Source organism: Ovis canadensis, chromosome 21, assembly GCF_042477335.2.
Source record: "Ovis canadensis isolate MfBH-ARS-UI-01 breed Bighorn chromosome 21, ARS-UI_OviCan_v2, whole genome shotgun sequence".
Lineage (NCBI taxonomy): Eukaryota > Metazoa > Chordata > Mammalia > Artiodactyla > Bovidae > Ovis > Ovis canadensis.
In genome coordinates, this window is record NC_091265.1 from 56,706,057 (window position 1) to 56,767,004 (window position 60,948).

At 50.6% G+C, this 60,948-nt stretch overlaps 1 protein-coding gene across 1 annotated transcript; it reads left to right on the forward strand.

The window, feature by feature from the left end:
• Window positions 1–20,905: 20,905 nt before the first annotated feature.
• Window positions 20,906–60,238, forward strand: FADS2 (fatty acid desaturase 2). Its single transcript, XM_069565940.1, has 12 exons — window positions 20,906–22,819; window positions 35,023–35,133; window positions 36,597–36,794; window positions 36,914–37,015; window positions 42,475–42,600; window positions 51,051–51,111; window positions 51,498–51,574; window positions 56,860–56,957; window positions 57,225–57,321; window positions 57,614–57,693; window positions 58,141–58,266; window positions 58,590–60,238. Exons 1-12 carry the CDS (start codon window positions 22,613–22,615, stop codon window positions 58,639–58,641), a joined length of 1,335 nt encoding a protein of 444 aa, XP_069422041.1. The 5' UTR covers window positions 20,906–22,612; the 3' UTR covers window positions 58,642–60,238.
• Window positions 60,239–60,948: the final 710 nt, after the last annotated feature.

Sequence of the window (60,948 nt, forward strand, 5' to 3'; positions counted from 1 at the left end):
GGACTCCCAGGTGACTCAAGCTGGTGGGTGACTCCTCTTGGCAGCCAGCACGGGGACTCGGCTGGCCCCAGCTCACATTGCCCGATTGCCTCTTCGGCTCAGCCTCCTTGAGGCAGCACAAGTGGTGCCTTCACCAGGAAGCATCATATGTCTCTAAAGCAGAATCAGAGGTTGGGAGAGAACTTAGAGACGATCCGTTCCTTATAAGAAAGGAGAGAGCCAGGAGGTGCTCAGGGAGGCCAATGAACTTGGGCCTGTTCTGCCCCCACTGGTGTCGTATCTCCCTTACAGAAGCCCAGTTGGCTGCTTGTCCCCTGCTTCGCATAGCCTTCAGACAGAGGTGGCCAAGGATAGCACATGGTGCTGCCAGGGCTGGGTGTCGACTCCCCCGGGGACAGGACCCAGAGTGAGGATGTGGTCCGTCAACACAAGGATGGGGCACCTGAGGTCTGGCAAGCCTCTGCACAGCTGAGGATCAGTTGGTGGTGGCTGCATTTTAGTGATATTTATATATTTCATCCAAGATTTTTAATTTCATTCAGGCTGGATCCAGATGCTTAGACTGCTATCAGGAACAGGAACCTCTCAGATTTCCCAGTCGCTGGGCCTGTTTCCTCTCTCATAAGGTGAGAAAAGGCTCCCTTCCAGCCCAAGTTACAGCGTTGCTGCCACCCTGTCGCATCTTAGCCTACACCCTGGCCTGATAGCCCAGGGGGAATCTCATCCCAGAGCCCAGGCCCACATACCTCCTGTGTTTCAGCTCTGTTCCTGCAGTGCCTGAGCTCTCTTTCCTCCAGTGCTTCTTTGGCACCTTCTAAGCCTGGCATGCTGTGATTCATGGGGTCGCAAAGAGTCGGACACAACTGAGCGACTGAACTGAACTGAACTGAACTGACGCCTCTCAGAGCTGGTCACTCAGAAGCTGAACTGTGAGGCTGTCCATCAAACCTGACAGCAGCCGTGGGAAGAGAGCCCTGGAGAACAGTGGCAACATTTCTGCCCAGTTCTGCTGGCCTCTTTGGCAAGGAGCCCTTGGATTAGAAGCCAAATATCTAAATTGTAGTCCTGGTTCAGCAACCTCCCAGTTATATTATTAATGATGTTGAATTGCCTCCAACCTTACAGATAGGTATAAATATCCTACCTATACCTTGTGGCTCAGCTGGTAAAGAATCTGCCTACAATGTGGGAGACCTGGGTTAGATCCCTGGGTTGGGAAGATCCCCTGGAGAAGGGAAAAGCTACCCACTCCGGTAATCTGGCCTGGAGAATTTCATGGTCTAAGTCCATGGGGGTCTCAAAGAGTCCGACACAAGTGAGTGACTTTCACTTCACTTCACGTACACAGATATGCTTCGGCATCATCTCATTAGCTTCTAAAACAATTTAAAAGTGCTTTTCTATTCATTAAGGGCAGCCCTTGGAAGTGAGCGCTATGTGTATGTATCTTAGTTTTCTGTTTGTTTCTGTTTAGTCACCAAGTGGTGTCTGCCTGTTTGTGAGCCCATGGACTGCTCACACCAGTCTTCCCTGTCCTTCACTATCTCCCAGAGTTTGCTCAGATTCATGTCCATTGAACTCGGTGATGCTGTCCAACTATGTCATCCTCTGACACCCCCTTACTCTTTGGTCTTCAATCTTTCCCAGTATCAGGGTCTTTCCCAATGAACTGGATCTTTATATCAGGTGGCCAAAGTATTGGTGTTCCAGTTTCAGCATCAGTCCTTCCAATGAGTATTCAGGTTGATTTCCTTTTAGGATTGTCTGGTTTGATCTCCTTGCTGTCCAAGGGACTCTCAAGAAACTTTTCCAACACCACAGTTCGAAAGCATCCAAGTTTCACATCCATACGTGACTACTGGAAAAACCATAGCTTTGACTATATGGACCTTTGTCTGCAAAGTGATGTCTCTGCTTCTTAATACGCTATCTAGGTTTGTCAAATCTCTGTTTTTACAAATGGGAAAGCCAAGCATCCTAAAGGTTAATCAATTGCTAGTTTGGAAAGAACTTACACTTTGCAATTAGACCTAATGTTCAAATCCCAATTACGTGAATTACTCAACTTCACAGAGCTCCAATTTCTGCAACTGTAAAATGGGGACAGTAAGGGCATGTTCAGTTCTCAGGATGTTCTCTCCCTTAGGTCACCCCATGTTTGGGCACAAGCATGGGAGTCAACTGCCTGGCAAACCAAAGACTACGGGTAGGGGTATTGGCTGGAGACTAGCCTGCCGGGGCCTGTAAGTCCCAGCAGATTGAAGCCTATGAACCCTGTTCTTACGCTGGTTCCCCACCAGATAGTCATCCTTGTTTGGTTTTGTTAAAAACACATTTATTTTCTTTTTAGCTGCTCTGGGTCTTCTTTGTTGCTGCAAGTGGGCTTTCTGTAGTTCCAGTGAGCAGGGGCTACGTGCTAGCTGCGGTGCTCGAGCTTCTTACTGTGACGGCTTCCCTTGTCTCAGAGCAGCGGCTCTAGAGCACGTGCTCAGTACTTGTGGCGCACAGGCTTAGTTGCCCTGCAGCAGTGAAATTTTCCCGGCCTGGATCGAACCCACATCCTCTGCCTTGGCAGGTGGATTCTTGTCCACTGGACCACCAGGGTAGTCCAGCCTTGTTTTTATATACATTATGTTCGGTCTCCTCTTCACATCTCCAGGAAGCTCCTCCTATTTAGATCTAGAATTTCTAAAAAAGCTTTTCATCTTATTTTGTAATATAGCTGATTGACAATATTGTGATAGTTTTAGGCACACAGCAAAGTGATCCAGCCATTACATACACATGTATCCTTCTCCCCCAAACTCCCCTCCCATCCAGGCTGCCACATGGCATTGAGCAGAGTTCCCTGCGGTACACAGTAGGACCTTGCTGTTTATCCATTCGATATACAATAGTTTGTGTCTGCTAACCCCAAACTTCCAATCCAACCCTCCCCCACACCCTGTGCCCCCTTGGTAACCACAGGTCTGTTCTCTATATCTAGTTTCTGTTTTGTAGATAAGTTTATTTGTGCCATATTTTAGATTTTACATATAAGTGATATCTAATGGTATCTATCTTTTCCTTTTCCTCTCTTTTAACAGAGTGTCCAAAGGGTTAATCAATTGTTAGTTTGGAAAGAGATTGTACTTTATAATTAGACCTAAAGGTCAAATCCCACTTATGTGAGTTACTTAACTTCACTGAGTGCTGATTCCCCCAACTGTAAAATGGAGACAGTAAGGGCATGTTCAGTTCTCAGGATGTTCCCTCCAAAGGTCACCCCATGTTTGGGCACAAGCATGGGAGTCAGCTGTCTGGCAAACCAAAGACTATGAGTGGGCATGGTGGCTGGACACTAGCCTGCCAGGGCCTGTAAGTCCCAGAAGATTGGAGCCTATGAACCCTGGGTCTCTACAAGGTGAGAAGAGAGGACAGAGATGTGGCCAAGGGCAAGGCAGGAGGAACCTTCAGGATCCAGGCTTTGAGACCCTTTGGAGCTCTGAGACCCCATCAGCCTCCTGTTCAAACACACATATATGTTTTGTCATGTTGGTTGAAGTCTTGCCATGGGAATCTGTCTTGTTTGCTGTCCATAACTAGATTGCTGATGAAAGAGCTTTGATCTTTCAGAAAACCTGAGCTTCCAGTCTTTCTATTTCCACTAGTTTGCCACACAGCCTTGGTTCAAGGCCTTCAGGCTTGCTGGGCCTTAGCCGTCTTGATGATCTAATGAGGTTGTCCGAGCTCTAAAAACTGTGACATTCTGAAATGACCAAATGTGTGAACTTCCCTGGTGGTCCAGTGGCTAAGACTCTACTCTCCTGATGCAAGGGACCCAAGTGGGATCCCTGGTCAGGGAACTGGATGCTACATGCTGCAAATAAGAGTTCACTTGCCCAAACTAAAAATCTCACGTGCCATAACTAAGATCTCGCACATCCAAATAAATATTGGGGAAAAAATGGTTCTTTCCTGGAAAATAAAGAAATGAGCAAATGCACTTGAAGTTAGCAAATTTGGCTGCAAGCCCAAGGTTCCCAGAGCAGCTCTTCCTCCCCTGAGGACTGCTCTGTCCACTGACTTTGGCCACCTTGTTTCTGTTGAGCCTGGTGTGAGTGGGCCCTCGATCAACAGCTGTTGCATGAATGAATGACTGAATGGTTTTAGGTTTTACCCTTTAGCATTTAGACACTCACCAAGGAGTGCACGTTGATGGGAAGGGCATGGGCTACAGAATCAGATATATTCCATCCCTGCTTGTGGAACCTTCGGCAAGCTACTTAACCTATCTAAGCCTTAGTGTCCTTAGTGGTCCTTGTAGGACTGCTATGAAGAGTAAAATGAATCCTGGGTTTAAAGAATTTAGCAGAGTTTTGTGCATAGGAAATGTTCAAGAAATGTTCCTTATCAGTCCTGACAGTCAAAGAAACAAACAATGGCAAGAGCACACGAGCTCCAGCACCACTGAGACGAAACAGTAGAAAGAAAAAGAGTCATACGTCCCTTATATTGTGTATATTACTTCATAGATGGTCAAGTGTTTTTAGTTTTTATTGTATTTGTCTGATTATATCTTCATGATCCTGTGAGGTAGGTATTACCTACATTTAACAGATGAGGAGACAGGCTCAGAGGCATAAAGAGACCTGGTCAAGGAGGGTCACACAGCCAATAGGGGCCAGCGCTTGCGCTAGAATCTGGGCTTTGTAATACGGGTATTCTCTGGGGTCTGATCCACGGCTCGTGTCACTGGTCCTTCCCTAACTCCGATGCTCTGTAAAAATGCATGTTTATATCTGATGTTAGAACAAGCAGTAAGGATACTAGATTCCCAGGTATTCTAGACTGAGCATCACCCCTTCGTTCTTACCCTGGTTCCCCACCAGGTAGAGTCACCCTTGTTTTTGTACATATATATTGTGTTCGATCTCCTCTTTAGGTCTCCAGGAGGCCCCTCCTATTTTCGTTCTTATTCTAGGACTTAGTGCTTCCCCTTAGCCCAACCTTCATTATTTTTTGTTCCTCCTCTTTCAGTCTGCAGGTTAACAAGGAGCATCTTTTTTGCAGTAAGACACCCACCTCCTTAGTCATTAGTTGGCCTCATGATCAGAACGACAGAGGATGTTTCTACTATGATTTGGCACAAAGATAAGGTCATTTCCCCTCATCACTGATGACATCCTATATTTTTTTAGCCTTTTGAGCTGGAGGTCTGGGCAAGACCAACATCTTCAGGAAACATTACTGCCATTTATGTCCTTTCCTTCCTTGCCTCATCCCTGGCTGATTCACTGGGCAGGGCATTGTGAAACTATGGAAAGTGTTCTGGCAGAAGTCCCAGGAAGAGCCGGGCTGCGGCGGCGGGCACTGCAGCAGTGCATCGGTAGCTGGGGGTTTCGGGGGCCCTTCAACGGGAGCAGCAGCAGTGGCATCAGAACAAGAGGGGCTGATGCGAAACACTGATGGAGGCAGAATCTGTAGAACACAACTTTTTTCTTTTTTGTTTAAATCTTTTGGCTGTGCCTTAGGGTATGTGGGATCTTAGTTCCTTTACTAGGGATCCAACCCGAACCCCTTGCATTGGCACCAGGGAGTCTTAACTACCGAACCACCAGAGATCCCCAAACACAACTTTTTTGCAAGAGTGGGAAGCAAGAGAAGTGAAAGTCACTCTAGAATTCTGATGGAATGACAGGAAGAGGAGTTGGTACCATTAAGAGAAACAGATGTGTTCAAAGGAAGGGCCTTGGGAACGCAAGAGGACAAATTCAGGCTTATACCAGAAACAGTGAAGCTTAGACCTGAGTACGCCCAGGGAACACACCCGGGCAGGCCTGTCTCTGGACTCAGGGAGGTTACCTGGGGTAGTGGGATGGTTAGTTCTGTATGCTTTGGGAGTTACATGGATATAGATTTGAGAGGTGGAGTCGCCCTAGATGTCGTGCTTGAAAGTGAAAATACTGAGTGAGCCAAGGACCAAGAACGTTTAGCGGGGTGGAAGAGCAGGGGAAATAAATGGAAGAGGTAAAAGAAGGGGTGGTTCAATAGTATGATCAGGACCACGTCTTGTCCAAGAGCCAAGGGACATGGCCTGGCGAAAGGGAAGGGATGTCAGCCTGCCAGATGCCTCTCAGAGGGCCGAGAAGGGATGACCACACTCGCTGGAGACTTTTCAGATCAGATTTTAGAAGCATTGGTGGGGGCTGACTCTGTTTAGTATCTGCTGGTTGAGAGTCTGTCATCTTCCTGAGCATTGGAGTCCTCTTCTGCAAAGATGGAGTCACAGTAGCTACCTTAGGAGTGAGGAGGAGGAGGAAGAGGAGGAGGAAGGCACTGGACTAAGGGCTTTTGTGCACTTGAGAGCTCTTTGCATGCCCTAACCTGATAGAGGTCACTGATGCTTTTGAACTGTGGTGTTGGAGAAGACTCTTGAGAGTCCCTTGGACTGCAAGGAGATCCAACCAGTCCAGCCTAAAGGAAATCAGTCCTGAATATTCATTGGAAGGACTGATGCTGAAGGTGAAGCACAATACTTTGGCCACCTGATGGGAAGAACTGACTCATTTGAAAAGACCCTGATGCTGGGCAAGATTGAAGGCAGGAGCAGAAGGGGAGGACAGAGGATGAGATGGTTGGATGGCATCACCAATTCGATGGACATGAGTTTGAGTAAGCTTCAGGAGTTGGTGCTGGACTGGGAAGCCTGGCGTGCTGGACAAGGAAGCCTGGCATGCTGCCATCCATGGGGTCGCAAAGAGTCGGACACGACTGAGCGACTGAACTGAACACGCTAGACAGAATGGAGGGATGGTTACCACCACTCTCAGAACTGGAGAAGATTATAGCAATCTGAGAAATGAGTAGGAGACAGAAAGTAGACCCAGAAAGGAGGGAAGAGACGAAAGTGGCCAGAAAGAGCTTTTGGCTTGGGCCAGCTGGTCCTCTGCCTGCGAGGTGCTCCATGTCTCATCACATGCCCTGTCACTGCCCCAGGGCCTGATCCCTTTGGCTGTCTTTGACTTTCACCCTCCCTCTGATTAACCAGTCTCTTGGCTACCTGGACCGCGCCAGTCTGCCGCAGACTTCAGAGACTCCTGGGGAGGACAGGACGGAAAACCCCGCTCACCAGTTCTGTGGGGACTGGTGGCATGGGCTCCATCCTTTCAGGCTCTGCCTTACTGGGTAACCGCCCCACCCTGCCCACCCTTTCAACCACTTGGCTGGCTGAGACGACCTCAGCTCCAAGCCACCCATGCCGGTCTGTTTGTCCCTAATAAAGTGCAAAGATTACAAAGAATTCCTGACAAGATCCCCGAGAACTGTGGTCCTTGGTACTGCTGCATGCCAGGGTAGGGTTCTGTGGGGCTGGAGGATGCCATGGCAAGCTCATCCCTCTCCGAAATCACCCTAATTCCTGAAGGACGCTGTAGTCAGTTGGAAAACTGGGGATTTTCTCTAAGGGGACAGTCTCAGCAGTCCATCCAAGCAGTGAGAGTAATGAATAATAGAGGAGGAGGTAGGTAGGGGCAAGGCAGTGATGCTGCAGGCTTCACCTTCTAAAACTCCCCCTTAGGGGAGTTCCCTAGTGGCCCCGAGGTTAGGACTTCAACCCACAGTCTTTCAATTGCAATCCCACACTTCGTTTCAGGACTTAGTAAAGCTCAGACTCTTGATGTCTCATCACAGAAAGAATTCAGTGAAAAAGTGATAGGTAAGATGTGGATTTATTCAGAGCATAGAGAGCAACACAAGCCACAGACAGAGTGAGGGTTATCTCAGAAGGTGTATGGGTTGTCAATTTTTATAGGGGTGGGTAATTTCATAAGCTAATGACTGGGAAGCTTCCCTGGTAGCCCAGCTGGTAAAGAATCTGCCTGCAATGCAGGAGACCCCAGTTCAATTCCTGGGTTGGGAAGATCCACTGGAGAAGGGATAGGCTACACATTCCAGTATTCTTGGAATTCCCTGGTGGCTCAGATGGTAAAGAATCTGTCTGCAATGCAGGAGACCTGAGTTCTCTCCCTGGGTTGGGAAGATCCCCTCCAGAAGGGAACGGCTATTTCCAACTGTTTTGAGTATGGGATGGAGATTTCCAGGAATTGGGCCACCTCTCCCTTTCTGACCTCTTATGGTTGGCCACAGAGCACCATGACCCTGGTAGGCATGTCATTCAGCATATGCTAATATATTACAATGAGAGTTTAATGAGGCTGGAAGTCTACTGGAAATCAGCTCACCTGCTATCTTGAACCTGGTTGGTTCTAACCAGTCTCTGTCATGTCATATGGCTATGTTACCTTGGGTTTCCCACGTGGCTCAGTGATAAAGAATCCACTTGCCAATGCAGGAGACATGAGTTCAGTCTCTGGGTCAGCAAAATCCCCCACAGAAGGATATGGCAACCCACTCTAGTGTTCTTGCCTGGAACATCCCGTGGACAGAGGAGCCTGGTGGGCTACAGCCCACGGGGTTGCAAGAGAGTCAGACACTCCTGAGTGACTAAACAACAATGTCTATGTCCTTTTAAAGGTTGTGTCTGCCCCGTTCCCTTGTGTTTCAGTTTTTTTGTCATGGCTCTGGGTTCAGTCCCTGGTCACGGAACTAAGATCCCACAAGCTGCGTGATGGGGCAAAAATAATAAAATAAAATAGAGTTCTCCCTTAGTGCAGACTCCTTCCCCTTCTCTCTGCTGGGATGCTGCAGTGCCTCTGAACGGATCTTACTTCTCATAGGATGTCTCCCCTATATTCCACCCCAGCTCCAACTTGTCCCCCAAAGTCTCTTTCTACATCATAGATCTGGGTCTGTGATCTAAAGGTTTGCTGGGACTTCCCTGGTGGTCAGTGGTTAAGAATCCACCTGCCAGTGCAGGGGAGGCAGGTTCAGTCCCTGGTTGGGAAGATCCCACATGCCGTGGAGCAACTAAACCCAAGCACTGTAGAGTCCACATACAGCAAAGAAGGATCCCAAGTGCTGCAAATCAGCCAGATTAATTTAAAAACATATTTTAAAAAAAGACCTATGACCTTAAAAAAGACCTATCATAGATCATAGGTCTAGTACACTCCTACTTTAGGAGTTTCCCTGCTTCCTCCATGATACAGTCTTGCCATCCTTCCAGCAGCCTGCCAGGCTTTTCCCAGTTTGAACCCTACACAGAGCAGTTCTTACCAGAACCCTCCTGGAGCCATTCCTCACTCTTCTTATATTCATTCATTCATTCGTGTCTTCATCAGATGATTTTCACGGTCTACTCTGGGTAGTGGTTCCCAGGAATCTGCTGGGAGCCCCAGCCCCTGGCCGATCCATCCTTCTTGCTCACCCCAAACGTGCTGGCTGCCTTTTAGGGCTTCAGCACCTTCTCATATGCCCCTTTCTCAGCCTGTGAAGCTCCCCCATGAGATGACCCTGGGTCTTCATTTAGCACTCCTTCCTCTGAGCTCCAGGACCTTTTTAACATTTTCATTCATCTTCCCCATGTATTGTGTTAATCCCCCTTTCAAAAATCAGCAATATTGGTCACTGTTTCAGTAAACTTTTTATTTTTTTATTTATTTTATTTTATTTTTTTTCTTTCAGGCTTTATTTATTTTAAAATTTTTATTTTTACTTTATTTTACTTTACAATACTGTATTGGTTATCAGTAAACTTTTTAAAAAATATATTTTAAAATTAATCTGTTTGTTTGGCTGATTTGCAGCACTTGGGATTTTTCATTGCTGTATATGGACTCTACAGTGCTTGGGTGTAGCTGCTCCACGGCATGTGGGATCTTCCCAACCAGGGATTGAACCTACATCCCCTGCACTGGCAGGTGGATTCTTAACCACTGGACCACCAGGGAAGTCCCAGCAAACCTTTCAGTTCAGTTCAGTTGCTCAGTCGTGTCCGACTCTTTGCGACCCCATGAATTGCAGCACGCCAGGCCTCCCTGTCCATCACCAACTCCCAGAGTTCACTCAGACTCACGTCCATCGAGTCCGTGATGCCATCCAGCCATCTCATCCTCAGTCGTCCCCTTCTCCTCCTGCCCCCAATCCCTCCCTGCATCAGAGTCTTTTCCAATGAGTCAACTCTTCGCATCAGGTGGCCAAAGTACTGGAGTTTCAGCTTTAGCACCATTCCTTCCAAAGAAATCCCAGGGCTGATCTCCATCAGAATGGACTGGTTGGATCTCCTTGCAGTCCAAGGGACTCTCAAGAGTCTTCTCTAACACCACAGTTCAAAAACATCAATTCTTCGGTGCTCAGCCTTCTTCACAGTCCAACTCTCACATCCATACATGACCACAGGAAAAACCATAGCCTTGACTAGATGGACCTTAGTTGGCAAAGTAATGTCTCTGCTTTTGAATATACTGTCTAGGTTGGTCATAACTTTTCTTCCAAGGAGTAAGCGTCTTTTAATTTCATGGCTGCAATCACCATCTGCAGTGATTTGGGAGCCCCCCAAAAATGAAGTATAACACTATTTCCACTATTTCCCCATCTATTTCCCATGAAGTGATGGGACCGGATGCCATGATCTTTGTTTTCTGAATGTTGAGCTTTAAGCCAACTTTTTCACTCTCCTCTTTCACTTTCATCAAGAGGCTTTTTAGTTCCTCTTCACTTTCTGCCATAAGGGTGGTGTCATCTGTATATCTGAGGTTATTGATATTTCTCCGGGAAATCTTGATTCCAGCTTGTGCTTCTTCCAGTCCAGCATTTCTCATGAAGTACTCTGCATATAAGTTAAATAAGCAGGGTGACAATATACAGCCTTGACGTACTCCTTTTCCTATTTGGAACCAGTCTGTTGTTCCATGTCCAGTTCTAACTGTTGCTTCCTGACCTGCATACAGATTTCTCAAGAGGCAGGTCAGGTGGTCTGGTATTCCCATCTCTTTCAGAATTTTCCACAGTTTATTGTGATCCACACTGTCAAAGGCTTTGGCATAGTCAATAAAGCAGAAATAGATGTTTTCCTGGAACTCTCTTGCTTTTTCGATGATCCAGCAGATGTTGGCAATTTGGTCTCTGGTTCCTCTGCCTTTTCTAAAACCAGCCTGAACATCAGGAAGTTCATGGTTCACGTATTGCTGAAGCCTGGCTTGGAGAATTTTGAGCATTACTTTACTAGCGTGTGAGATGACTGCAATTGTGCGGTAGTTTGAGCATTCTTTGGCATTGCCTTTCTTTGGAATTGGAATGAAAACTGACCTTTTCCAGTCCTGTGGCCACTGCTGAGTTTTCCAAATTTGCTGGCATATTGAGTACAGCACTTTCACAGCATCATCTCTCAGGATTTGAAAGAGCTCAACTGGAATTCCATCACCTCCTCTAGCTTTGTTCATAGTGATGCTTTCTAAGGCCCACTTGACTTCACATTCCAGGATGTCTGGCTCTAGATTAGAGATCACACCATCATGATTATCTGGGTCGTGAAGATCTTTTTTGTAGTTCTTCTGTGTATTCTTGCCACCTCTTCTGAATATCTTCTGCTTCTGTTAGGTCCATACCATTTCTGTCCTTTATCGAGCCCATCTTTGCATAAAATGTTCCCTTGGTATCTCTAATTTTCTTGAAGAGATCTCTAGTCTTTCCCATTCTGTTCTTTTCCTCTATTTCTTTGCACAGGCATAAAAGTCAGTGTACTCCTCCCAAGTGTTTGCCTCATCCTCTCTTACCTTGTGACCAAGGCTTTAGGCATGAATGTCTATGCCCAGTCTTCAATGCCAGAGAAGTCCATTCTCACTGAGACCAGCATGACATGACATTGCTAGAGGAGGCTGACCACTGCAGGGATGGCATGCAAAGGACCTGCTGTGGCTCCCCCATTGCCCTGCCCTCCCACCTGTTGTCCAGTCACCTTCATAGCCTCTCACTGCATCAGGCTGCACCCAGCAGTTTCTACAGTGGCTCCTCCCACAGCCCATTAGGAGAGAGGCAGTGTGAGGTCCATGCCACTTTTCATCTTTCTTCAACTGCAGTCCCTCCATGTTTAAGTAGCTATAACAGGGTGGATCCTGACCACCTTACAGGGTTGGGAGGAGATGCTAATGAGTGTGTGTGTGTGTGTTAGTCAGTCATGTCTGACTCTTTGCGACCCCATGGACTGTAGCCTGCCAGGTTCCTCTGTCAATACTGGAGTGGGTTGCCATTTCCTTCTCCAGGGAACATTCCTGACCCAGGGATTGAACCCAGGTCTCCTGCATTGGCAGGCAGATTCTTTACCATCTGAAGGTACCACAACTCAGGGACCTCGAAATCACCCCACTGAAATATGAGGACCACTTACTCCTAACTCAGTCCCTAAGCTGTCTTCCCTTCTTCCCCATTCTTGCTACTATGGGGGAGCAAAAGTTGCCACCCCAAAATATGTCTCTTTGGCTGATTATTTTAAGAAATTGCAGACATAGGAGAAGCTCTGAAAACTGAGTAGAAGTTACCCTTTGATAAGAGACATTCATGTGTATAAGGGAAATCTCCATTTATAAGGGTATCTCCCTCTGTGTTCTGGGAAGAGGACGATGACCTTACCTCTAGAAATTCTTATCAGTGCAGAAGAGGAGAATTCAATCTGCTGAAAAATCTAACCTTTGCTCACTGTGCTTTTCCTGGTGACCTCCCAAATTGATTCTTCACCACCAACACCTCTATTTTTTTTTTTTTTTTTTTTGGTCTTAGCTGCCACCCAGGGCAAGAAGGATCTTAGTTCCCAGACCAGGGATCGAACATTCCCCTTGCAGTGGAGGCACAGTCTTAACCACTGGGTCTCCTGGGAATTATCTTTTTCAAATTCTTTTTCCCCCAACCCCTTTTGTCTTCAGCTGAAGATGATGTTTAAGATGAGGATTTCTGCCATTCTGCATTTCTGCCAGGGGATCTTCCACGTATAAAAGAGGTGTTGCTGTTTTTTAGTTACTAAGTCATGTCTGACTCTTTGTGACCCCGGGGACTGTAGCCTGCCAGGTTCCCCTGTCCATGGGGTTTTCCAGACAAAAATACTGGTGTAAGTCACCATTTCCTTCTTCAGGGGATCTTCCCAACCCAGGAACTGAATTCACATCTCCTGCATTGACAGGCTGATTCTTTACCAGTGAGCGGCCAGGGAAGCCCCACACAGGAGGTATACATGTTCTTAAGCTGTTTTTGGTTTGCTTTTCTCCTGTTAATCTGTCTTGCGTGCTTGCATGCTAAGTCGCTTCAGTTGTGTGCGACTCTTTGCAACCCTATGAACTGTAGCCCGCCTGGCTCCTCTGTCCATGGATTCTCCAGGCAAGAATACTGGAATGGGTTGCCATGCCCTCCTCTAGGGGATCTTCCCAACCCAGGAATCAAATCCACTTATTTTATGTCTCCTGCATTGGCAGCTGAGTTCTTTACCACTAGCATCACCTGGGAAGCCCATTAATCTGTCTTGGTGTGTGTTCATCACTCAGTCATATCCAACTGTTTGTGACCCAATGAACTGTAGCCTGCCAGGTTCCTCTGTCCGTTGAATTCTCCAGGCAAGAATACTGGAGTGGGTTGCCATTTCCTTCTCCAGGGAATCTTCCTGACCCAGTGATTGAACCCAGGTCTCCTGTATTGGCAGGCAGGTTCTTTACTATCTGACCCACCAGGGTAATCTGTCCTACATCAGTTAAATTATTAGACTAGTCCAAGACCCTAGAAGGGTAAAAGAAAAAAATGCCTCCCCGGTAGTTTAATCTGTGTAATCGGCTGCTGCAGCTGAGAGAACCTGGGGCCTCAGGCAAAAGCTGGCAGAAATTAAGAATTCTTATCACATCAGTCTCCTGGATCTCTGCCTGCAGGATCTGATGGAAATAAGAGAGGTGAGTCCTTTTCTTCGTGTTAATTTAGATTAGCAGGAGAAAATATCCGTGCAATTAGTTCCTTGGCACTCCTGGATTTTGCTAAGAATGTTATGAATTTTCTGTTGACCCCTTTCTTTCCAGGGAGGATTACTCTTTTGTCTCTGTCATCCACGTCCTGCGCACTGGACTTTATGCCCAGTGAGAATGTCCTGTCCAGTCTCTTGCCAGCAGGGAGGTGCACGTCCCAGTGTGCATCTAATGGACACCATATAAGCTATGGATCCAATCAGCCAGTTAGTCAGATGCTCAGGTAATGACCTGGGCTTACAACTGGGCTCTCCGCAATCTCTGTTCATCCTTGCCAGCTCTTAAGCGACTTTGTCATAAGGTGTCCTTGTCCATAAGAGGCCTTTGTCTTGTCAACTTCTGTTACTTTGTTAGTGCTTAAAAAAAAAAAATCCATGCCAGGAGCACCTGCCAGGTGTCAAAGATTATCAGTTCCATAACCGAAGGCACCTGGCTCGTTATTGGGAAACTGGAGATACATTTGCACAGCCATCAGTCTTACCACCTGTATCAACAAGGGGTTTTACTTCTTAGGCTGTCTTTGAGAGTGAACTTTCTGGATCATGTGATGGCTGGATGTTTTTCACTCTCTTGGGGACGCCTCTTGCAGGAAAGAAAGGAAGGCTCGAGAAGATGGTCAGGTCTCAGGTCTCAGGCAAGTCCCTGGGATGGCTGCCAAGTGTGGGTTCTTGGCTTTGCACAAGAAACAATTCAAGAGCAAGTCATGGTAGAGTGAAAGAAGGTTCATTGAGGGAGATACACTCTAGACAGAGTGAGGCCCATCTCAGAAGGCGAGACAGGCATCAGGGCACAGCGTTGTCACTCTTTATGAGGATGGGTAATTTCCTAAGCTAAAGGGTGGGAGGATTATTCCAACTCTTTGGGCGAAGTGTTGGGGATTTCCGAGAATTGGGCCACAGCCCTCTTTTTTTTTAGTTTGTATATTTAATCATTTCTTTCTTTCTTTTTTTTTTTAACTTTTCCTTTTGTATCGAGGTAAAGCTGATTAGGGCTTCCCAGGTGGCGCTAGTGGTAAAAACCCGCCTGCCAATGCAGGAGACATAAGAGGTGTGGGTTCTATCCCTAGGATGATCCCCTGGAGGAGGGCATGGTAACCCACTCCCATATTCTTGTCTGGAAAATCCCCATGGACAGAGGAGCATGGTGGGCTACAGTCCATGGGGTCACAAAGTCCGACGTGACTGAAGTGACTTAGCACACCTGGCTAGACAGAAAATGTGGGTTACATTTCATTTGTGGCTAGGTTCCGACCCAGTTGCTGCCAGCCCTAATTACAGCCTAGAACTACCATGACCAAAGTGGGAAATATTCTGATTAGATAAGACCATTTAGGAAGTACACTTACAAGCAAGGGCTTCTGAAATCAGTTAGAGGGATACCTATTTTAATTGGTATGTGGAAGCCTCCCAAAGGTTCCAAAATAGCCTCTTGAAAGATTTATTGTAAAAGGCTAATGAAAAATAAAGATACAAGAAGTATCCCAACAAAAGGTTAGGACTTCCCCGGTGGCACAGTGGATTGGAGTCCGCCGGGCAATGCAGGGGACATGGGTTTGATCCCAGGCCCAGGACGATTCCACATGCTGCAGAGAGACGGAGCCTGCGTGCTGCAGCTGCTGGAGCCCGTGCTCTGCAACGAGAGAAGCCGCTGCAGTGAGAAGCTCGCACTCTGCAATGAAGAATAGCCCCTGCTCGCCGCAGCTAGAGAAAACCCACGTGCAGCAATGAAGACCCAGAACAACCAAAACTAAAACAACTAAATAAATTAAAACAAACAAACAAACGTAAGAAATTTAAACTAAAAGATAATTTACAGAAGGAAAAAAAAACAAAGCATGAGATTAACTTAACTCCTACTGCTCCTCTCTGTCCTCCTTTGAGTGCTTATCCTAGTAATCCTTTGCTTGAATTACCTTTCCACTCTGAAGAGACTATTAGACAATTATTTTTGAAAATAAAACCACTTGAGGTTGCAGACAGTCTTAGATACCTTTCACTTCTCGGTCAAAGGCCAAGCTAAGGGCCATAGTTAAAGAATGCCTTAAATGCAGCAAGGATTCTCAAAAGTTTTTGTGGATTACCTCCTGAGATTAACGGTTCGATAACAAACAGAAAGAAAATAAGGTGAGAGGCCACCAGTCTGGCTGAACTCATTACAGCTGATATTCAGATCCAGCAGGAATTTTTCTAAACTAAATGGAGCCAGAGGAAAAGGAAAACACTCCAATGTATGCAGAATCAAGGAGATTCAAGGAAAAGAATTCTGACAAATACATATTTCTGATAACCTTAAGACCATAAAACTGAACTGGGTAAGAATTAACAGAACCCTAAGGAAAAACTGGATTCATAAAATTGCTAACAAAAGATCAAGAATTAATAATATGGAATTGAATAAACTGATAAGAACGACTATAATTTTTGTGACTTTGTTTTATTGCTTTAAGGTTCTTTAAGGTTTTGTCTTTTCACACTCAGTCATCCCAGGTGGTGCAGTGGTAGAGAATCTGCCTGCCTGGGGTTGCAAAGATTTGGGCACGACTGAGCATGCATGCACACAAATTCACTCTCTCCACACTTAAGGAAACTTCTTTCTCTTAAGCTTACAGTAACTTAGTAAAGTATATCTTGTGAACAAAGATGAAACATTTATGTCTTCTCTCTACAAGATCCCTCCAGAATTCAGAAACTCTCAGTTTCTAAGAATCTGTTCTCCTTATAACAGGACACAACGAGAAACATTGGTTATATTACCAAACCTTTGACTGGAATGCCATATTTGAGAGATGTGCAGAGACTCAGATTTGACCAGGCAGCTTTAAAGAACTCAGATTGACTTTATGGAGCCAATAAAGCCTCTTCACAGAGCTGGCCTGGCACCTTACTTACAAGATTACCAGCAAGTTTATCGGATGAATAAGGCCTTCATCTGCCACTTCCTGGCAGGGGCAGGAATCTCATGGTATTTGGGGGAACCTCAAAAAATAGAGGACTCACTCAAAGCTATAGGGATTTCAGGAGAGTCTGATGGTGTTGACCTAAAACAAAACAGTCAGTTATTTTACCAGCAAAATGGGTGTATATGGGAACAGCAAAGAACTGCAATTTGGTACATACAACCTATGGCAAATCACAAGCAAATGTGAAGAACAAAGCGGAGAACCGATAGGGACAGAGTAGGATAATCAAATAGTTAGCTCAGAAATCCCATTAGGCAATTATAGAGGGAACTTTAGGGGGCTTTGGGAGACCTCAGTAAGTTAATGATCACTCAAGAAAGCAGGTTTGCTCAACCATAAAACCATGAAACAGAGGCATGAGACATGCCTCAAAACAATAAAACAATAATGGCATGAGACCCACACTCTGCCCAGTGAGCTCAGTGAGTTAATGACCTCCAGGTCATGCTCTCTGCACACATAAAAAACAATAATTTCTAGAAAGGTGACACTTCAAAGTGAAAGCTCCTCATTGTACTGAGACCTGAAATTACTTTTCCAAAGTGCCACGACAGTCCCGGCTTGACCATGTAGGGATATGAAAACTCCACTGTCCAACGTGGAGGAGGAGCTGATGATGGAATCGTGACGTCTACTCAAGAATGAGGAATAAAGTGGTCTCCCTTCCTACACACACACACACACACACACACACACACACACACACACACACACACACTTTTCCTTTGATTATAAAACTGTAGCCCACTAAGTTCTCGGGGCACAGCATCCTCTCTCCTACCTACTTGTAAGCACCACAAGTGTCCTAATCTGATAAATCACTTCTTAGCTATCACTTTGCCTCTTGCTGAATGCCACCTAGCAGTTTCAAAATCATTCTTTGATAGAAAAGAAAGGGAAGCTGGGAGGGGCTGATATAAACAAAGAGTCCATTGAAAGAAACAGGAAGTTTGAAATGTGGTGGCTTTTCATTGGCCGAGTTGGCAGTCTCTCGTTGGCTGGGCTGTTGCAGGGCAAGGAGACGTTCTTCCTTCCTCCTGCTGGGTGCCAAGTAGTAACCTTTTTCCACTGGAGATGCAAAGTGCAAGTCACTCAGTCGTGTCTGACTCGGCGACCCCATGGACTATACATACAGTCAAAGTGCTTTATATCGGGTTTGCAATTGACATTGAACGGTAGAGCATGAGAGCTCCCTCTTCTGACCTCCCAACTCCATCTTAAATGAGGTTTCTGTTAATTAATTTTCACAATGGCTGGTCCTTGGCTTGGCTTCTTCACCTCAAGGAGCTGTGAAAATTTCCCTCTGAAGATTCCTTATGTAAAGTTCCCTCAAACCAGGTTTTAGACAGCCTACATGATCAATCACTATTCTTGCTGCACTTATGTAGATAATCTGGCCAAGTCTGATGAGGCTATATTTCCTTTGCAAACAAACTGGTCTTAATTTGTCTATCTTTGGTAGAAATTAAGATGATTTTAAGATGGCTTAAAACCCAACATTCCAAAAACTAAGATCATGGCATCCAGTCCCATCACTTCATGGAAGATGAATGAGGAAAAAGCAATAACAGTGACAGCTTTTATTTTGGGGGGCTACAAAATCACTGTGGATGGTGACTGCAACCATGAAATTAAAAGACAATTGCTCCTTGGAAAAAAAAAAGCAATGTCAAACCTACACATCATCTTAAAAAGGAGAGACATTACTTTGCCGACAAAGGTCCGTATAACTATGGTTTTTCCAGTAGTCTTGTATGGATGTGAGAGTAGGACCATAAAGAAGGCTGAGTGCCAAAGAATTGATGCTTTTGAACTGTGGTGCTAGAGAAGACTCTTGAGAGTCCCTTGGACAGCAGAGATCAAACCAGTCAATTCTAAATGAAATCAACCTTGAATATTCATTGGAAAGACTGATGCTGAAGCTCCAATACTTTGGCCACCTGATGCGAGGGGCTGACTCATTGGAAAAGACCCTGATGCTGGGAAAGATTGAGAACAGAAGAGGGCAACAGAGGATGAGATGATTGGATGGCATCACAGACTCAATGGATATGGGTTTGAACAAACTCCAGGAGATGGTGAAGGACAAGGAAGCCTGGTGTGCTACAGTCTAAGGGGTTGCAAAGAGTCGGGACACAGCTTAGTAACTGAACAGGGCGATTTTAAAGAGAAAAATTGTTTCAACAGCACACCTTTGTAGATATCAGACTCTAGTGCTGTTCATTGTCTTTGAGATTTTGTTACTTACTTGTGAACTGAACTGGATCCTGAATTCTACTAGTTTCCTTCAATATCTGGTTATGATGCTCCAAACTAAACTTTCCAATTTTCTCTCACCCTTCTGACTTGGAATCACTAAGAACAAAAGCTGCTCTTTTCCTTGAAACCCTACAGACTGAATGACTTGATATAAACTTCAGAGAAATGGCCACAATAGCTCATGTTTAGGCAATCTTCTTTGTGTTTGTTGTTGTCTGGGCCATTCAGAAAAATTCGATGGGCCATGATTATCATCAGACATTCAAACTGTGAATCAGGAGAATCTGATTGCCACCACTTGCCCTCCATCTGAAGATGCTTTCAGCCTGACATCTAGAACTGATGTCAGCTCTCACTGGCGGTTCTCAGGACTCAGACATTGGGTTATAACTTGCTCCAATCATTCACTTTGTTTCCTTAGAAATTCCTCTTATTAAGACTCACAAACTTGGAGAATGAATGTATGGTTGCTTGTACACGATGCTGGATTTAAACTGGATAACCAGCAAGAACCTCCTGCATAGTACATGGATTCTACTCAGTGTTATGTGGCAGCCTAGATGGGAGAGGATTTGGGGGAGAATGGATACATATATGTGTATGGCTGAGTCCCTCACTTGAAACCATCACAACATTGTTAATCATCTATACCCCAATACAAAATTAAAAGTTAAAAAAGAAAAAGAAATTCCTCTTATTAAATACCTGATTTCCTGCACAATATAGGGCTAACTTTGGGGACCCATTTGCATCACTTACCTCCTGAAATGAGATATATAACTCTAACTGAACTGACCTATTCTCACCGTTGGAAACTGTTTCAACGTGGCACGGACCAATAGTTACTGGGCTGTGAGACATCTTGGAAAATTTTCAAAGGAATTTTCTGCTATACGGGAACAAAATTTGCCACCACAGAATTTAACTCTTTGGCATAGGGCTATTTCAGGCTGATTACTTTTAAGAAACTGCAGACCATGAGAAGCTCTGAAAACTGAGTAGAAGTTACCCTTTTGTAAGAGGCATTCACATGTACAGGGGAAATCTCCATCTGTTAAGGGTATCTCCCTCAGTGTATCTGGAAGAGAAAGATGACCTTATTTCTAGAAACACTTACCAGTGCAAGAGTTCAGTTCAGTTCAGTCGCTCAGTCGTGTCCGACTCTTTGCAGCTGCATGGACTGCAGCACACCAGGCCTGCCTGTCTATCAACAACTCCCGAAGTTTACTCAAACTCATGTCCAGTGCAGAAGATAAAGCCTCAAATCCACACAAAACCTAACCTTGTTTACTGTGCTTTTCCTGGTGACCTTCCATAGGTCTCCACCCCCAACATCTTTTGTTTGTTGTTTTAAATATTTATTTATATTTATTTATTTGGCTGGCAGGGACTTAGCTGTGGCATGTGAACTCAGCTTTGGCACGTGGGATCCAGACCAGGGATGGAATCTGGCTTCCTTCATGGAAGAGCGGAGTCTTAGCCACTGGACCACCAGGGAAATCCTACATCTTCTGCTTTAAATATATATGTATTTACTTTTGGCTGCACTGGCTCTTTGGTTGTTACTCATGAGCTTTCTCTAGTTGCGGCAAGTGGGGGCCACTCCTTCTAGCGTGCCAGCTTCTCACTGCAGCGCCTTCTCTTGTTGCAGAGCACCTGCCCTGGGCACAAGGGTTTCAGTACTTGCGGCGCACGGGCTTAGCCGCTCTGAGGCATGCAGGATCTTCCCCAATCAGGAATCGAACTAGTGTTCTCTGCATTGGCAGGTGGATTCTTAACCACTGGACCACCAGGGAAGTCCCACATCTTTTTTTTTTTTTTTTTTTTTTTACTGAAGATGGTATTCAGGGTGAAGAGTTTCCACCATGCAATTTTCAGGGAGTTACTCAGTTTTTCTGAGTATCTCACATGTATACAGGAGGTATGAAAAAGTGAAAGTGTTAGTCCTTCAGTCCTGTCTGACTCTTTGTGACCCATGGACTGTAGCCCACCAGACTCCTCAGTCCATGGAATTCTCTAGGCAATAATACTGGAGTGGGTTGCCATTCCTTTCTCCAGGGGATCTCGCCGGACCCAAGGATCAGAACTGGGTCTCCTGCATTGCAGGCAGATTCTTTATCATCTGAGCCTTCAGGCAAGCCCTACAGGAGGTATACATATTATTAAATGCTTGTTTTTCTCCTGATATTATCTTATATCATTTTAGTTATTAGACTAAGCAAAAACCTGGGAGGGTAGAGGAATTTAGCTTTCTAAGCCAGGCAATCCTTTCCCTAGGGCACTAATCCCAAGCAGCTTGGTCCATTGGCGCTGGGGGCCTGCACAGGACCATTCTTTTGATATCCCCATCTTTATCTCCCGGAGTCTGTATAACAGCACTGAACAGTTCATCGTATGAGGTCCTGTATTGTTTCCATAGTATTTCTTCCCAATTGCGAGATTTCTGAGTTCAGGGCCAGAACCAAGTCCTCGCGTCCCCACTCTCCCCACCGCGGCGTCCCCACTCTCCCCACCGCGGCGTCCCCCTCCGTCCTCTCCCCACCATGGCGCCGAACACAAGGAAGCACATCAGAGGTTCCACAATTCTTTTCTAAGATCCACTGATTACAGGCTTTGGAGCCCTGAGGAGCCGCAGGCTGGGGTTCCCCCAGGGAGGCTGCAGGAGGGCGCCAGTGTGGACAGCGAGCACAATGTGGAGATACTGGCGTCCCGATTCCGGCGGGTAGGGGAAGGCGTCACCTAACCAGGCTGGTCCCAGTGGAAATAGCCAGCCCGGCGGCTTGGCCGCGCCTGCGCGCCCGCCAGCCCGGCCTCGGGCCGGTCCCCACCGCAAAGCGCGCGGAGCCGCGCAGCCCTCTTTGGGCGGGCATCAGGTGCACACCCGGGAGCGCGGGTCGCCGGCGTGCGCGTAAGCGTCCGGAACCCCAGCCGCCGCCCCCTCTTGCCCGCCAGGCTCCCCTGGGATCTCCTCGGGCGCCCCGGGCTGGAGTGGGGAGAGGGAGGAGTTCAGACACGTAACCGGCCTCCCGGCCCCTCTGAACTCCGCGTGGCCGGGCAGGCGGGGGAGCTGGGAACCGCTGCCCCAGCCCGCTGGCCTTCGAAAGATCCTCCTGGGCCAATGGCAGGAGGGGCGACGCGCCCGGATTGGTGCAGGCGCTCTGCTGATCACTGTGGAAACCCAGGCGGAGGGGAACGCGGGAGGATGCGGAGCCCCGGGCGGGGGGAGCCGGAGGGGCGGGCAGAGGAGGCTTCGAGGCCCTGAGCTACCCAGGAGTTTTCTCTGGAGGCAAAAGTCCACTGCGAGCTGGGGGAGGGGGGCGGGGGGGGGCGGGGGGAGGGCCGGAGGGAGGGGACCGCTTGGGGGCACTTGGAAGCGGAGAGGAAAGGCAGGGATACTCGAGAGCCAAGGCGAGGAGGCTGGGGGAGGGGACGTCGTGGGAGGAGGAGGAGAAGAAGACAAAAGCCGAAAGCGAGAAGGGCCCGGACCGCAGTGCACTGGGCCACCCGGTCAGCAGGCAGCATGGGGAAGGGGGGGAACCAGGGCGAGGGGGCCACCGAGCTTGAGGCGCCGATGCCTACCTTCTGCTGGGAGGAGATTCAGAAGCACAACCTGCGCACCGACAAGTGGCTGGTCATCGATCGCAAGGTCTACAACATCACCAAATGGTCCAGCCGGCACCCCGGGGGCCAGCGGGTCATCGGGCACTACGCCGGGGAAGATGCTACGGTAAGGGCCTGGGGCCTCTCCCGCCACCCTTCTCCGCTGCAGGAGGGAGGCAGGAGCCGTGGTCCCAGGGCGTCAGACAAGACCTCCAGCGCCGAATGGAGCTTGGCGGGGGGGGGAGGGGGGGCCGTCCCGGAGGGAAGGAAAAGTGTCTACGGCGCTCACCTCCCGCTCCGAATCCTGGTCCCGTGGCACAGCTGGGTCAGCGTGCCGGGGGGTCGGATTTTGGAGCCCGGAGGCAGATCCGAGCGGTGGAGATCCGTGCAGGATCTATCGCGCGCGCTTGGACCCTTGCGTCCGTTCCTTCCTCCGAGTTCTTCCGGAGCCCGAGACTCCCCCAAAGCGGGGCGCCGGGACCCTGGGACTTTGGCGCCCCCAGCGTGAAAGATGGCCGCCCCTGGGCCCCGCGGAGAGGAACGGGAGAGGAGCCAGGTGTAGGACTCGGCGCGCGTCCCCCACTCTCCGGCCAGACGAGGGGGCGGGGAAGGAAAGGTCGTCCTCGGCCAGGGCTCGCTCCTGCTGGAATTCCAGTCTCAGACTGTCCGCAATGGCTGCCTCGGAGACCCCGCCTGGTAGCTGCTGTTCCCACGCTTTCAGAAACTACCTAGACCCCCTCCTCCCCGCCCCCACCCCCGCCGCAGAGGGCGTTCTTGAAGGGGAGGGAGGAGGCGGTGCTGATGGAAACTGGTAGAAAGAAAAAGGGCTGGAATTTGCAAAGCCCAGGTGGAGAGGAGCCTTGGGACAGGAGCAGCACTAGGCTGGCTTGGGCAACAGGTCCGGCTGCACCCGAGGTTACTCTGGGACTTCAGCTCAATGATCCTCTGTTCCTAAATCCTGCCAAGAATGCCCTTCCTTCATCCTGCCCTGGGAGAGGTAGGGGCGCCCTAGGATCTTCCCGGAGTCAGGGCTGCCCATCTCAGTGTCAACTTTAGGCACCAAACCTGCAACTCTGTGACTGCACAGCACCCCCATCACGCTCCCTCCTCCTCCACCTCTCCCTGAACTCTGAGAGAGGCAGGGAGGAAAGAAAGGGACCACTCTTGGTGGCAGTGAGCCGGAAGCAGAGAAGTCTGACAGCGCGGAGAACTTGGGAGAGGTGACTAGGGAGGGGTCAACTTGACATAGTTCATCCCACCTGGAGGTCTGGCATGCTGACCTGTTTGGGCTTTTGCTGTTCAAGCTCTATGGGCCAGTCAGTGAGTGGAGTTCTACGTCTCCCTACCTCTTCTATCTCTTTGGAACAGGGGGAGGCAAAGGATGGGGGCAGGTCAGACAGCTGTAATCTAAGCTGTTACTTGGCTCCTTGCTTTGACCAGCAGAGGGTCAGTGATAGCTTTTGCCCCCATCCCATTTTACCTGCTTGTGAACTTGGCTTAAGCCCTTGGGGCTGTGAAAGTGATGGTGACTTAAGTGGGCATAAAATTTTTAAGCACCATCAGTTTATTATTTCATTGGGACCTTTATACAACCCTGTGAGGAGGTGGCGTAAGAGGAGTTCCCAAGTAAAGACTTGTCTCTTGGTTGGAGTCTTGCCATGACTTCATTAATAAGTTCTGAAGGTTCCTGCCCATGGTTGAGCCTTCATTGAAAAGTTTCCTAGAAGGAAAAGTCAAAAGCCTGTGGATTGGTCTGATAGATTGGTCTGTTTGTTCCGTTGTTGTTCTTTAGTTGCTCAGTTGTGTCCAACTCTTCTGCAACCCCATGGACTGTAGCCCGCCAGGCTCCTCTGTCCATGAAATTCTCCAGGCAAAAATACTGGAGTGGGTTGCCATTTCCTTCACCAGGGGATCTTCCCCACCCAGGGATCGAACCCGGGTCTCCCGCATCACAGGCAGATTCTTTACTGTCTGAGCCACCAGGGAGAGGGAAGCCCATTTATTCCGTAGTGTTAAATAAATATATTTTCTTAGGTGGCAAGGCATTTCATAAACTGCAAGCATTAGATAAATGCAATGGAGTATTATTTGCTGCAACATACTAAGTCTAAGCTTGTACTGCTCACTGTATGACAGGCAAGTAGTCAAGAGACAGTTGTTACTGCAAGGAATAAGGACTTTATACCTAAGGCCACCAAACTGAGAAGACAGTGGACTCCTGCCCCAAAGACCCATCTTGCCTGAGTTAGAATTCAGGATCCTTTTATACTGAAAGGGGAAGGAGTAAAGTTGAACACTTCTGGTTTCCATTAGCCTTGTGAGGGAATGTGTTAGTGTCTTCCTCCCTACAGTCATTCACAGGTTTGGTCAGGAGGTTTTCTGGGAGCTACACAAAGGTATTAATATTTTAGCTCAATGTTCATTACCTGGGAAGCAGGGTTCCCAGAAATGAGCCATTATGTATAATTTAAGTTAATAGGCAAACATCCCTTTAGTGATTAACTTGTAATAGACTACAGACAAGGTTCTTCCCTATTACGTTATCAGAGAAGTGAGTGTCGGAGTGAGGATTATGTAACAGCTGGAATGTAAAGTAAACAAAGAGGAATTCGGAGGAAACTTTTAAAAATCTATGCCAGGTCCATTTGGTGTAGCAAGAGAGAGAAAGAATCTCTATGCCCAGAGCTTACTGCCTTGTGAGATAAAACTTTTGGGGCATGAAATGCATTAATCTTGTTGAATAATGGTGGAGTGAGCAACTGGATTTCCTCTCTCCCTCTCTCCCCATCTCTCTCTCTTTCGCTTGGGCCATCTCTCTCTCTCTCTCCCTCCCCATCTCTCTCTCTTTCGCTTGGGACCACAATTGAAAAAGACCACACAGGAAGTCTGGTGTCTCTGGAGAGGGGACTCCAGGGACACGGGAACAGGCTGGGAATGGAGAGACTACTTTCTGGTTGTTGAACAAGTGGCTTTGCCCTTGGGCGTGGACTTCCTCAGAGTGGGGGCAGTGAGAGTATTTACAGTCCTGTAAAGTTTGGGAAGGGCTGATGGGTAGATAAAGGTCAGCCTCCTGGGAGCACTCGAGTGCACCGTTCTGAGCCAGTCTAGATGCAGTAGAAACCTCACTGGAGGCTGGCAGTCAAGCAAGCCAGATAATCTGGGGCCTCAACAGGGGATTTTCCTGTTACCGAAGAGCAAGAACAAGCAGTTGTCATTTGGTCCTTCTGCTTTCAAGCATAAAAAATGAAACTAAATTTTTACAGCTCACAAGGCACAATTGTACAGATCAGGCCTGTAGTGAGTAGCTCTCATTGATCTTGGGTTTAAAAACCTTGCTCTCTTGGCAGCGTGCCTGCTAAGTCGCTTCAGTTGTGTCTGACTCTTTGTGACCCTATGGAGCTCGCCAGACTCCTCTGTCCATGGGATCCTCCAGGCAAGGATACTGGAGTGGGTTGCCATGCCCTTCTCTAGGAGATCTTTCCAACTTGGGGATCAAACCCACATCTCTTAACGTCTCTTGCACTGGGAGGCAAGTTCTTTACCACTAGCACCACCTGGGAAGCCCCTCTTGGCAAAGTGAAGTCACTCAGTCGTGTCCAACTCTTTGCGACCCCATGGACTGCAGCCCCCCAGGCTGCTCCGCCCATGGGATTTTCCAGGCAAGAGTACTGCAGTGGGCTGCCATTTCCTTTTCCAGGGGATCTTCCCAGCCCAGGGATCGAACCTGGGTCTCCCTCATTGCAGACAGACGCTTTACCATCTGAGCCACCAGGGAAGCCCCTCTTGGCAACACTCAGACCACTATCAGGATTTACCATCAGGGAGACCTCCTAGCCCATCTTCCCTTCCTGCCTCCTCTACTTCCTTCCCGTTTTCACCTTGGGTTTCTTCCCCTCTAGTCCTCTGGCTCTTCTCCGGTCTTTGCCTTGCTGTGGGCAAAGGGAGCCCTTGCCTGTGTCCCAGGGTCCTCTTTCAGAAGCAGAGTCCCACCGCTGCAGAACTTTTTTTTTTCTATTTTTCAGTTGAAGTATAGTTAATTTACAGTGTTGTGTCAGTTTCAAATGTACCGCAAAGTGATTCAGTTATATACATACCTACAGATTTCAGACTCTTTTTCAGATTCTATTACAAGATATCGCATATGGCTCCCTGTGGTATACAGTAATGTCCTCGTTGTTTATCTGTTTTATATATAATAGTGAGTATGTGTTAATCCCAAACTCTCAGTTCATCTCAAACCTCCTTCCCACCCTCCATCCAGAACTTTTCATGTTTAACAAAGACTCATCATACATTTTCAGGCTTCCCTGATGGCTCAGCAGGTAAAGAATCTGCCTGCAATGCAGGAGGTGTGAGTTCAGTCCCCAGGTCAGGAAGATCCCCTGGAGGAGGAAATGCAACCCACTCCAGTATTCTTGCCTGGAAAATCCCACGGACAGAGGAACCTGGTGGGCTGCAGTCCATGGGGTGAAGAATCTAAGCATGCTATTACAGTTACTCATCACACATTTTCCCCAGCATCTCTGTAGCCCCAAGTTGGTCCTGGGCACAAAGGTGAATATCGAAAAGGTAGTGAATGCACCTGCTGGATTTGCTTCTCTCCTTTCAAACTGAGACTTGAATCTGGAACTTTTCCCTCTAGACCCCAGCTTCCCCACCTCTCTGCATTGTCACAGGGACTTTTCCTGCCCTGTCTGCATCCGTCGCCTCTGGGAACCCAGGGAAGGTGAGCAGAGGTCAAGATTCATTCCTCTTTTCACTTCTCCTAGGCTGTTCTTGGGAAAAGGCGACAGGTTGAAAATGGAATGAATCTCTGGCCTCCTCGAGTCAGGAGGCTGCAGGTTTGAAAGGCAGAGGACCTGGGTCTGAGTCCTGGCTTTAGGAATCCTAGGCAAGGCACTTAACCCTGAACTTCACTTTCCAGGTCTATGAAATGGGAAGGTTATTTATTATCAGGCTCACAGTGGCTGTGGGTGGGTCATTCTTTAAATTTCAGAACACTTTACTGGTGTGCAGGGTCATTAGTGTGGGACCCTTAGCCTCCTGCACACGGGTATACAGGTTCCCAGCATGCATAATAGTTCAGTTCAGTCACTCAGTTGTGTCCAACTCTTTGCAACCCCATGGACTGCAGCACATCAGGCTTCCCTCTCCATCACCAACTCCCAGAGCTTGCTCAAACTCACGTCCAGCGAGTTGGTGATACCATCCAACTGAAACCGTTTACCTCAGATTGGGACTCGAACCCACATGGCTGGGACTCAGACCCTGCCAAAACCCAGTTTGGGACTTGAAACAGCCAAAACCCATGGTACCTGGTTTCAGGACATAATGAAGCTCAGGTTCTTGATGTCTCATCACAGAAAGAATTCAGTGAGAGAGAAAGTGATAGGTAAGAAGTGGATTTACTCAGATATAGAGAGAAGCACGCTCCACAGACAGAGTGTGTGCCATCACAGAGGGCGAATGCGGCCTCAAAATTTGATGTGGTTAGTTGTTATAGGCTGGGTAATTTCATATGCTAATGAGTGGGAGGATTATTCCAGCTATTTTGGGGGAAGGGGTGGAGATTTCCAGGATTTGGGCCACCGCCCACTCCTTGGTCTTAACAGTGCTGTGGAACGGTCATGGCACCTCTGGGTATGTCATTTCACTGTTGACTGAGGATTAAGACCTAGTCTTCTCTGCCACTTTGGTCCCATTTGATTCTAATTGGTTTATGTTGTGTCCTTGGGCTGTGTCATTCTTTTAAAAGTTGTGCCCTGCCCCTTTCCCTCCTGTTACACAACCATCTCATCCTCTATCATCCCCTTCTCCTCCTCCCTTGAATCTTTCTCAGCAATAGGATCTTTTCCAATGAGTCAGTTCTTTGCATCAGGTGGCCAAAGTATTGGAGTTTTAGCTTCAGCATCCGTCCTTCCAATGAATATTCAGAACTGATTTCCTTTAGGATTGACTGGTGTGATCTCCTTGCTGTCCAAGGGGCTCTCAAGAGTCTTTTCCAACACCACAGTTGAAAAGCATCAATTCTTTGGCTCTCAGTTTTCCTTATGGTCCAACTCTCACATCCATACACGATCACTGGAAAAACCATAGCTTTGACTATACGGACCTTTGTCAGTAAAGTAATGTATCTGCTTTTTAATATGCTGTCTAGGTTTGTCATGGGCTTCCCTCGTGGCTCAGTTGGTAAAAAGAATCCACCTGCAATGTGGGAGTTCAGTTCAGTTCAATCGCTCAGTCGTGTCTGACTCCTTGTGACCCCATGAATCCCAGCACACCAGGCCTCCCTGTCTATCACCAACTCCTGGAGTTCACTCAAACTCATGTCCATCAAGTTGGTGATGCCATCCAGCCATCTCACCCTCTGTCGTCCCCTTCTCCTCCTGCCCCCAATCCCTCCCTGCATCAGAGTCTTTTCCAATGAGTCAACTCTTTGCATGAGGTGGCCAAAGTACTGGAGTTTCAGCTTTAGCATCATTCCTTCCAAAGAACACCCAGGGCTGATCTCCTTTAGGGTGGACTGGTTGGATCTCCTTGCAGTCCAAGGGACTCTCAAGAGCCTTCTCCAACACCACAGTTCAAAAGCATCAATTCTTCGGTGCTCAGCTTTCTTCACAGTCCAACTCTCACATCTATACATGACTACTGGAAAAACCATAGCCTTGACTAGACTCGGACCTTTGTTGGCAAAGTAATGTCTCTGCTTTTGAATATGCTATCTAGGTTGGTCATAACTTTTCTTCCAAGGAGTAAGTGTCTTTTAATTTCATGGCTGCAATCACCATCTGCAGTGATTTTGGAGCCCCCCCAAATAAAGTCTGACACTGTTTCCACTGTTTCCCCATCTATTTCCCATGAAGTGATGGGACCAGATGCAATGCAGGAGACCTGGGTTTGATCCCTGGGTTGGGAAGATCCCCTGGAGAAGGGAGAGGCTACCCACTCCAGTATTGTGGCCTAGAGAATTCCATGGACTGTATAGTCCACAGGATCACAAAGAGTCGGACACGACTGAGTGACTTTCACTACACTACTGCTACTACTAGGTTTGCCATAGCTTTTCTTCCAAGGAGCAAGTGCCTTTTCATTTCATGGCTGCAGTCACCATCTGCAGTGATTTTGGAGCGCCAAGAAAATAAAGTCTTGTCACTCTTTCCATCATTTCCCCATCTATTTGCTCTTTCACTTTTATCAAGAGGCTCTTAAGTTCCTCTTTGCTTTCTGACATAAGAGTGGTTGTCATCTGCATAACTGAGGTTACTGATAGTTCTCTCAGCAATCTTGATTCTAGCTTGTGCTTCATTCAGCCTGGCATTTCGTATGATGTACTTTGCATGTAAGTTGAATAAGCAGGGTGACAACATACAGCCTTGACTGTGCTTCATCCAGCCCGGCATTTCGTATGATGTACTCTGCATGTAAGTTGAATAAGCAAGGTGACAACATACAGCCTTGATGTACTCATTTCCCAGTTTGGAACCAGTCTGCATAGTAGGGAGTTCAGTAAACCAGAAAAGAACAAGCTGGAAGCAGAGGAAACTTGGTGACCTCTTTGTTGCCAAAGGTAAAAGATATTTACGTGAAACCCCTCTGTGTCTTTGCCTGGAGGGCAGCTCCACCCTCTCAGCTAGATCTCTGTGGGAGCAGTCCACTTCCTGCCAGCTGCAGCCTCCGGGAGGTCGTGTACCCAGCCCCAGCATTGCTGCTATGTTCTGCATTTTACTGAGTTGTGTTTCCTTGCTGTAATCCCTTCATCCTGGGTTGCCTGTGCATCATCAGGGACTCTCTCGTCAGGAGCCCTCTGGCCACAGAACCCCACCCCCACCCCAGCCTCCATTGCTTCTTTCCCTTGGAGGGGACATGGCACAGGGGCTTCCCACCCTGCCCTCATCCTGCTTAACTCTCCCCACTGTGGAAAGGAAGTCAGCATCCTTGGATCCAGCTGAGAACAAAGGGTCCCTCCTCGGCATCTCCCTCTGTAACCCCTTGTTCTTCAGGATCCCTGCGCCTGGGGCTGCTGCCTGCAGCGTTGTCTGCCCTGGGTTTGCTTCTCCTGAGCTTCCCCAGTCCCTGGCCATGTGCCCAGAAGTAGGGAGCTGGATTAGAGATTCACCTTGCTCTGCAGAGGTGGGAGGCTTCCGAAAATTTGCCGGCCAGTGCAGGAGACGTAAGAGACACAGGTTCGAGATCTGAGTCTGGAAGATCCCTGGGAGTAGGAAATGGCAACGCACTCCAGTATTCTTGCCTGGAAGAACCCCATGGACAGAAGACGAGCCTGGCGGGCTACTGTCTATAGTCTTGCAAAGAGTTAGATACCACTGAGCACACACACAGCACGCCGCAGAGGTGGACACGGCCAGAAATAAGACGTGACCCCCGAGGGTCCGAGCAGGAGCAGCTGTGAGTTCCGCTCAGCACATGGGGGCTGGACAGGGAGGATCTCCGTGCAGAAGGGGCTGGCATGGGAGCCGGGAGATGGTGGAAGCAGGAACTGGTGAAGGTCTTTCATGTGGGAATCTGGGTGTCCTGGTCCTTTATCTACAGTGTAACCTCCCTAGCATCTAATACACACATCTGCCCTCCTGGGGGAGGGTCTGCCTCCCCTGCCGCCCAGCTGCTGGCCACTCCCTCCCCTTCACCTGCGTCCCTGGCCTTCCTGGAAAGTCTTTGGTTCCAATCTCCCTGTCAGATGAGGATAAAGCCTGCTTCGAGTTCTTGTTCCAAAGTCAACATGTGGATTGGCCTGTACTACCTTGCCCCTTGGCCTACCTTATGTGAGCCAGATGCTTTAACCGAGCAGCTACTGGGAGCCCCCTGCAACCTTGTGAGGGGCCCCTGTGACGCTTGCAAGGGGGACCACAAAAAGTGGTCAACTTTCAGGAGGAAGAAGCTCATTTTGATTGAGGCCTTTGTACGAACAGGGCTTCCCTGGTGGCTCAGATGGTTAAGAATCTGCCTGCAATGCAGGATCCTATCCAGGTTCCGTCCTTGGGTCAGGAAGCTTGCCTGGAGGAGGAAATGGCAACCCGCTCCAGGATGCCTGCCTAGGGAATCCCATGGACAGAGGAGCCTGTCAGGCTGCAGTCTACAGGGTCGCAAAAGGATCAGGCAAGACTGAGCGAGTAAACAGCAACTGCCACTTGAATGTCACCTTCCCAGGCTCCAGTGCCTTGGTCTGTAAAGTGGGGCTTGAGGCTTCAGGGAGGTAATGGAGACCACTTTCCTTTCTCCCCACCTGGCACGCTGTGGCCCTTCCTCTCCCTTGGCCGCTGGAGATGGCCCAGGGGTGGCCTCAGTCAGGACAGGAGTCTTACCCACTCTACCAGGTTCCTCAGTCCAGGCAGAGGCTGGGAGATGTGACTTGGACCTGGTGGGGGGAGGCAATGGGCGCTGGGTGAGAGGCGATGGCCTGGCAGAGTAGAGATTGTTTCATTATTATCAGCCGTTGTTCGTTAGGAAACTGCCATACCGAGAACTTCCCCTTTGCTTCTCAAAAGCTGTGGTGTCATTCGAGGTGAAGCGGTGACTGGGTCTTTCTCAGCTCTGACTTTGGAAGGCTGTGCTCACTGCAGGCCGGCTTCCCAGTGTCTCAGCGGTAAAGCATCCGCCTGCAATTCAGGAGCTGCCCAGGATGCAGGTTCGATCCCTGGGTTGGGAAGATCCCTGGAGGAAGGCATGGCAACCCACTCCAGTATTCTTGCCTGGAGAATCCCATGGACAGAGGAGCCTGGTGGGCTGCAGTCCATGGGGTCGCAAAGAGTCGGACCTGACTGAAGCGACTTAGCATGCCCGCACACTCACTGCCTTACCACCAAGGCCAGTGGGGGCAGATGAGCCCTTTCTCAGGCCCTTGGAACTGTGGGGCGGGAGGGTCCTCACATGCAGAGGAGATGGAGGCGGGGGTGGGGTGGAGGTGGCTGCTGACCCGAGGCTCCTCGCTGCCTGATCTGGGCCCCTGCAATAGCAGCCCATCTCTTCTCTGAAGGGGTACTTGCTCTGATCCTCTGCTGCTACCCCTTTTGGTTCAGCAAGGTAGGGGTGCAGACATTTTTAAAAGGCTCCAGGCCCAGTTTTCCTCTGCACAGAGTGTTGCTTTGTCAGTCTGTTCTAGACACAAATAGAATAAAGACCAGGCAGAAGGGCTTGATGCCAGGAAACGGACGAAGACTGGCAATTACCCTTGTGAGATACTTGGGCAGGGGGGCTGAACACACGTTTATGAGTTGTCAGCATCTTCCTCATTTCTTCCTTATTTTTTCTTAATTTTTGAAAATTTCCAAATATACAGAAAAGTTGAAAGAACTGAACACTTGTGTATCCTTAACCAAGATTCACTAATCTCAGCATTTTGCCACATTGACATTCCTCTTTATGCATATCTGCATGTTTTTCGCTGAATCATATGAAAATAATATGAAAATAAACTGCATCATTATTAAGCCATTTCAGCATCCTCTAAGAACAGGGACATTCTCTAACATAATCACAATACTTTGGTTACATTTAAGAAAATGAATACTGATGCTTTATTAATTTTTAATATAATTTACTTACGACTGTGCTGGGTCTTTGTTGCTGCTTGCCAGCTTTTCTCTAGTTTTGCGGTGTGGGCTTCTCATTGCAGTGGTTTCTTTTGTTGCAGAGCAAACTCTAGGGCCTGTGGGCTTAGTCGCCCAGCAACATACGGAATCTTCCCAGGCCAGGGATCAAACCCGTGTCCCCTGCACTGGCAGGCGTATTCTTAACCTCTGGACCATCAGGGAAATTCAACACTGATTCTTTTAACATGACCAGATATCTTGTCCATATTCAAAATTTCTCATTCCACCCCAGAATGTCTTGGAGAACTGCTGGGTTCCCCCCACCCCAAACAGGAGCCTTTCAAATCAAATACTGCAGTGTTTATAGCCTTTTGTTATATCTTTTTCTGCCTCTTTTAACCTAGGGCCCCTGCTTCCCCACACCTCCTACAGACACAGAGGCATCCTCACTTTTCTGCGGCTACATTGATCTTTCCCAGTTGTTTCTCATGGCGACATTTGATTTGTTCTTCTCTCCAAGCGAAGTCGCAAGACTTGATTTTTTTTTAAATTTTAAGTTAAAATATAGTTGATGTCCAGTATTACGTTGGCTTCCCAGGTGGCTCAGTGGTAAATAATCTGCCTGCCTCTGCAGGAGATGCATGAGATGGAGGAGACATGGGTTTGATCCCTGGGTCAGGAAGATCCCCTGGAGGAGGGCATGGCAACTCACTCCAGTATTCTTGCCTGCAGAATCCCACAGACAGAGGAGCCTGGTGGGCTATAGTCCCTGGGGTCGCACAGAGTCAGACATGACTTATGACCGTGCAGGCACACACAGTATTAGGTTAGTTTCAGGTGCACCTTGAAGCTCAGTTTGATGCAAGATGAACATTGTGTATCACTATGTCCACCATGGGGGTGGGGGACTCTGTTGTCAGCTCATCTCTAAAAGAAATGCTATATCTGTTTCATGTAACTTACATAACATGTATAGGAGAAAAACTGGGGAAAAAATATCCTGATATATTAGCAGTGGTGGTCATTCTCTGAGTGGTATTATTTTCCTCTTTATTCTTCTGTACATTTTGTGAATTTGCCAAAATCATCCACATTGCTTAATAATTGGAAAAAAAAAGATTAAAAGGCACAGCATTCATTCTTTTAATTTTAAAAGCAATGCAGCAGTATTAGAGTTTGAAAAGTTTGCAGATAAAGCAAGGCCTGATGCCACAGGCTCAACACATAACAGTTTAGAGATCTGCATAAAAGAGCTTTCATAATCTTTGTAATTATTTTCATACCTTTTAGAAATATGAAAAAGCTCCTCTCACCAATGCTTTTACGTAATCATGTATTTGTTTTGGGTATAGCATCATCTAAGCACATTTTACATGCCTGTGGTAGGCTCCAGGCTTGTTCTTTGTTGACAGCTGTGTGCACCGCGTGGTGGGTGGCATAGTTTGCTGGGAACCAGGCAGCTGGCAGAGTAGCCCTCAGAGAATTTGGTTCCCAGCCCTGCCCAGCCTGCATCCCTGGAGGGGCACGTTTTTTGGTAAACATCCTTGGCGAGCTCAGCGGCCCCTCATCAGGGTGCAGCTCCATGTGGCATCTCCATGGGAATCCGGCGCCGAGGGACCTGCCAAGAGGAGGCTCAGAGAACACTTGGGGTCGGATGACGGATGCCCCGTTTGGTGTCCTGGGGTCCTAGTGGCACAGAGCTTCTCCTGCCCTCCCTGGGCGAGGAGGCGCTGTTCGGAGCTGCAGTAGAGGCCCTTGTACTCACCACCTGCCCCCTGCTCTCCAGGACGCCTTCCTGGCCTTCCACCGCAACCTTGATTTTGTACGCAAGTTCATGAAGCCCCTGTTAATTGGCGAGCTGGCCCCTGACGAGCCCAGCCAGGACCGTGGCAAGAATGTGAGTCTGACCGGATGAGGAAGGAGGGGAGGGCTGGGGTGGCGGGAAGGGGATCACCCCAAAATGGTGAGTGTAGGGTGCCGGGTAGGAGCCGTTGTGCCCGTCCAGGGAGAACCATTGCTCGTCACCTGAGGTCAGGGAGGACTCCCCTGGCCCTAGTGAGCCCGCCTCCTCCTGTGCCAGCTTGGGCTTGCCTCCCATGCCTGCCCTTGGAGTAATTCATTCCTAGCCTCTCCACCTGTGGGGCCTCAGTGGTGCCAGGCTGGGCACAGAAGGTTTCCCTCTTGCCCAATCTCTTGCCCTTATATCTGGGCTTTCTTCTCCCTCATGCCCTGCCCCTGCCTCCCAGCTTCCCTCTTTCTCCCCGTGATACCCTCTTTTCCAGACCCACCCTTGACTCTGCCTCCCATGTGCCCAGCACACTGAGCCTTCTCCTGTCTGATAGAGAGTTCAGAGCAAAGGGTGCATGTCAGGTAGTAGAAAACATAAGCTTTTTAATAATTTAATTTAGTTCATGTATTTGGCCACACCACATGTGGGATCTTAGGTTCTCTGACCAGGGATCAAACTCACGTCCCCAGCAGTAGAAGCTTGGTCTTAACCAGTGGACCTCCAGGGAAGTCCCTAAGCTTTAAAAAAAAAAAAAGGTATAAATTAGACATAACAAAACCATTTTAACCTTTCTTAAATAAAATATTTATTTTATTTTGGCTGTGCTGGGCAGCTTGCAAGGATCTCACTTCCTTTACCAGAGATTGAATCGGGGCCCTTAGCAGTGAAAGGATGGAATCCCAAGCACTAGGCAACCAGGGAATTCCCCATTTTAACTATCTGGAAATACACAGTTCAGTGGCTTTGAGTACATTCACATTGTTGTGCAACCATCACCACCATCTGTCTGTAGAACTTTGTCATCACCCCACACTGAGACTCTGTTTCAGTTAAACATTAACTACCCATCTGTCCCTCCCAACAGCTCCTGGTAAACACTGTTCTTTCTATTGAAGAATCTCTTCTAGGTTCCTCATAGAAGGGGACTCATAAGTATTTGTCTCTTCATGTCTGGCTCAATTTCGCTTAGCTTAATGTGTTCAGGGTTTGCTTATTAGCAGTGTGTGTCATCACTTCCCTCCCTTTTGAAGACTGTGGAATATTCCATTGTATGCATGCACCACGTTTTATTCAGCCCGTTAATAGAATTTGGGTTGTTTCTGTCTTTGACCTATTTTGAATAATGCTGCTACCCGAAATGGACAGCATTTTGAGTGAAATCCTTTCTTTGCCACTGAACTGGCTGTGGCCGAACACATAGTTCCAAGGCTGTGCCAGCTCCAGGCAGGTATAGAGCAACAGGAGCTGCTATAGTGCATAGCAGCTGGGCTCCTCCGGAGCTTGAGTGTGTGGATTGGTACCCCCTGGAGCAGCTGGGCGGTTGACTCCTTCCTCGTGCTCTGGCTCAACAGTCCCAGATCACCGAGGACTTCCGGGCCCTGAGGAAGACTGCTGAGGACATGAACCTGTTCAAGAGTAACCAGCTCTTCTTCCTTCTCCACCTGGCCCACATCATCGCCATGGAGAGCATCGCCTGGTTCACTATCTTCTACTTTGGCAACGGCTGGATTCCAACCATCATTACAGCCTTCGTCCTTGCTACCTCTCAGGTGAGGCGTGACACCCTCACCTGTCACTTGAAGCCCCTGCCCCCTGCCTCCCCCAGCTGGCAGAGGCCTGGTGCCTAGGTGCCGACGCTCTGAAAGCCTCCATGGCCCTCTTTCCCCAGGCCCAGGCTGGATGGCTGCAACACGATTACGGCCACCTCTCTGTTTACAAGAAGTCCATGTGGAACCACATCGTCCACAAGTTCATCATCGGTCACTTAAAGGTAAATGTCGGCCATCCTGGGGATCCATTCCATCAGCTAGTGGTGGGCACAGTGCCATCTCGCTTCCCTCGGAGCAGGTCACCTCTCCGGTCAGTGTCCTGGCTGAGCTGCAGGACCTGCTAACCCTCTGCTTCTCTGAGCTTCCAAGGCCTGTCTCCTCACCAGACTAGACACACAAAACCAGGGTGTTGGTTGTAAAAACAGGCACTTGCTTCTTAGTTGATTACATTTGTTACCTAAGGGCTTACTGATAAATTCCTTTTAGTTTGGGGCCAGTAAAGAAGCAGTCTCTCTCACTCCTTTTTTTTTTTTAATTGAAGCAGAGTTGGTTTACAAGGTTCTGTTAATCTCTGCTGTACAGCAAAGTGGTTTAGTTATATATGGGCTTCTGGTGGGCTTCCCTGGTGACACTAGTGGTAAAGAACCCGCCTGTCAATGCAGGAGATGTAAGAGAAGAGAGTTCGATCCCTGGCTCAGGAAGAGTCCCTGAAGAAGGAAAAGGCAACACACTCCAGCATTCTTGCCTGGAGAATCTCATGGACAGAGGGAGAAGCCTGGCAGGCTATAGTCTACAGCGTCGCAAAGAGTTGGGCATGACTGAAGCAACTTAGTATGCAAGCATATATACATCCCTTCATTCCTTTTTCAAATTATTTTCCATTATGGATAATGAATACAGTGCCCTGTGCTACACAGTAGGTCCTTGCTGTTTATTCGTTCCATATATAATAGCTTGCACCTGAAGAAACACTCTCTCTTGATACATCGGTATGCTTCCTGCATCAGATGATGTTTTGTATCTGAGACATCGTGTTTCTCTTAAGTCTTTAGATAAGGGACTTCAAACAGTGTACTGAGCCAAAGGGCAAGAGTTGTGTAAAACCCAGAAGGGCAGATAGCTGCTTCATCGCCGTACAGATCAGGAGGCAGACCTGCAACAGCCTTGTAGTTTGGCAAGTTTGTACAAAGACGAACTGGACTTGCCAGCGACCTTGTGCTCATGTGATAGGCGTTGTCTCTGGTTTTGGAAATAAATCCTTGCCAAGTCTCCCTTCGAAACAGATTCTCATCCTCCTGCCCAGTCCTACCCCAGCAGCATCCAGCTGCAAAGACTCCCATCCCTCCCTACCTTAGCTTGGGAAAAGCTATGTGTCTGGGTTAAAATGTCAACCCCTGCAACCTGACAACATCCAGTCTTCCACTTGTCCGCTCTGGATCTGGTTGGGAGTGAATTACCACTGAACTGGTAACCAGTTCCTTAGCACGCAGTTTGCCTGGCCCTGAGTCTGAAGCTGTCTGAGAACCTGGTTTCTTTCCAGAATTTCAGGGGTGAAGGATGCACATAGTAAAGCACTTTGTTTCATTTTATGCCTTTTTCTGTTGGAGAAAACCCTCCTCGGTGTTGAAAGTAACATTTCACTCCAGACCCAGGTTATCCTTACACACTTAACAAAGATGGACTTTGTCCTGTTTCCAGATTCTGGGTGGGAGCCGGGAGGGCCTGTCCCTCCTGGTATCCGTGTGTCCTTGAAGGGCTCTGGGACACAGCTCTTGTGTCAGAAGATGAGGTTGGGAAAGGGGATTGGCCTTCTTTTAGAACATTGATTTGTGAAATCTGGAGTGACGGAGTACTCGGGCTGGGAGGCTCTAGGAGGTCAGGACCTGGGTTCTGTTGATGGCTTGCTAGCTCCCTGCTAGCTGTGTCTGTGCTGTGTCCAAGCCAGTGGCATAACTGGGCAGCTCAGTCAGGGGAGCCCCAGAGCGAGGAGCATCCTGGGCTTCACAGCATCGCTGTGGCACGTGGTGGGCACATGGCTGCAGACAAGCCTGTAGGTCCAGCTGTTCCTCTGGTCCCTTTGCTGGGATGGAAAGGAACTGGCTGGGGAAGGTCTTCAAGGACCCCACCAACTCAGACGTCTTAGCTCAGCCCACTGAGGGTACTGAACGGGGCGCCGGGAGCTTCAGGATGCTGGGACCTGCTTCTTAACGCCAGCCTGTGCTGCCGTGGGATTCCCCAGGCGAGACCTCCACCTCCCGTCTATGCCTTTTCCTTTGGTCCCCATCACTTCCGGTGGCCATTTCTTCCCATGTCACTTCCGGTGGCCATTTCTTCCTGGGGTTAACCTTGTACAGACATGGTTCTGTGAGGGTGAGCCTCTGTTTGGCATTGCACCCAGGATGAAATGCAAACCGCTAGGCCTGGCACCATCTAGACTGCATCTGGAGATGGAAATCTTTGGAACCTAGAGTCTTTCCTCAGCCTTATCTGGGGCCACTAGGGCTGGGACTAGGGCGAGGCAAGTGAGCACACAAGTGTGTGCCAGGAACGCAAAATTTAAGCAATGACAAAAAGAATCAGGGATGAAATAAGTAGCATTTTAATGCAATATTTTAAAAACTTTTAAATTTTATTTTGGGGTATAAGCTGGTTAACAATGTTGTGATAGTTTCAGGTGGACAGCAAAGGGACTCGGCCATACATATACATGTATCCATTCTTCCCCAGAGTTCCCCTCCTATCCAGGCTGCCATGCAATTTTTTTTTAAAGTAAAATTAATGCAAAATTAAAAAAAAATCCACAAGCAACAAAATACCAACATTTTAAATAAAGATTAGGACTTTGAGACATATTGGAATATGAAACTGAAGGACAACTTGTATCTTACATACATGTTTTTATGTGTTTGCTCTCTCTCTTTTTTTTAACTGGTTGAATTTCATTCACCAGAGCATTAAAGTAGTTGAAAGCTACTTCAGATTTGGACAGGTGGTATATAAAAAGTCCCAAGATGAAGTTTAAGTTTATTATTTATACTGAAACCAAATTTATTATTATTTTACTTCAGTTTAATTAAAAATTACTTGACTGTCGCTTGGTTGAGAGAGATTGTCAGACTTGGCAGTTCTCTCATTTCAAAACAAGATGAGCAAAAGGGTGATAGATTTTTGAAAATATTGTTAATGAGGCTCTACTACGGCTCTCCCAGAACTGCTGGCGCCAACCAAGGAGGCTTTCTCTCCGCTTCTGTGATAGCCCACGCTCCCCTTCCCCCAAGGCCATCACCCGGCCTCTGTCAGAAAAGGGGCCCTCGCTCTGTCTGCCCCTCCTAGCCAGTATGCTGCCCAAGGGCAGACCTTCTGAGTGGCCTCCCAAAGCTTTTACAGCCCTGTCAGCGCATCCCAGTGTGGAGTGAGACCCCTCAACTCATGTGGAGTGGAGACCCCCTCAACCCCAGTGTGGGGTGAAGCCCCTCTCGGTGTGGAGTGAGGCCCCCTACCCATGTGGAGTGAGGCCCCCCTACTCCAGTGTGGAGGGAGGCCCTACTCTCCCTTGGTAGACAGTGGCTGGCCTCCTTCCCTGTTCCATCCCCAGGACAGGCAGCATTGAATCATGGCTCCAAGGCAGGCAGGGCTGCCCTGTCCCAGGAATGGTATGTAAAGTTGGGCCTAGTGAAGAAGAATGGAAGAGAATCAGCAGAGAAGAGCACCATCAAAAGCTATTTCATCATTACACCCCATGCCAAGTTCGGGGGTGGCCCCACCTTGCCACATCTCATCCTCATGGTGCTCACAGCCCGCCTTTCTTTCCTCCAGTTATTCATTCAACAAACATTTCTTGGTTGGTGTATTCTAAACCTCATGTTTCACTTACCTTGCCAGGGACTCCATTGTGCTTTTCCCAGGAACTTGGCTCCTTTTGGCTAGAAAGACCAATGTATCATCTCATTTCCCAATCCTCTAAGCTCTCATTTGCTGTTATTTTTTATTTTTGCTCTGTTGGGTTTGGAGGCCCAGGGACCTGAGGTCATCGCAAAGGCCACAGCTGCTCAGAGCTGTTCCCACCCACGGCCCTTAGGGTCCAGAGACTGTGTTTGTACCCAAATATCTTCCAAGTGAAATGTTTGTTTTTGCAATTAGGCCTTTTTGTAGATGGCCGGACCCTAGGCCAAAACATTGATTGATCCAGCAGCTGTTCACCCGTGAAACCCTCATACTGACAAGTCAGAGGAGTTTTGTTTCCTTCTTTGTGTGACTGGGTGACTCCATGGAGGGACATGCCCTCAAAATACATCCGGAGTTGGAGCTGGTGAGACAGAAATTCATGGCCTTGAAAGAAATACTCATGTAATGCTTCTTGTCTCCTAGAGTCATAATTTTATTATGACTTTTATTACAGTTTTTCGTTATTTTTGGCCACATTGTGCGGCTTGTGGGATCTTAGTTCCCTGACCAGGGACTGAAGCTGGGCCCTCGGCAGTGAAAACTTGGAACTCTAATCCCTGGACTGCCAGGGAATTCCCTGGGATTATCATTTGCCTGTTAGAACCAGGAAGCACTTACCTGCTTGTGTTGGTGACTGCTTTTAAGCTCCCCCAAGCTTTTGGCTATGGTGTGACTCGCCCACATGACTCAGCGGTTACCTGGCTGTGGGGCTGTCTTGCCAGCTACTCTCTGGGCCCTCTGAGAGCAGGAGCCATTTGTGGTCTTCATTTCTTTTTTTTTTTTAAAGCTTTCTTGATCTAATTTACAAACTCTACAGTGTGCCCATCTACGTGTACAAATCAATGACTTGTATATTCACAGATTTGTGCACCCTCCATCACAATCAGTTTCAGAACATCTTCATCACCCCTAAAAGAAACCCCATACCACTTAGCCATCACTTCCAAACCCCTCATCCCAACCCTGGAACTGGGTAATCACTCATCTTTCTGTCCATGGATTTCTCCAGTGCAGGACATTTCATATAAATGGAATCGCAGGACACTGTTAATAGACTCCTTTGAGGCTGGTTTCTTTCGATTGGCATCATGCTTTCCAGGTTCATCCATGCTGGAGTGCGTGTCAGCACGTCACAACTTTTTATGGCCAAACAAGAGTCCACTTGGATCTTCCACACAGTGTTTATCCACTCTTCAGTGCATGGACCTCTGAGTTGTTTGTGCTTTTTGGTTATTTTAAATAATGCTGCTGGGAATGTACAGGTTTTTGTGTGGCCAATTTTTCATTTCTTCTGGGTACACATACCTAAGGGTGCAGTGCTGGGTCCATATGGTAAGGTCCACTTCTTACTGTTCCCCAAATGGAATTGTTCCCCTCTGCACAACAGGCGCAAATGAGAGACAAGCAGAAGATGAGGGGTGTTAGCCTCACCCCGGGACTGGCAGACAGCTGAGGCCCCCATGTGTGCTGAAGCACTTTCCTCTCCATCTATCGCCAGCACTGTCTTATGATCAGGGAGACAGGCCTGGAAGGGTGGAGTGAGCTGGCTCCATGCAGAAGTCCTGGCCAAGGGGCTGCCCAGCACTCTGGACTTAGCATTGGTAGAGTCAACTTCTGACTGTTGGGACCTGAGTATTGGACCTGCTAGGAACTGGTCCCAAGAACTGGTCATGGGCACCCCCCCACACCCCCGCTGCCAGGATTGCCCTGCTCATCCCTGTTCCTCCCCTGACAGGGTGCCTCTGCCAACTGGTGGAACCATCGCCACTTCCAGCACCACGCCAAACCCAACATCTTCCACAAGGACCCGGATGTGAACATGCTGCACGTGTTTGTCCTGGGCGAGTGGCAACCCATTGAGGTACGATGAAGGGGACGGGGTGGGCCCGGGAGTGTCGGCTCACGCAGGAATCGGGAGGGACTGCAGGGTGGAGAGTCAGACACACATGTCTGTGTCTGATATTTACACAGAAACCTTTCGTGGACACCCTGAGTAATTCCAGCTGGAGTTTCTATGGAATGGCCTCCTGGTTAAATAACGAAGGCAGCTCCTTATCAGAGTGTTAGATACCTCCCTGATGCCCACGGCCTGGGGAAGAGCCTTTCCTAGCTTATTCCTTCCAGTTTGGCAGGAAGGCACAACTCCAAGGCTCACACTTGGTTCTCAAAGACCAGCTCCAGGAAACCTTACTTGGAGAGTCACAGTCCCCGATGCTGGAGGAACCTCCACAGGGTCTGGTTCCACCTGCTTCACCACAGACGCGAAGTGAGGCTCAGCAGGAGAAGGGCATGTGGTCAGGCTTACATCGTTTAGTGGCTGTTCTAGGATGAGGCTCCGGATCTGACAACTGAGCCATTTCCTTCCACTCCATCACACTGCCTTGTCTTTATTTATTTAATTAACTAATTTAATATATATATATTTTAATGTGGGCCATTTTTAAAGCCTTTATTTGTTAGAATATCGTTTCTGTTTTTTATGTTTTGGTTTTTTGGCCACAAAGCATCTGGAATCTTAGCTCCTGGACCAGGGATCAAAACTTCACCCCCTACACTGGAAGGCAAAGTCTTTTTTTTTTTAAATTTTTGGTTGTGTTGGGTGTTTGTTGGTGCACACTGGTTCTCTCTAGTTCCGGTGCTGGGGGCTTATTCTCTCTCTAGTTGTGGAACAAGGGCTTCTCAGTGTGGTGGCTTCTCTTGGGGAGCATGGGCTGTAGAGCGCAGGCTTCAATAGTTTGAGCATGTGGGTTCAGTCGCTCCGTGGCATGTGGGTCCCTTCCCAGGCCAGGGATCAAACCCATGTCCCTTGCACTGGCAGGTGGGTTCCCAATCCCTGGACACCAGGAAAGCCCCTGCCTTGTTTTTAATATTAGTTGATTTTTTATTAAAAGTATAGACATACCTGTTGTAAGTATTTAAGTAATAACAGTAATTGACCAGACTGAGAAGCGAGTCGCCTGTTATCTCCCCCATCCCTGCTGTGCCTCCAGTTGTCATGCCCCTGCCATTGATGACAACTGTTGGTGTCAACATTGGTGACCCCTGTTGACAGCAGTCTCTAATCCTACCAGGTATTTTCTATGTGTGAAGAAACATAGACACACATATCTTTTTTAAAAACAGAAATCCAAACTTAGATCGTTTTCTTGCAACTGGCTGCTTCAGCAAATGTGGGCCTCTTTGCTGGAGTCCAGGTGCGCTGGCCTCATCTGGGGCTGTCCAGTCTTCTGTTGTGTTTCTAAGACAGGAAAATTTGGTGTTGCTGAGTCTTTGAATAAAGCCATGCCCAAGGCATTTAAAGAATTTAAAGACTCTCCTCATTTTTCTTTTTTTAAGTAGTGCTTCTAGGTGAAAAATAAAAAAGTTATAGAAGCTTTACTTTTCTGAAATACATTGATGATGTAAACCAAAGTGTAGAAGATCCCTGTTGCTTTTATGTAGATCTTAAGTGTGACCAAACTGTGCACAGATCGCTTCCCTGGTGGCTCAGAGAGCGTCTGCCTGCAATGCAGGAGACCCGGGTTCAATCCCTGGGTTGGGAAGATCCCCTGGAGAAGGGCATGGCAACCCACTCCAGTATTCTTGCCTGGAGAATCCCATGGACAGAGGAGCCTGGTGGGCTACCGTCTACGGGGTCACAAAGAGTCAGACACGACTGAGTGACTTCACTTCACTTCACTTCAAGCATTTGCCAAGAGAGGCACGTTTACCCTCCATGAGGAGCAGTGTCTTGAACTGCTTGTATTCCCAGAAATGTTGGCATCCAAGACTTCAAAGAGGAAGAGGAGGGAGACTTCTCCCTCAACTCTGGTTGGTACCCGACTCCTCCCGTCTCATATCTGCTCAACAGAATATTTGAGCAGAAACCTAAGTTTCCTGTGACATTGTCTGTTCAGAGGAAATTAGCCAAAATTTGGTTCTTTGGGCGTGTGGAGCCTCTCTGGCTGGCCAAGGACTTTGATGCTGTTGTTCAGTTGCTAAGTCGTGTCCCGCTATTTGCAACCCCATGGAGTGCAGCGCACCAGGCTTCCCTGTCCCTCACTATCTCCTGGAGTCTGCTCAGGCTCGTGTCCATTGAGTCAGTGATGCTATCTAACCATCTCATCTTCTGCTATCCCCCTTCTCCTTTTGTCTTCAATCTTTCTCAGTATCAGAGTCTTTTCCAATGAGTCAGCCCTTCACATCAGGTGGCTTCACATCAGTACTGGAGCTTCAGCATCAGTCCTTCCAATGAATATTTAGGGTTGATTTCCTTTAGGATTGACTGGTTTGATCTTGCAGTTCAAGGGACTCGCATGAATTTTCTCAAGTGCGAGGATTTTCTTTGCCAAAATACATGCTTGCATTTTCCTTCTTGCAATGAGTTTGCTTGCTTTGATTTGAGGTGTCTAGATAGTAGGACTGATTAAGTGGAGTCAGTCCACTTATGTATTTATCATTAAGTGATAAAAAGACAAAGGCTTCCCTTTCTAGGTGGGGAGGCTTCGTGTTGTAGAGCTGTTGACTGGCTTGACAAGCTCTCTGTGTTCCCTGACGATAAAACCTAGTCTCACCAGCGATGCGGCCAAGGCGTCTCTTTCTGTGTGGTGGCTGTGAAACTCCTTCCAACATCTCTCCCTGGACGCCTCTCAAGTGCTGACTTGGGAGGTGCAGTGGAGGTTTGGGGGATCTGGCTATCCCGTTGCCATTGACTTAAGGCCATGACCGCAGCGCTCCATGAAACCCTCTGTCATGTACTCGGGAAGAGGCCAGTTGTTCCTGGATTCCTAGTGTCGCCAGGACCATGCTCCTTGGAAGGAATCTTTATTTTATGCTTAGAAAGTGTTTCAACAGATCTTTAGTGTTTTATGGTTTCACTTTTCTTTTTAAAGATTTCTCTTTTTTTTTAAGAACGTGGACCGTTTTTTAAAGTCTTTAAAAGTATTGCTTCTGTTTCATGTTTTTTTGGCCATGAGGCCTGTGGGATCTTAGTTCCGTGACCAGGAATCAAGCCCACACCCCCTGCATTAAAAGGCGAAGTGTTAACCACTGGACCACCAGGCAAGTCCCCAAACCTTTCTTTTATGCTTAGAAAGTTCTTCATATATTTTCAGTGCTTTATGGTTTAGTTTGGGGGGGGCCCTGTGGCAGGTGGGATGGACCACCAGGAAAGTCCTTAGGTTCACTTTGGAATGCTTGACTTTGGCCACGTGAGGCTTGGCTAAGATGATGGTCTACCTCCATAACTTGCAGGAGTCAGCCAGGTTTCCTGGTTTCCCCTTCCTGGCTCCTCTCCTGAAGCCCAGCGCCTGGTCTGGACTGAGTGTCAGTGCAGGACACTGTCTGGGTGACTTGGGCATCCATGGCTCCTTATAGCTCCCTGAGAGCTTGCCACGGACTGACTTGCCCCTTCCAGAAAAAACTTTACATCTTTACATTCAGTCTTTCCATCCAGAAATATGACATCTTTCTCCATTTACACTTGAGTCTCTTTTTTATACTTCTTAGAAAGGGTTTCCTCTTCTTTATATGTCTTGTGGCCATATTTCTTTCAGCTGAATCCTAGATAACGTCTATATTTTGTCATGACGATAGGGATTTCTGTGGTATTCAGGAAAACTGTTGCCATTTGACGAGTTATCTTATGTCCAACTAGGGTCCACTGATGTCTGCTTGTGATTCTAGTTGTTTTTCAGTTGATTCTTTTGAGTTTCCTGGGTAGACAATCACATTTTTTGGAAAATAGTGAAAATTTAGACACTTTCTAATAGCTCTGCACTCTTGTTTCTGGCTTGGGCTTTATGACGTTAGTGGAACTTCAGGACAGAGTTGGATAGTGGTGATGTCGGGAGTAGTCTTGTTTTTCCCCCCACCGCCCACCTTTTTTTTTTTTTTTTTTTCTGTATTGTGGAGGAGAACCATGAGGCCATCAGCCCTGGAGCTCTGTAAATGGATTCTTAGAAGCCAGGAGTGTTTTCACCCGCCTCTGGGCCTGAGAACCTGCTTTTCTGACCCCATGGGAGGCTCTCCCTGCCCCATGGCCTGTCAGCAGCTGACCCTCCAGACTACCTTTGCAAACAGGCCAAGTATTCCCTTGGAGCAGCCGGGGGGCCCTTGGGCTGGAGTCTTGCCATTCCTTGCATGCCTGCTGTGGCCGGCTCCTCATTTCTCTGCCTGTGAGTCTGCACTTTCCCAGAGGCAGGCAAGGCTCTCCAGCTGCCCCCCTCCCCCAACCCTGAATGGACAAGGCAGGCCCTTGTCGGTGCTCAGACATTTTGTTCCAAGGCTGAAAAGTCCCCTGTACATGCCCCTGGCACCCCCTCAGCCCGTAATCCAAGCCGGGCCTTGTGGTCCGGGGGAGGCGGAGCACCGGGGTGTCAGCTGGCCAGGGCCCCAGGGTCGTGGGCCTCCGGGCAGCCAGGCCGCCAGGGCTCCCCCTGCCTCTGCCTCTGACCTGCGTCCCTTTCAGCCTCAGCTTGCTGCTGCTGGTGCTGCTGCTAAGTCGCTTCAGTCGTGTCCAACTCTGTGCGACCCCATAGACGGCAGCCCACCAGGCTCCTCTGTCCCTGAGATTCTGCAGGCAAGAACACTGGAGTGGGTTGCCATTTCCTTCTCCAATGCATGAAAGTGAAAAGTGAAAGTGAAGTCGCTCAGTTGTGTCCAACTCTTAGCAACCCCATGCTCTTCAGCCTACCAGGCTCCTCCGTTCATGGGACTTTCCAGGCAAGAGTACTGGAGTGGGGTGCCGTTGCCTTCACCGCAGCCTCAGCTTGAGGACACGTCAAAATGGGTCCTGCATGTACCGCCGCACCTCAGGATCTGGACATGGCAAACCACCCGGAGCCTCGCCCGCAGCTCGAGTCTGCCTTTCCCCTGTGACCACCCCAGAACCCATGTGTATCTTCCTGTGTATCGTGATGAGGACTCTTCTGCAGGGGAAAGGAGTGCAGCGCCCCACCTCCCAACCCCGAGCCTGCAGGCCCCTGTGGGCAGGAAGGCTGACTCTTGCTTAGTCCCTGGGCCCAGCACCGTGCTGAGTACCACATGTGGGGCATCACTTAATCCTTGCTTAACCAGGAGGCAGGGTCTCTCATCAAGCCCACTTTATAGATGGGACAGCTGAGGCTGAGAGAGGTGAAATAATTGGCTCAAGGCTACAGCTAGAAAAGGCAGTGCCACCATCCAAACCCTGGCTGAATGACTCCCAGCCAGGGCTTCCCGGTCCTGCAGGGCCCTGCCCGGGGCCACCACCTGCTGGACACTAGGGGCCTGTGTTTCTTGGATCCTTCAGCTTCCTAATGTATTAAGAAGCCAAGAGCCCCTCCTCCGAGGGCTTCTTATCCTAAGACACTTCTCCCCTCCCTTCCCTGCACCCATGGCAGATAACCGAGGGCTGCAGAGAGCTGAGCGTGGGAAAGTCAAGAAACCAGATTGGGCCCACGCCTCCCTTGGCATCCCCGAATCTCCGCTGTGCTTGCTGGTTTTCAGAGGGGAAGCTAGTGCCCTGGGTCAGCCTCACGCTGACAGGCGGTCTTGCAATCCCCCTGACTGAGGTCATCAGGATGGGATCAGACACCCTGTGATGGTCCGTGTGTCGCGGCACACAGGCGCCTGTGTATCCGTGACCTGCCTTCTGAAGGGCTTTTGTCGCCCGTCATCCACCGGCCCTCAACAGCTCTAAGGAGTACCCATAACGAACCCAAATCTCATGGCAGGGGAGGGGGGCTGCTCAAATAACAAACTGCTTCCAAATCTGGAGCCCCCCACCCCAAAGCCAGTGCTCTCAGGGGTGGGCAGAGGGGCCAGCCACTGCCTGGGGGCAGGGACCTGGCAGCTCCCACAGGGCAGTCTAGGGCCTTGAAGGGATGTACGCAGGAGCTGGCAGTGCTGACCTGCCAGGGAGCATTAGTCAGGGAGCATTAGCCAGGGAGCAATAGCCCGGTCATCTCCTGTCACCCCCTACAGGGCACCACGGATCAGTGCAGACAGGGTGCTTGCTGTGCAAACGCAGCTTCAAACCAGCTCCCCAGATGTGCCCACTCCCAAGTCCCTCTGTGACCCTCTGCCAGCCTATTCTGCCCCTAGTGCTCACTCCCAGAATAGAGCTGAGCCAGCCTGAGGTTCCTCTGGGCCTGGGGCTGTCCCTTGGGACAACCTGTCGGGCAGAGGGGTGGTGAGGAGGGCACCTGTCAGGGCCGGAGAAGCCTGCAAAGTCTGGGCCTGTTTCCTGGCTTCTAGGAGGAAGAACAGGACCCCAGGGGGAGCGAGGGGACTGTTCTGTGAAGCACACGCTCCCCAGAACCCAGACCACCAGACCACTCACTTAGGGGGGGTGCCTCTAATCCCTCCCTCCCCTGCAACATTGTCCAGGACTGTGTCTGGGGTGCCCTGACTGGGATCTCTCCAAGCCCTGCCTCAATCTTTTTTTTTTTTTATTTTTTAATATATATAAGAGGCAAGATTGGTAGAAAGAAAAGTTCCTTTTATTTCAGAGGCTGGCCTAGGGGGTGGGGTGCAGAGTGCAGACTCCTGTCCAAAGGCTGACTCCTCCCGACTGACAATCAGTAGGCTGGAGCTTTTAAATTTTGTTTATTTATATTTGGCGGGGCTGGGTCTTCATTGCTGTGCACGGGCTTTCTCTCATTGCAGTGAGCAGGGGCTACTCTCTGTTTAGGATGCAAGGGCTTCTCATTGCGGTGACTTCTCTTGTTCCTGCTTGAGGACTCTAGGCACACGGGCTTCAGAAGTTGTGGCACACGGGCTTAGTTGCCCTGATGCATGTGGGATCTCAGTTCCCCGACCAGGGATCGAACCCACATCTCCTGCATTGGCAGGTGGATTCGTAACCACTGGACCACCAGCCTCAGTCTTAACGACAGCCTTCATGCAAAGGATTTGTGCATTCTGGGGATTGGGTGAGACCTCTATCAAGGCACAGGAGGCCACACGGACCAAACAGATAGATTCTGATGGTGCTTCAGCGGGTGTGCCAGCCCCGTGGTCACTGGTGCCAAGGTGAATGCCCTGGGGCCAGACTTGGCCCTGCTCTCAGCCAGGGCTCCTCCGTGGGCCCTCCCTGTGATGCTGGCGCTCACTCCACCTCTGTGTTCTCACCTGGAGAATGGGAGCATTGGTCCAGAGGACATCCAGGGTTCCTCCCCCTGTAACATGCTTTGATCTCCTGACTGCAATAAGCAAGAGTGGATGTCATGCGATGAGGGTGGCACCGACCTTCAGAGCTGGGGGCGGGAGGTAGAGGGTAGGGGAAGAGCCGTGTCCCAGGGGTCAGCCTCTGGCATTCATGCCTGTGTTCTCATTGACTCCTCTTAGCTGTCAGTGATTTGGACGCCAAGCAGGGCTCAGGCAGGCTAAGTGACCTGTGCAGGGTCTCAGCTGGTGAGAGGCAGAGCAGGCCCCCAGCATTGCAGGCAAGAGCAGGTCCCCCTCTGTGAGCGGCATCTTTGGGTCTCACTCCCCAAGAAACAGGGTGCGCTGGTCCTCGGGGGGCTGGACTTTGGAAGTAAGGGGCTTGCAGGAACCCTGTGGGGCCGTAGGTCTCCCCACCCCAACCCGGGCTCACACTCGCTTTGTACAGTGAGGATGTCCACACCCCAGCCAGACCTCTCAGCCCTCCTGGGTGGCATACCTGGGCATCAGAGTGCCCGGGGTAAGACCAGGTGGCCAGGTGTGTCCTGAAGAGTCCGTGTGGTGACTCCCCCTGGCCTGGAACCTCAAGTGTTAAGTCTCAGTTTGCAGGCGGCTTGAGGGACTAGATGCTTGACCTGGTGGCTGGTAACAATTTCCCAAGTCCTTACCTGGGTTCTCCCAGCCACTGAGGGCTCCAGGGAGCTCCTCAGGAGGACCCAGGAGCTTTTCTCTCTCCAAAGGGGTACAAGCTGGCCAGGGAGCTCCGAGTGCCTCTACACACACCCCCACCCCTAGTTCCTTGTTCCGTGGTGCATTCATTCAACAAACATTGATCTGCTGCCTGTCTCATGGGCTCTGAGTCCGCTTTCTTGGATTCAAATCCCGGCCAGCCCACTTCTTGTGTGGCCGTGGGCAGTGACTTGACCCCGAGCTTCAGCTTTGGAAGCACCAGGTCATAGAGGAGCGCCTGAGCTGAGAGGCCAGCTTGGGATTGGTGCACCCAGCGAGGGCTGAGGAAGTGTTGGCCAGAGCAATCGGGAGCCGAGAGGGGCCCAGGGTGCAGAGGAACCGAAAGCTCCCCTGGGCGGGAGGAAGGAACAGGGACTGCAGAGCAGGTGGAGGAGAGCATGGGAGGCGGGGGTCCGAGGGGTGCTGAGGGCTCACAGTTTCTGCTTCTCTCCTCAGTACGGCAAGAAGAAGCTGAAATACCTGCCTTACAATCACCAGCATGAGTACTTCTTCCTGAGTGAGTGCCGGGGCACCCCACAACCCTGACCTCCTTCCCACCCCAATGTGGCCATCCATCCCCGCTCCCACCTGACACCCTTCCAGACCCAGAAAGTGACACCAAAGCTGTCAGAGCAACAACAGCCACAAACCCATCATGGCCCGTGATACACAGAAGGGACACCGGCCCAGACACCCAGATGCCACGCTCGGGCTTCCTGGGCAGGGTGCCAGCGGGCACTCCCAGCCCCCTTCTCAGGGCGCCAGGGTTCCGGTCTCCTCTGCCCGGGAGCTACAGAGCTGGCACCACATCCTGGCTTCTGCCCCCTGGTTCCTCCGCATCTTCCAGCCCCGCCGGGTGGGACAGGCCGCTCCAAGCCCCTCTCCTGTCTCTCTCTCTTGCAGTTGGGCCGCCGCTGCTCATCCCTTTGTACTTCCAGTACCAGATCATCATGACCATGATCGTTCGCAAGGACTGGGTGGTGAGTCCAGGGGACCCAGGAGTGTGGGGAGGAGGGCGACTAGACCCTGGATCGGCCCACATCCCTGGGCATCTCCTCCCGGGGTGACTGCCTTGCACTCTCAGGAAGGGACTTGTTCTGAGGCCAGCAGGAGCCAGCGAGGCCATAGCACCCCAGCCCGAAAGATCCCGCCATGCAGGGCGTCCACTGGGAGAGCCCCTGCCTTGGCAGAGCCCTTCAGAAACTTCCTGAAGGCCGAGTGATGAGTCACACGCAGTCTACCCATCCAAGGCTCCAGCCAGCACCCTCCTGAGTCCCCGTGAGGCCCCTAAGAGCCAGTGGACCAGGTCACACTGCTCTCCGGTTGGTAAATGGAGAGCAGCCTGGCGCTTAGTTTGCTAAATCTGCGTGAGAACGTGCCACAGGCACTTCTGTTAAACAACAGGATCACATTGTCTCGCAGCTCTGGAGACTAGAGTCCAAGATCAAGGAGTCTGCAGGCCTGGCCCTTCGGGGGGCTGTGAGAAATGGTTTGGGCCGGCCTCTGTCTCTGACACATGGACGGCCAACGTCTTCTCTGTGGGTGTTTCTGCCTCCTGGTTTCCCCTCTGTCTTAGAACACCAGTCATGGATTAGGGCCCTCCCTAGCGACCGCATCTTCACTAATGACACTGTCTCCAAATAAGGTCCCACTGTGAGGTCCCGGGGATGAAGAGTCATTTTAGGGGACACGATCCCGCCCATCACTCCAGAGAGAGAAGGGGACCCTGGAGAGGGACGGTCCTCGGCTTGATGTAGACACGCAGGTGTGGCTCTCGGAAGAGGACGATATGCTCGTGATGGGAGGCCCTAGGGGAGGTGGTTGCCCTGGGCAGAACCTGCGTTTGGCAGAACAGGGTTTACTGGGACTGGGATAGGGACAGGGACAAGACCCGTGCCTTCCAGACCAAGCGGACACTTAGTCGGTATCGCTGATCTTTTTTTGTTTTATAAAACCCAGTTTCGTAAGATACTGAAACTCTGAGAGTTTGGGGCTTGCCCAAGGTGACACCAAGGGGTGGATCAGGCATGAGAACCTCCCAGTGCCACCTCCTGGACTCACCCCCCTCCCACACCCTAGACACTGCTCTCTCAGTAACAGGCCCTTGTGTTTGTATAGCAATTGAAGGACTTCGAAGTACTTTGTCTTACACGCTTCCCTTGGTGTTATTGGCAGAGGTGCCTGTTGATTCTGCTAAGAGGGCCAGCCTGGAACTCGGGAGCAGGTTGGGGTTGTTCGGGGAAGAGGAGGGATTTGGAAGTCCTTGCCAGCCCTGTGCTGGTAAAACCTGTACTACATGCTTGTAGGGCAATGCTTTTTATCAGTACCCACTGTGCTCCAGGGACAGTTAGGCACTGCCACCCACGGTGAAAGTCATTCAGTTGTGTCCGACTTTTTGCAGCCCCATGGACTATTCTCCAGGCCAGAATACTGGAGTAGGTAGCCTTTCCCTTCTCCAAGGGATCTTCCCAACCCAGGGATCGAACTCAGGTCTCCCGCATTGCAGGCGGATTCTTTACCAGCTGAGCCACAAGGGAAGCCCAAGAATACTGGAGTGGGTAGCCTATCCCTTCTCCAGGGGATCTTCCTGACCCAGGAATCGACCCGGGGTTTCCTGCATTGCAGGCGGATTCTTTACCAGCTGAGCTATCAGGGCGGCCGTGTCTGGCCATTAAGGCGCATCTGGGCTGGAGGGAAGGAGTTTCTGGGTCAGTGAGGGGGTGGGAGTTGGAACCCAGCTCTCCTGCCCCTGTGGTGACTGTTGAGCCCTGGCTGCTCGGGACACTCTAATCTGCTTTCATGGCAGATGCCTGACATGAATATTTAATCCCTTTTTTAAAAATTTTCACTGTGTGTGTTCCCTGAAGGACAAAGCATGGAATAGGCACAGTGGGAAAGGGAATCAGACTTTATACCTGAACCGGCTCAGGTGGCCCAGCCTGGGGCATTTGATCAGGCCCTTGGGGGCAGGGCTCTCTTGCCAGGGAGTAGGGTTCAAACTTGGGCTTCTACTGCACAGCAGTAGCTGACTGTACCAGGCTTAGCGCCAGACGAAAGTGCACCCCTCAGAGGCCCGCATGGCAGAGGCCTGCCCCGTGCTGTGGTTTTCTGATTCATGGTAACTGTGAGCTTAGGTGCCACGTGCAGCTGTGACCTGGGGTGGTGGTCCTCAGTGGGGGCAATTCTGTTGAGCCACTGGCAGCATCGGGAAGAATTTGGGGATTTTTTTGGCCGCACCTCATAGCATGCAGGATCTTAGTTTCCTGATGAGGGATCAAACCCGGGCCCACTGCCGTTGGAAGCACAGAGTCTTAACCACTTAAGCCGTCAGGGAAGTCCAGGGAGACATTTTTGATTGTCACAACTCAGGGAGGATGGAGTGTACCTGCCCCTTCGTGGGCACCATGCCATGCCTGGGACAGCTCCCCCAGCCCCTACCCCCAACACTGCTGAGAACTGTCCAGCTCCAAAGGCCAACCAGCATTGCCAGTGGCTACATCTTGGGGCTGTCCCCAGGCCTCAACTTCCTGGAGGTCCGTTGCATCTGATCCCACTATCCACTCCTTGAAATTCTCCTGTCAGCTTCCAAGTCCAGCCTCTACTGGTTCTCCTCCACCTCTGTCTCCCTGCACCTCCTTTGCCCCTTCACCCCTGACACCAGTGGCCCATGGTCCTGTATCGTTTTGCACCACAGTTAATAAGCACACACCTCCATTAATATATGTGTACATACTGCTGCACTGCAGACACACAGAAAAGGAAATAAAATGAATGTGATGAAAAGTAGAAACAGAACTTAAAGTACTGGCTTCCCCCACCCCCTTAAGGCTCCCCTGGTGGCTCAGATGGTAAAGGATCTGCTTGCCGTGTGGGAGACTCAGGTTCGATCCCCGGGTCAGGAAGATCCCACGGAGAAGGGAATGGCAACCCACTCCAGTATTCTTGCCTGGAGAATCCCATGGACAGAGGAGCCTGGTGGGCTATAGTCCATGGAGTCGAAAAGAGTTGGACATGACTGAGCGACTTCTTAGTCACACACATACCCTTAAAGAGCACCTCAGTCCTGAGGTCTTGCCGTCTGCCCACTGCTGGCCCTTCAGTCCCCTCCCCAGCCACTCTTCCCACTCCTTCCCTCCCCAGCTGATGACACCGACACCGGGGACCAGCCTGGGTTTACCATGACCAAGCAGTCTCTGCACAGCACTGCCCCTGCCTCCTACAGTCCTGGAGACTGTTGCCCTCTCGGCGGGGCCGGGGGTCCTGGATTGGGCCTCCCTCATTTCATCCCTGAGCTCCTGGAATAACCAAACCTCTTCACCTTCAGTTGGCAGGGACCTATTTTTATGATTGGAATGGAACCACATTCTTGTCGTTTAAAGCACAGTGGGTCTTCTCCCTTGCCGCCAAAATAGAGGCCAGTCTCCCCCAGGCGGATGTGACCTGGCCACCGCCTCTTGCCCCCACCTGGAGCGCTTGGGCTGGAGTATATGGAGCATGTAATCTACATGTAAACACAGCCCCTGCCTGCTCGCCTCTCCGGACTTCTCTTCGCATTGTCATTTCTGCAAACATCCATCCTCCTGTTCTTTGCTTGGCCAACCTTCACTATATCCCAGCCTGGCTCGGGCACCACCTCCTGATGGGAGTCTTTCTAAATCAGGACAGGGTTGGGACCGTATGCCATGCTGCCATCACCCCTGTAACTATGTGTCCCCTTCCATATGCTATGGAAGGGATCTCTGTCTAAAGTCTGTCCTTCCAGACAAGGGGTTCTCAAGCACTCCCTTTTGCCTCCAGCACCTAACTCAGCCCCTGACACAGGGAAGGTGTTCACTGAATGCTTGTGGAGATAACCGAACAGAGCTCCGATGAAGGACGTTTGCTGAGCAGATAAGGGGAGGAGCCTCCGGGCAGATCCAGCTAGACACAGCACGGCATGGCTGTGTGGGAGACGTGACAGGCTGCAGGCAAGGCCAGGACGGTGGACAGGCATGTGAGGGACCCGTGCATCCTACTGGGAGGCTGGATTTTGTCTTTTATCCCCCGGCAGGGCAGGAGGCTCGTGATGGCTTTGGGGATGGCAGTGGTATGATCCAGCTTGCATGTCGAAGGTCTCTATGGCAGCAAACTGGTGCCGGGACCAAAGCTCTGCTTATTGTTGCCACACCTTCAGGCCTGTAGAACCTCGGGGGGATATTCTTTTCCCATACTGAAGACGGAGGATCAGAGGCACAGCTCAGAAAATTACTTACAAGCTACACAGAATAGCCACAAGGGGCACTAGTGGTGAAGAATGCAGGAGGCAGACACGGGTTTGATCCTGGGGTCCTGAAGATCCCCTGGAGGAGGGCGTGGCAATCCATGCCGGTATTCTTGCCTGGAGAATCCTATGGACAGAGGAGCCTGGTGGGCTATTCAGTCTATAGGGTTGCAAAGAGCTGGACACGACTGAAGAGACTTAGCGCACGCAGAGAACAGTGCGTAGCCTGTCCTCTCATCGCTATCCTGCCGAGGGGGAGAAGTGATGTGGGGGTGGAAACAGTCAGTGCAAAGGCCTTGAGGTGGGAACAAGCTGGGGCAGGGTGGCTGAGCAGAGTGGTCGCCAGTCCCTGTGGCTACTCTGGGTGGAATGGGAGGGCTTAGCAGGGGTGGACAGAGTGGGCTTGGAGCTAAGACAGTTCACTCTGGTTGCCATGGTTGCAGGGCCGTGGAGGCAGTTGGGGGAGTGGGGGGGGGGGGGGTGCTTGCCCAGGAAGAGACAGCAGAACGGAAGAGGGGCTGGGAGGAGACGTGGGTGTGGGGAGAGGGCCAGCACTGTCAGGCTGCTGGGAGGGTCCTGAGGTGGGTGATGGACGGCGTCCTGGCCTTTGCCGTGCTGGAGTAAGGACCCCCGGGTGCCAACGAGCAGTCTGTGAGCCTGCGGGTATCGGGGGCGTGTGCACGTTGTGGTACGCCTCCAGAATCCCCAGGACCAGGGTGCTAGTCCCTATCCCTGCAGGTTTCCCTAGACGCAGAGCCGGTAGCCCCTCCATGTTGCTAAAGCCTCTCAGCCTTCTCCTAGACATAAAGACTGTCGTATACACCCTCCTCTGGCAGGCCTCGGATCCTTAGCTGGACCCAGTGTCCAGCTTTCCGGAGGCCCGTAGGGTTTCTCGGCTGCCTTCACTCAGCGGTGAGCTGGGCTTGCTGTGTACACACCTATGGTTGGGACCCCATGCCCAGGAGGGCAAGACACTCCCACGTCTAACTGTGTTTCTCTCCGCAGGACTTGGCCTGGGCCATCAGCTACTACACCCGTTTCTTCATCACCTACATCCCTTTCTATGGTGTCCTGGGATCCATCCTTTTCCTCAACTTCATCAGGTGCCTGAGTTTTGCTGGCTACTAGCCCCTCGGCCCCCAAGCACTGGTGCTGATGGGGGTTTGATGTAAGGCCCCTCCCGGCCGAGGAAAGCCTCAGAGGTCCCACTTTCTGCCTGGGCCCCTCATCAAGGGGCTTCACTCAACCCCCTCCACTTGTACCCACCTTGCCCCGTTTGGGGTTGGGAGACACACTCGGTTCCCACCGATTCCCTGGACCCCGTGGAGCCTGAGCTGCCAGGCTGCACACTGAGCCGAGCCCCCTTCCAGATTCCTGGAGAGCCACTGGTTTGTGTGGGTCACACAGATGAATCACATCGTCATGGAGATTGACCGAGAGCCCTACCGCGACTGGTTCAGCAGCCAGGTGAGGGCGGCCAGTGCTGGCTGCCAGGGGGGCCCCATGGAGCCCAGGTCCACGTCCCCAGGAGCGTGGCTGCCCCCTAGGCCCTGCGCTGTCCTGCCCTTCCCTGGGGCTGCCAGTGTCCTTCCACTGGGAGGGCCAGGGCCAGGCAGGAGAGGGTGGCCGGGAGCTTCTGGAGGGACCAGTGGGAATTGGGGCAGGGTGATGAGACCCAGGGAAGGCTGGGCCTTGCAGAAAGGAGAGGGGTCCCTTTGTGCTTCTGCTCCCAGCCACTCACCCCGCTTCTCCCCAACAGCTGGCAGCCACCTGCAACGTGGAGCAGTCCTTCTTCAATGACTGGTTCAGTGGGCACCTCAACTTCCAGATCGAGCACCAGTGAGCACAGGCGTGGGCAGGGAAGGGTGGAGGGTGGAGGGCATGCAGTGGAGGCAAGTTACCACCAGCTTCACCTGGCAGAGGGCAGCAGGTGGGGGCTCCTTCTGTCTGTCTTTCCCCCAACGACCCTAGACTGTATCTCCCCCCCACCACCACCTGCCAGCCCCCTTGAGGCCTGGGTTCTTGTTCCCCGGGCCACATGATCACAGAGGCACCCACCCCTGCACATGGGGCCTGGCATCCTCCTAGATCCCGTGAGCCTGGCAGGATGGGCGACTGGTCCCTTTATTGACAGGAAGCCCGAGGCCCAGCCCTTTCCTGCTGCAGGCCAGCCACCCTGCGGGCACGCAGGGAGAGGCAGACAGGGTCTCCCGGGCCTGGCCAGCCTCCGTCTGGGCGGTGGAGACGGTGGGCCAGCCCTCACGCCTGCCCCCGTGCTCTCCCCAGCCTTTTCCCCACCATGCCCCGGCACAACCTGCACAAGATCGCCCCCCTGGTGAGGTCCCTGTGCGCCAAGCACGGCATTGAGTACCAGGAGAAGCCACTGCTTCGGGCCCTGCAAGACATCATCGGGTAAGGCGGGCGGGCACAGGGGTCGGGGACCCCCCAGGTCCCCAGGGGACAGGGAGAGGATTGGGAGGCACGTGGTCGTGGGACCGCCCGAGGTGGAGACCAGAGGGGCCCTGCTGGCATGGGTGCCCCCACCTGGCCCCTCTGTCGCTAGGGACTGCCTGGCCTCTGTCTGGGTTGGACGAGGTCCCTCCCCGGGGGTCCCTGGGCTCCTGATGAAGAGCTGAGAGGAGGCCCCCACGCTGGCAGACCCTGACTCCCTGGGCTCCCTGGCCCCTCGGCCCCATCGACCTGCTCCCTGACTGTCCGTTTCCTCCTCTTCCCAGGTCCCTGAGAAAGTCTGGGCAGCTGTGGCTGGACGCCTACCTCCACAAATGAAGCTGCAGCCCTCGGGGTGCCCACGGGGACGGTGGGGGGAGCAGGCGGGGGTGGTGGCTGAAGGGGAGGGCGAGGTTCTGTTCAGAGGGGCGTCAGGAGCTGTGGTGCATGGCCCACAGACTTGAGGCTCAGCCTTTCCTCTCTCGCTGTCTGGTTTCGAGGCGTTCACGCCTCCCTCTGACACCCTCCCTCCTGGGTCCTGCCCCGCCTCCACCCTCTGTCCTGAAGCATCAGCCAGACCAGACTCGCACAGGTGCGGCCTGTTAGCCCCTGCAGCCTGGCCTCCAGGCTTCACACCATCCTCTTTTCTCCCTGCTCTTGAGATCCGCAGGGCTGGGTCCCAGCTGGCAGGTGGGACGGCTCCCTGAGCCTGCAGGATGGCCCCACCGCCTCGGACAGCCACCCACCCTCTGCCCTTCTGTGGGGTGATGGTGTGCTGGATTCCCCGGGTCTCCCTCCCACTGCTGGGTCGGTACTGGCGGCGCCCCTGCAGGCCCCACTTTCTCTTCAGATGTCCAGGGCCCTGGCCCTGATGCCAGGCTCCCTTCGCCCGTGTTGCAGCCAGCTCAGGCCTCCAGACCCAGGGAAACGTCCTGGCCCCACCGGAGCCCTCTGACCCAGGGCTCAGCAGTTCCATCCTGCCGCCTCCCAAGTCCAGAGCCTGTGACCTTGGGTCCAGGGGGGCAGGGCCACAGAAGAGCTCAGCAGAAGCAATGGCCAGGTCAGGGGTGAGCCGGCCTGTAGGCTCAGATGTTTGTTCTGGTTGGGAGACCCAAGATTCTGGAGCAATCGGATTGTCCCCCAGAGTGCTCCGTTACTGCCAGGCAGTGCCAGCCAGTCCCTGGCCACTTGGCTGGTGCGGACTTAGGCCCTCCAGGTTGCGAGTGGGCACTGGAGCCCAGAAGCTCATCACAGCGCCTCCCCACGTTGGGGCTGCCCACGTGGACATGCTCCTTCCCGGTCCATCACGCTCTTGTGTCTTTTAGAAGTTTTTTAACCTTTTGCTACAGGATGCGTTCTGCCGGGGGTGGCAGTGGGACTGAGCCTTGGGACGATCTGCCTGTTCCCACCCCCCAGCCCCTCTGCAGCCTTCCCAGGCCCCACAGTGGGCTGGGCTGGGCTCACTTACTGAGGCCTCCATGGCCCTGACTGTCAGGAGGCAGAGGGAAGGAGTCCCAGAGGAGGGTGACCCAGAGAAGCCGGGGACTTGGTAGGGGTGGGGGTACCCAATGGGACAAAGAGGGGTTGGGGCCGAAGGCCAGACAGCTGAGGGGACAGGAAAGTGAGAGGGTGGGGAACCTGGCGGCCACTGGGAGGGTTCAGAGCGGCTGCATCTGGAAATTAACCCACTAACCCATAGATAGCCCCAGGGGAGGGTGGGGCAGGAGGGACCAGCTCTGACTGGTGATGGACCTGAGGGTTGCTATGGCAACGGGGGGATCAGACTGCCTGAAGCCCTCCCACTGAGAACAGGCCCCAAAGAGCCACTCCCCCTCCCCTGAGGCAGAATGGATCCATAGGGAACTGACCTTAATTTTTATTGTGTTGCTTCCCCACCTCTACACTTTTGGAAATAAATGAAGTGATTTTATTCTGACTTCCTTGTTCAGCGCTGGCCTGATTCTCCTCCACTTCCTGTTTGCTGATGCTGGGTGGGGTGTCAGTGGAGTATGGAGAAAGGGGGTCTGCTTTGCGCTGGGAGCACTCTCCTCTGTCCATCCCCCCCCCACCCCACCTCCACACCTTTGCTCAAAGAGAACTTCCTTTCCCCTTCCCTAAAATGCACATCAGGCCAGGAGTTTTGGGCAAATGGCTCAGATTAGTGAGCCCTCCTTCCTGGGGACTCTCTCTGGAGTGAGGCTTTCTAAAGGTCTCTGGGGGGCACAGGCCACCTTCTTGACATCCTCATTCGTTATCCCCCTCTTGAGGGACCACCCGCAGGCCCCAGGTCACTTGCTTCTGCCAACCTCGGCCCTACCCCTTCCTGGTCAGTGTACCAAGCCCTAGGGGCAGAGTCTCAGAAAGGGCTGAGGGGAGCCCTGGAGATCAGGTGTCTTGTGGCCCCTGTGCCCATGCAGGGGCTCATTGGGTCCCACAAGCCTGGAAAAATTCCCAAGGAACACGCCAGGGCAGTGAGCCTCCTAGTGGCCCCTACACTGCTCTCTATGCCCTCCCCTCTAGGCTGGCTCAGCTTGGCAGGTCAAGCTGGGAGTGCCAGGGAAGTGCCAAGAGGTTTCCAGGAGCCAGGACCTCAGAAGCTCCCCACCTGGCCTTGTGTCTGCTCCCAGCGGGGGCGGGGAGGGCTTG

Bases quoted from the DNA above. Each gene is read 5' to 3' on its own strand.
- FADS2 (XM_069565940.1), top strand. From the start codon at position 22,613: ATGGGGAAGGGGGGGAACCAGGGCGAGGGGGCCACCGAGCTTGAGGCG. The intron at 51,112-51,497 runs GTGAGTGCCGGG...TCTCTCTTGCAG, and splicing joins GCATGAGTACTTCTTCCTGA to TTGGGCCGCCGCTGCTCATC. The intron at 56,958-57,224 runs GTGCCTGAGTTT...GCCCCCTTCCAG, and splicing joins CTTTTCCTCAACTTCATCAG to ATTCCTGGAGAGCCACTGGT.